Source organism: Alosa pseudoharengus, unplaced genomic scaffold, assembly GCF_046254945.1.
Source record: "Alosa pseudoharengus isolate Yale_2024_CS ecotype anadromous, Long Island Sound unplaced genomic scaffold, YU_APseudo_1.1 YU_APseudo_1.1_scf_24, whole genome shotgun sequence".
NCBI lineage: Eukaryota > Metazoa > Chordata > Actinopteri > Clupeiformes > Clupeidae > Alosa > Alosa pseudoharengus.
In genome coordinates, this window is record NW_027468689.1 from 8,116,484 (window position 1) to 8,187,957 (window position 71,474).

The 71,474-nt window shown below is 42.1% G+C and overlaps 2 protein-coding genes and 2 long non-coding RNA genes across 4 annotated transcripts in view; 3 read left to right on the forward strand and 1 right to left on the reverse strand.

The window, feature by feature from the left end:
* The first annotated feature begins 22,467 nt into the window (after positions 1-22,467).
* On the forward strand, positions 22,468-25,136 carry LOC143141896 (uncharacterized). The gene is made up of 4 exons (XR_012990819.1): positions 22,468-22,932; positions 23,228-23,371; positions 23,499-23,575; positions 23,684-25,136. It is a non-coding gene; the product is annotated as an uncharacterized LOC143141896 (long non-coding RNA).
* An 8,328-nt stretch (positions 25,137-33,464) lies between these two features.
* Positions 33,465-35,850, forward strand: LOC143142248 (uncharacterized). The gene is made up of 2 exons (XR_012990916.1): positions 33,465-33,916; positions 34,013-35,850. It is a non-coding gene; the product is annotated as an uncharacterized LOC143142248 (long non-coding RNA).
* An 830-nt stretch (positions 35,851-36,680) lies between these two features.
* Positions 36,681-43,141, reverse strand: atp6ap2 (ATPase H+ transporting accessory protein 2). The gene is made up of 9 exons (XM_076303024.1): positions 43,040-43,141; positions 42,149-42,279; positions 41,916-42,044; positions 41,555-41,650; positions 41,158-41,295; positions 39,666-39,719; positions 38,584-38,733; positions 37,736-37,855; positions 36,681-37,646 (listed from the first exon to the last, which is right to left on the reverse strand). Exons 1-9 carry the CDS (start codon positions 43,119-43,121, stop codon positions 37,452-37,454), a joined length of 1,095 nt encoding a protein of 364 aa, XP_076159139.1. The 5' UTR covers positions 43,122-43,141; the 3' UTR covers positions 36,681-37,451.
* A 17,942-nt stretch (positions 43,142-61,083) lies between these two features.
* The window catches only part of bcor (BCL6 corepressor), a 10,840-nt gene continuing 449 nt past the window's right edge, over positions 61,084-71,474 (forward strand). Inside the window, exons 1-3 of the mRNA XM_076302442.1 lie at positions 61,084-61,761; positions 66,773-66,850; positions 67,506-71,075. Coding sequence (XP_076158557.1) covers positions 66,848-66,850; positions 67,506-71,075 — 3,573 coding nt within the window. The 5' untranslated portion in view covers positions 61,084-61,761; positions 66,773-66,847. The remainder of the gene's footprint in view (positions 61,762-66,772; positions 66,851-67,505; positions 71,076-71,474) is intronic.

Genomic DNA, 71,474 nt, shown 5'->3' on the forward strand with positions numbered 1-71,474 from the left:
TAGGCAGAACGAAGGTGATCATTCCTTTTTTAGACCGTAGTGACGGTCATCCCTCGGTCTCACAGATCCATAGTTACATGCGTAACTTACGATTTCCAGAGCGTGTTACAACACACTCAGCAATAAGACTCCTACGGACTTTCCCCTCAAGGTGGCGGCAAAGATGGCAACATTTCTGTAAAGGTACTGGCTTGATGAAATTCATTCTGGACTCTCTATTCGACCACATAAAGACCTCGGGATACTTCGGTTTGGCTTTAGGGACCCTCTACTCACTACCACGTAAGTGTTATGTTGTTTGGAACTGTAGAAGAGGTACAAAAATAGCGTTTTGTAGCGGCACAATTGAAATGGCCCGCTCACTTCCAGGCTACGAGTTGTGACTGAAAACGGTACAATCGAACTTTTTCAAAACACATCCGAATGACATAATTTCAACTCAACGTATGTACCCCCAATCATCCGGAAATCGATCTAAAGTGCATTTTACTCCGGATAATTCCTTTAAGAAGCGATAATAGGATATTTGACCGGCATATCATCAAAATGTCCGGAAAACAAAACCTCTGCCGGTCACTTTGACCGGCAACATTTTTTTCTAGCGGAAACTCTGGTTGCTGCGTGAATCACGGTAAGCGCGAATGAAGTGGCCACTTCTTAATAGGAGTCACTGTATGGAAGTAGGCTAAGTAAAATAGATATGTTTAAAATAAGATAAAGTTAGGATATGCCTGCTTGACAACGGCAGAAATAACTGGCCTTTGGCCATAGCAACCATCCACTTAGAACGACTGGCCTTCATAGCAACCAAGGATCTTAGCTGTGATTCATGTAGCTACAGTAGGACTATGCATACAATGTGATGCAAAGTATAGAAAGGTGATGAAATATACAGAGACAGGTCAAGAAATATAGTGCAATGTAGACAGTAGTATACAGTTGATTTACAGAAGGTAGTTTAGAGTAATATGAATTAAATATAAATATGTGCAGTGTATTAGCAGTTATCTCATACAATAAGTAGAATAATGTATGTAGTAGTAACATTATAATAGTAGAAATAATAATATAGATATATGCAGTGTATTAACAGAATATAATAAAACAGAATAAATATGGATATTCAATATGACAAATATATAACAGATATGTACATAACATACAGCTATGTGCAGTGTGGACATTGTAGTGCAGAAACAACATTATAAGAGTAGTAAGAATAAGTCTATGTGCAGGATGAATAGTATAAAGATCAGTAGAATAACTATGTATAAATGTAATTACAGTAAGCCTATGTACATTTGTAAATAAATAGAAAACTATGGGTGAGAGGGATAAATTAATTTTATTTAATCGTAAAAGTAAATTGCATTCAATTAAATTGCTATTAAAAATCTTTCCAGTAGCTTTAATGTCACGCAAAAAGTACAACCAAAGCTGAGCTTGATCAACTAGAACGTCTAAAGAACCAGAACTTGAGTGTAGTTTTTTGCTGGGTCCCAGGCCATGTTGGTCTGAGGGGAAATGAGAAAGTGGACAGCGCTGCTAAGCAAGCCCTCAATGAAGAAGTCACAGAATGTCAAATCCCTGCCCCAGACCTTAAACCTATACTGAACTCTTACATCTCAGATAAGTGGCAATCTGAATGGGATTAATGTACCAACAACAAGCAAGGAATGTGAATTTTGGCACATTTTCATGATCCACTGGGTCGTTATGGGCCACACAAAACGGTTTTGCTAAAATTACTCCTATTGTGGTTATTAGAGACATGCGTTCATGAGTATCCAGCTACATTCAATGAGTTAAGTAAAATACATTCACACACAAAAAAAAACCCATCACTAATGTTGTGGACATTCCTTTATTCTGAGATGCATCAATAGGCTCTCAAAACAATCCCAAACAGACATAAGGTCTTTATAGAGCAAATCCATATAGATTATTTGTCAAATAAACCAGTAAAACAGAATTAGGGGATGGAATATATAACATTCCCACTCATAGCTCATATTTCTAAAATAAATTAGTGAAAAAGTATCCTGACAAACAAGCAGCATTTTAATGCCTTAGTCATATTTCATAATTTCACATTTTTCTCTATGTTACCTGATAGCCTCATTTGAGAGGTGCAAGACAGGTGACATTATTTATTTTTGCAGCCAATCACTGCTGTTGTTTTATTTTATTGATTTGATTTTAGTCATAGAAGCTAAATTCGAAGGCAGGCCACAGGTAAAAGCCAACGAACCGCATTCACCCCGCAAGGCAATAGCTGAATAGAGCTTTTGAGGTATTGCCACTGCTCCAACACTGAAAGGCACTGTTAGAATGCTTGGATCAAGCCAGGTTCAGCATAGCGTATGTCACTGTCTGCTCACATTGGTGACCGGACCAGGGCAAGCACACTTTCGCAGTTCCCGCCGGAAAAGCAGTCTAGTTATATTTCAAACACTTTGGGAGTTATGGGAGACAATACTATTATGTTGATACTAATTTATTTTATGACCACCTACACCTAGATAGTAATTTGGAGTGAACTCTTTGGAGTGAAATCTAAGAACGAGGCTATAGTTTTGAATATCCATGGGTCATTCCACGAAAACGTGCCATTTTGCATTCAAAATATCTAATTTTCAAAGTACTGTTTTTAAAATCTTGAAGCACCTATTTGGATGAAGTAGATTCTTACCTCTCAGAAAAACATGCGGTGCCATCTCAGGCTATCTTATTTATTTATTTATTTACTTTAACAAATAGTCAATGGAGGTATGTGTGCTATGTCAACCCTGTTACCAAAAAAAAACATATATTATTATAAAATAATGAGTGCTCTTGTAACTATTCATGAATATTATACAAATAATTATGTGTTACATAAATAATTCTGGAGTTGAACACATGAATTATTAGATTTTAGGATTGACAGTAACAGGGTTGACAGTAACAGGGTTGATGAAATATTGTTATCGGCAGCCATTACTAGCCATGTGGTGGACACCAGGACACCACATGGTGTGCATTCAAGAGAGGTTAAAATGCTGTTAAATATTTACATTTAAATTTTCAATCAAATTATTTTTTAATGCATGATTTTGTGGTAACAGGGTTGACAAAACTAGCTTGTCCCCTTCTGTCAGATGGAGCAAAACCGTAATAAAAGTCATTAAAAGAGAACAACACTTTTCTGGTCTTTTCACCATTAACTTCCTGTTGTAACTTTTGGCACAGTTCATTTTCATTAGAGAGGTTGATGGAATACCCCCCTGCATACACTTAGTAGAGGGGGGTGGGAATTGATATAGCGCCTCCGTGGCACGATTGAGAAGACGGTGCTCTTTAGGAATTGTTGCCAGTAGCATCTCCGGTTCGAGTCTGCCTCGATGCTTCGGCTGCCGTTGTGTCCGTCGTCGCGCGATCTCCCGTTTGGGGCAGCCGTGGCCTACTGGTTAGCACTTCGGACCTGTAACCGGAGGGTTGATTGAACAGCGGTGTATCAGTTTGCTTGGATCTTGTAAGTATAATCTGATTCTGTTTAAGTTATTATTTTGAGTTTTTGTGTGAATAACTCCATTTTGGAAAATGGCATTTCTGTACTTTTAAGTCGATGTATACGGTTTAGAAACTATGAAAACAATATTAATGAAGTGATAAGACCGTTGGAGTTTTCTCAACCATCTCTGCTATTCTAGCCATTAGCAGACGGACTAACTTTTTACTGTGTATGGTATGGCTAAGTAGCAGCTAGCACTAATGTCAGTTTAATTGTAATTTCGTCCATCAGTATCTATCAGTAGATTTCGTTAATTACATGTGTCATTTATTTAACTAGTGAACTACCTTGCGTGCGAATACAACATTTGCACCATTTATTTTCCATGCACTAAAACCGTTATCCCCAGAAAATGCATGGCTTTTTATTTGCTAGGAGCACATGGCAGGCGTTGTTTGATTTGTTTGTCTACATGTTCAAATGAGTGCTTGATCATTTATTAATTTCCATTTTTTTACATTTTTTCTTTTAGTTTGAAAAATGCCTCAGAGGACCAAAACTGGTAAGTGTCTCATCATGATGTAATGTGATGTGAAAGCAAGTATATTTGTATAGTGTTTTTCCTTTTCTGTTCTGTTCAGTCAATGTGTCACATTAATTAATTAATTAATATAAGGGGAAAAAAATAATAATTCCTGTATCTGTTTCTTATTTATTTCTGTTCCAGCTCGCCCAGTAATCTGGGTTATGGGCAGCAGCTACATTCGTCGTGGGGAAGAGAGGGCGCGAGAGACCATGGGGCCCAACCTGGGCCTGGACGCCCAGGTCCGTTGGTTTGGCTGGGGTGGACTTCGTTGGCGAGGACTCCGACCCTTTTTCAACCGTTCCCTTCGAGGAGGAGCAGCACCGGATGTCCTGCTCATCCACTGCGGCGGGAATGACATGGGGCGCCTCAAAAGCCTCCATCTCGTCGCAGGGATGCAGCAGGATCTGCGAGATCTTCACCGCCGTTTCCCGAGGATGACCATCGTCTTCTCGGCACTCACCCAGAGACGTCGGTGGAGATCAGCCAATCCGGTGAAAATTGACAAAGCCCGTAAGTGGGTGAACAATGCCATGGCCACCTTCGTTTCGGAGATGGAGGGAGTGTTTGTGCGTCACCCCCCAAATACAATTTAGTCATCCTGAACTGTTTCTCAGGGATAGTGTTCACTTCTCCCCTGGGGGTTGTGACATCTTCCTTGGGAACCTTGCGGGAGGGTTGAGAGGCGTCATCCAGCATGGGTGAGGCTGGATGACAATTCTCAACACAGTTCAGGATGCTAAATTTGATTTGGGGTTGTGCTGTTGGCCATTACATTGTTCATTGTCATTGCTCCTCCTCGCCCCTCCCTTCCTCCCTAGTCCCATCTAGGGATGTAACGGTATGAAAATTTAACCTCACGGTTATAGTGACCAAAATTATCACGGTTTTCGGTATTATCACGGTATTTTTAAAAGTGTGTTCAATATGTTCAGAAAGCACTGATAGGCCTACACAAGCTGAAATAGTTTCAAAAAGTGTCCCGTTCAGTTTTTCATGTTTAATTGGCTATGTGCTTATCGCTTAACTTACCCTACCATGACTTGGAGGTTGCTATTACTGTTATTTGGATCCAATGAGTGAGACCAGGCTTGGAATTTCACCATTCTGGGGGCAAGGCCACTTGGCCTTCAGTTGGGCATATTTGGTGGAGGGCACAAAGGCCACATAGGCTATAAAAAATATCAAAGTTGTATAGCCTATTCACTGCAGTAGACCTGCATCACTGTATGAAACATTACAAAAACATGAAACATGACATATTATATAGAACTGCAAATCATCTGAACATCTAATATTTACATATATCTAGGCTATATTTAACATTTATTTTATATTTGGCCTATTATGAAATCATGTATTGAACAATTTAAGCACAGTTCAGCTTTAAGAAACTCAAATAGCCTAGATGCATGCTTAGCATTTTGTGATCTACTTTCACAAACTCTTAGTCAGCTGTCCTCTGATTTACCGATATATAGGCGATATTTGTAACATTTATTTTGTATTTGGCCTGTTATGAAATCATGTGGAACAATTTAAACACATTGTAAAACTTAAAGCCCAAATTTGGAGACATCCATGCATGTCGAAATGTACTGCAAATTCAAAAGTGGATTACTCTGGAACGGCTAACTGTACAGGGGACTGCTTTACACCTTTATGTTCGGTAAGGTCTGCTGTTTATTCTGATATATGGTTTGTCATGTGTTAAACGAAAGATTCGTAAAGTATTGCACCGAGAGGAATGGGTAGGGAGATGGACAAAAACCTTCAGTAGAATTTAAATTTAATTATATTATTTACGTTTCTCGCGAACCGTTCACCACAGCAATTCGCGGCTAACATCGTTTAAAAGCTGAGAAAAAGCTCTTTCATGTGATACTTGTGATGTCTGTGTGATGAGTAGGCTACTTCGCGAGTAGTTCAACTGAGAAGAATAGGTGAATTTAGACGCACTTTCTTTCTTGCGCTGTCACTTTCTCCACTGCGTAAAATAAATTAATTTGCGCTGTGAATGCTAAGATTATTTTGACAGGCCATAGGCTAAATAAAATTCGCTATTAGTAGGATGCAAAGCAGAATATTGAAAGAAGGGCACCAAGGGCACCGTGGCCTGTAAACCTCTGATTTTTAAAGGGACATCGGCCAATGCAAGGGGCAAAAACGTGGCCGCCGTGAAATTGAGTGAGACCAAAGTAAGTGTTAGAAATAAAACTTTAGGCTACTGTGTTCTTCTGATAACGTGAATGGAATGGATTTAATGTGCACGCGAACATAAAAAGACGCAGAGTGCAAATGATACAGTGCAAGTTTTGCGGTGAAAATGTTCCGCCTTTTAAAATCAGGTGTAGCCTAATCCAATTCGCAGTTAAAACCATCAATTAGACAACAGAATCAGTAGGGTACCAATTTTGCTTCATTGTACCAGGCCTACTGTATGTCAAAAGCAGGCTCGGATGAAGCTGGGAAGGATTAAACACACGGTTTCAACACCGTGATAATCAACCGTGATAATTATGATATTTCAAAAGAAAACGGTAATTGTTATCGTCAACATTTTTATCACGGTTTATCATTATACCGGTAATCGTTACATCCCTAGTCCCATCCTTCCCCTTTTACCCCTCCTTGCCATCGAAGTCACCTTAGCCAATTACCCCATGGACTCTCTCCTCTTTTCCCTACGACGAATGTAGCAGATGCTCAGTGTTTTTTTTTATAATCTTGTTTAATTCTAGTATTTGGTTTGCATTTTTTGTTACTATTTTTGTTACCATTTTTTTGTTGTTACTTTTAGCCCCATTTTTATTGCACATCATCTACTTAGGATGGCACTATTCCCACATACTTTGGCCCATCATCAAATGACTGCCCTCTTTGGAAAGCTTAGACCCAGTAGAATTCTCAGAAACAGTCAGTGTGACTGTGTGATGCACTGGCAACGAGTTACAGAGGCTTGAATGTTGTTTTTTCTTTGAGCCAGTAACATACTGGAACTGCCCACATTTGGGCCCTCTAGGTCACTTGAAGTGGCCTTGAAACACAATTGAGGCCTGAAACCAGGTCTTGTGAAGCTGTAACTCAAAGTAGATGACTGGAGTAAAATATGGATTTTTCACAAATGTATTTGTGTTGAAATACCTATGCGTTTAGGTCAGTGTCATTTTTAGAAAACAGCCACAGTAGCAGATTCATGTGTAAAAGTAATCCTTTTTCTTTGATTCTATGACAGTTTCATTGATGAGAAAGACACAGGAATCTTCTTCTCTTAGATGACATTCATCTTATTTTACGGTCATCACATCATATTATTTTCATTTTTGCTTCATTTTCATGAAAACTTTCATTATGATGGCATACTGACGTTTGCATGTGCATAGCACTGCCCTATTTTGTATCTTCATTAACTACATTTACCACAATGCATTTTAGGTTAATCTATTTTCACTGTTCTGTTGTGACACACTGTATAGATCAATCAGATTTATTTGTTCTCTATGTTTTTTTATTGAATTTTCCATCACCTCATGAGAGGAGCTCAAGGTAGTCCGGTTCAGAGTTGTGATAGCTGCTGTCGCCTTGCCTAATCACTTGACCTCTAAGGATTTGCCTGTTTCTGAGAGGGACTAGGTCTTGCCTCCGGTGCTGGGCCCACCGGAGGACGGCAAAACATCGGACATCGGACATCACTCAACATCCTGCCGCTAGACGGCTGATGTTGAGTGATTGCTGTTTGCACTCACGTCTCACTGCCACCAGCCAACGCTACAGGGGCACATCTTGTTCTCTGGTGCTGGGCCCACCAGAGAGTCACCACTGGCTGCGACTGCTAACGGCCAGCCTGGAGGACCACTGAGGGATAGCCAATGCCCAGGTCTTCTCCGAGCTGATTCGCCTGGTCAGGACGGTTGATTTTGAGTAACGCGAACCTACACTTACACTGACACACACACACATTCTCTCGCCTGGATCACCGGCGATTTGGAGGGCAGTTCAGCGGTTGCTGTCCTGCCTGCAGCTCAGAGAGCTGCCATCTGTGCACCAATGGGCCCCAACTGCGCACCTTTTTTTTTCTTCTTCCTATTCTCAAGGATTAAAGTTCTCCGTCGTAGGACGGATTTCCGTCAATTTGATTTTAGAAATGTCATATTTGAGATCGATGCAGATCCGATGAGAAAAAAAAAATAGGGGGGGGGGCGGCTATCACCTTTTCTTTTCCTTTTTTTTAAGGCAACTACAAATATTAGGTCCGATGAATTAATGTGTGTGATGATAAATGTTTAAAGACCTAATAGTGTTCTTGAGAACTTTCTGTGTCTCAATCAGTGACGGCTCAAGAAGATAGCCTAGCCTACCTCAGCCATGAGTTCCGCTTTGTTTATGTTGTAGCTACACGCTTGTCTCGTTGGCCTGGGGCGTTTGCTTAAAAAAAAGAACACATATGGAGGACTAATAACGGTCTAAAAGTTGGATTATAGTGACACAATCGAGACAGCTGATGAGGTTGGCAAATCCGTTTAACTTTTTTGGATATGATATTGTGAGCTCTATGTGCGAATTCGGAGAAGAAGCATAGGCTGTGTTCTTTCCGTGCATCAATGTAGACAATTTCTTACTATCGCGAACTCTTGTCAGGGGAGGTCATTCATTTTGGGTGTCACCTATGACTTGAACAGATAGCCTGCTATGCCACCCCATGTAGGCTACTATTATTGTTACAGTTTTTAATCAATGCAACTAACATTATGTGTAAAGCGACGCAATATAAACCGTATGCAATGTATTATCCCGTCTGTTATGACATGTACAACAATGTTTTTCACAATTTGCAATGGAAGGTTTTGACTGAGCGTGTTAACATAAAATAATAATAATATTGTCATCATCGCGAACTGTTTAGTAAGGGAGTCAGTCGTGTTTGTGACGCACAGACAGCCTTGTAGCCTATTTTGCTTTAGGCCTCACTTTTAACGACAGTAGGTTGTGAGTGTATGTTGACAAAAAATAACCATGCAATCAAAATAGTCAACTTAAAACTTTGCTATAAAATATTATTAATTTATAGCACAAAACCATAACCAGTATGCCTACCAGAACCTTGCATATTAGCGTAATTTGTGTGCGTCTATTTGGCAAGGCCACTAGCTGTCATGGATGCGTTGTTGCTAAAGGAAGGCAGGTGTCAAAAGTTAAAAAATAAATGGAGATGGGCAGCTGTTGGAAATGGGGGAGAACTAACAAGCCATGGTGTAAAGAAATGAAAGTGCCAGGGGCAGTGTTTGGCAAGTTACTTCAAAATCGTAATGTATTATGTATTACTTATTACTGTCATTTCAAAGTAATTTGTTACATTATAATATTACTGTCTTTGAATTGTAAGGCATTACACTACTATTGTATTACTTTTAAGTTACTTTTACCAAAATATCTAGAAATATGGATTTGGAATTCTAAATGCAGTTTATTATGCTCAATGCAGCTCATTCCTTCTAATGGAGGGCGATGTGGTATAACATAATGACTAAGCTAGGCTTAAGGCTAACAACAGTAGAATGCAATAGGCGCAGTGATGGCTCATGATGCAATACAAGGAACAATCATAGCCAGAATTTTGTTAAAAGCAGACAAAAGGTCGAAGTCTGGTCAATTGTGATAGAAATGCTGTAACTTTAGGCTTAGGCCTACTCATTAAAATCAACAGAGAGCCCACTACCTGTTTATTGTAACCCAAAACTTGTCAAGATAGGCTACACAGTGCCGCTGCTGGCCATTTTGGTGCCCTAACTGGTGAAATACAGTATTAACCCAAGTATGTCATCATATGGTCAACTATAAAGATGTAGGCTAATCTGCCTGTTCCCAGGGATGGGTAGTATTTCTGAAACATGTAATATGTATTTCAAATACAAAATAGTATTTTGTCATTTGTATTTTATTGGGTTGAAGGAAATGGCTCTGTATTTTGTATCAAAATACTTAATTGGTGTGTATTTTTGTATTTTAGAAATACTGCAAAATACTATATGTGAAACACACTAAAAAAAAGTAGATACTACACACAGGTGTAATGAATAATTGGTTATTATTTTTATCGCAATCAGCTAATGTGAGAACAGCTGTGTTCAAAGACACTAACAGCTTTTCAGTGACGGCTATTGTTGAAGCATCAGCTCTGGTCTGAAGCACTGGTGTGAAGTCGTACGCAAGTAAAGATGAGCAAGTTTACCTGTGCAAGTTCACATAAGGACACTGACAAAGGCAACCATGTCCTATTGTCTCCATGCCAATCTTTAACAGAAAAAATGTCAGATATCTCAATGAACCACAATGACATCAATAGATGGTAAGGTGTTGAGTGTGTTTGAATTCCCTTCCTTGTAGCATCCATTTCTGCATTCTACAGTGGGGACAAGTTCACCTTGTTTAATTAAATAACAATTCTATTTCCTTATTAGCTGCATACTTGAGGTTAGAGATATTAAGGCATATCAAGTTTCTCACATACTGGAACTTCAAGATACATAGCCTTATCATTTTCTTATTCAGTTCTGCACTGGACTTGAATTACGACACGCTAACCATCGCAAAGTGTTCTGATGCTGGGAACAGGCAGGGATGGGCAAAAATACATCAGAATGTATTTCAAAATAAAATACCTAATACCCTCATTTTTAATGTATCAAAATAAACTACAAAATACAGTAACCATATTATGTATCAAAATAAAATACTGTATTTTTGTATTTAGAAAATACTCAAAATACTTTTTTCAAGGAAGTATGAAAGCACTGCAAAAAAAGCTTTTTAATATCCCAAACATTTAGCCTATTAAAACTATATAGTAAAAAACAATACAATTTGGCCCGTCATACCAAATAGTATACCGTATGCAAGTTCATGTAGTGTGATCAGAAGAATAATTCAAGAATTTACATTTACATTTAGTCAACTAGCTGATGCTTATCCAAAACGACTGACAGAGCTTTCAATTAACCACATTATAATCAATAGGCCAAAATCATAATTGTGTATCTGTGCCGAATTTCGTAATTCAAGTCCAGTGCAGAACTGAATAAGAAAATCATAAGGCTATGTATCTTGAAGTTCCAGTATGTGAGAAACTTGATATGCCTTAATATCTCCAACCTCAAGTATGCAGCTAATAAGGAAATATAATTGTTATTTAATTAAACAAGGTGAACTTGTCCCCACTGTAGAATGCAGAAATGGATGCTACAAGGAAGGGAATTCAAACACACTCAACACCTTACCATCTATTGATGTCATTGTGGTTCATTGAGATATCTGACATTTTTTCTGTTAAAGGACAATTCCGGCGCAAAATGAACCTAGGGGTTAATAACACATGTGTACCGAGTTCGACCGTTCGCTGGGATTTGTTTTCATGCTAGTCGAATGTGACCAGTTTTATTGCAAACCGCTTATTAGCGTTAACGCTAGCCTTCGGGGCACACGTACAGAGAAAGAAATCGCTATTTCTATACCATTAACAAGGCTCAAAATAGCCCCGCACTTACACAGTAGCATAATGAGGGTCTCTACATGTAAACCGAAGCATTGAGAACTTTGTAAGTGTACAGGCAGTTTATTAAAAAGAAACACATTACCGTTGACGTCTGGTTCACATACAGGCAGGCGCCTTGGTTACAACTGGGATGTGAAGTGAATCTCGGGTGAAACGTTGTTGCAGAAGGACTGTGCAAAAGAGAAGCACTGAACGCAACAGGAGACATAAGAGATGGCAGGTTATTTGAACGAATTTGAAGACATCAAGGATGAACCCTTATTGGACGTCCTTATCTTTTCGAGTCGGAATACCAACGAAGAGCTGCGGGAGCTCCGTGAAAGGGCTATGAGAGAGAGAGCTAGAAGCTGTATTCAATACCACACACAGGCGGCGGCGATCCATAGGCTACCAGAGGGACATGGATCCACTAGCTGCTAAGTAAGTAGCCTACACTACACAAGTTATGTTACATCGGAGCTATTATTTCTGATAGGCCTATATTGAGCAAATTACGTTTGATTTTAGTTCACATCGCCTGCCTGTATATGTGAACCAGACGTGAACGGTAATGTGTTTCTTTTTAATAAACTGCCTGTACACTTACAAAGTTCTCAATGCTTCGGTTTACATGTAGAGACCCTCATTATGCTACTGTGTAAGTGTGGTGCTATTTTGAGCCTTGTTAGTGGTATAGAAATAGTGATTTATTTCTACTGTACGTGTGCCCCGAAGGCTAGCGTTAACCGCTAATAAGCGGTTTGCAATAAAACTGGTCACATTCGACTAGCATGAAAACAAATCCCAGCGAACGGTCGAACTCGGTACACATGTGTTATTAACCCCTAGGTTCATTTTGCGCCGGAATTGTCCTTTAAAGATTGGCATGGAGACAATAGGACATGGTTGCCTTTGTCAGTGTCCTTATGTGAACTTGCACAGGTAAACTTGCTCATCACAGCTGTTCTCACATTAGCTGATTGCGATAAAAATAAACCATTGTTGCCTAATTACCAATTATTCATTACACCTGTGTGTAGTATCTACTTTTTTTAGTGTGTTTCACATATAGTATTTTGCAGTATTTCTAAAATACAAAAATACACACCAATTAAGTATTTTGATACAAAATACAGAGCCATTTCCTTCAACCCAATAAAATACAAATGACAAAATACTATTTTGTATTTGAAATACATATTACATGTTTCAGAAATACTACCCATCCCTGGGAACAGGCAGATTAGCCTACATCTTTATAGTTGACCATATGATGACATACTTGGGTTAATACTGTATTTCACCAGTTAGGGCACCAAAATGGCCAGCAGCGGCACTGTGTAGCCTATCTTGACAAGTTTTGGGTTACAATATACAGGTAGTGGGCTCTCTGTTGATTTTAATGAGTAGGCCTAAGCCTAAAGTTACAGCATTTCTATCACAATTGACCAGACTTCGACCTTTTGTCTGCTTTTAACAAAATTCTGGCTATGATTGTTCCTTGTATTGCATCATGAGCCATCACTGCGCCTATTGCATTCTACTGTTGTTAGCCTTAAGCCTAGCTTAGTCATTATGTTATACCACATCGCCCTCCATTAGAAGTGCAATGAGCTGCATTGAGCATAATAAACTGCATTTAGAATTCCAAATCCATATTTCTAGATATTTTGGTAAAAGTAACTTAAAAGTAATACAATAGTAATGTAATGCCTTACAATTCAGAGACAGTAATATTATAATGTAACAAATTACTTTGACGATTTTGAAGTAACTTGCCCAACACTGCCTGTAGGTGGCATTAATTATATAGTAAGTGTACCCTGTAGCCTCGTTTTGGTTTAAACAATGGCCGCCGTGTGAATAAGGCGAATACTCCCTTTACTTTGCTGTTTGCATCTTTTTGTACATTAAAAACCAATAGGTCGCGACCGCAAAAGGGGTGCTATCTCTATAGGTAGATATGAAGAACGTATGACTTATGGCCTGAAAAAAGTTCAGTCAAACGATTTTTTTTCACTTTAATCCCTGTATTCTTTATATAATTTAACCAGTTTTTTTTAACCAATGTGTTGTTTGTGTTACTGTGTATATACACAGACTGTTTGATGTATTATGTCTTATATCTCTATGATGTAATTGTTTCACTCATGTCTGGACCTGGTGTTTCACTACTTTATTTATTTTTGGCAACTGCATTTTGTGCTTCTTAAGGAAGCATTGCTAAAGATTGCAATTGCAAAAGTGGTTACACATGGTTATACAACACACTAGTCATTCTATGTACTTCATGCTGCATTTCAGTGGTATTTCCATGTAAGACAATACACAGTGTACAAACTATGTCATTGCTAATTTAAAGGAACTACACATCTTATTCTAAAAAGGAACAGTAACCTATTCTGCACAGGGATTTTAGGTAAGCATTTTCTGAAGACACATGCACCTTTTCTGTGGGCTTAATTCCTGATGGTTTGTTGAGTAGCCACTTTGACAATCCAATACCTACAGTATGGCAGAGGGATGTTAAAATCTTCCACATGTATGTCTGAAAAAGCTCATAATTTCATCAACTTTATGACTATGCTGTATCTCGGCAAAGACAGATGTTTTAGATGTGGGCTTGGATTTAAATGCTCAACCCACATAACCGTGAAATCAGAGCAAAATGGCAGACCAAATGATTGTTTTCCAATATGGCATGTGTTTATTTAAAAAAAATATTGAGCTTTAACATTTCCAAAAACAACATTACACTTTCTAAACAGAAATGTCATGTGTCTACTGTATACAAAATGGAATGACACTATACAGTTTCCTACACAGTAAATATTTTTGAAGTCAGCGTAAAGACAATAGTAATGATCCTCCTTTACAGACTGTAAGTAGTAGACCATCTTGGACTGTCATTAGGGCATGTCATTATCTGACCCAGTACAAAACTGTGAATTTTGAAGCAGTACAAATGAAGGTCTTTCTTGCAGTTTATCAGAAATACTGTCCAAATCCAAACCTGCAACACTTAATGCAATGCAATTCCTTAATGACATTAAATATGTAAATGCATTGAAAGTAGACAGGGAAGGATGTAAGCCTACATATAATTGGATTATCACAAGTACGACATGCTGTAGCTGAGATGATCAATGCGATTCTCTTGCTTGTTTGATTTAGTCTTACCCTTGGTGGATGCAAACAATGCAGGAGTAGCACCTTAAACACATTATGTGAAACTGAGTTAAATCAAAAACAAAAGTAAAATGTACCAACTTATGAGTGCTGCTCATCAGTATCGTGGTCTGTCATTAGGTTGGGCATGCCATGCAGTGTCTTCACAAAAATTATGCAATCAGGCTGTTTGGGAACAGCAACCACCCGATATCTGGAATATCTTGAAAAAACAATGATAAGTAACCTCTTGACTTGAACATTGACTTTGAACATTCAACATGTGCCTAGCTTAGTTTAAAGCCCACTCACCACGTCAAGGTGCAGGCCAAGAGTGGGAACACAGGACAAGACATACGTAACAAACAGACGCCACAAACACTGAAACATCAGAACATTTTGAACATTTTAACACTGTAACATAATATTTGAACAGAACATTGAACAACTAACTTAAAACCTAATAACATACGTGTAATTACATTTGTTGCTAGCATCTGTGTAACTGCAAACATGCACATGAGTCTGACAGGCGCAGGTGTCTTCAGAAAGTGCTCATGCCCCGTTTATGTGGGCTATAAGGAAAGCCAAAATGCTTATGCCCCGTTTATGTGGGCTATAAGCAAAGCCAAAGTGCTCAAGTGCTCATGCCCCGTTTATGTGGGCTATAAGCAAAGCCAAAGTGCTCAAGTGCTCATGCCCCGTTTATGTGGGCTATAAGCAAAGCCAAAAATACTCCAGTGCTCATGCCCCGTTTATGTGGGCTATAAGCAAAGCCAAAAATACTCAAGTGCTCATGCCCCGTTTATGTGGGCTATAAGCAAAGCCAAAAATACTCCAGTGCTCATGCCCCGTTTATGTGGGCTATAAGCAAAGCTAAAGTGCTCAAGTGCTCATGCCCCGTTTATGTGGGCTATAAGCAAAGCCAAAAATACTCCAGTGCTCATGCGGTGCGGTTTTGAAAATTGGTCAAAAAACTTTGGTGCTGATGGATGATACGTTTTGCTATGCAGTTATGGTTGAATTAATAGCCCATCAGTGCATCTCTAGTGTGTGTGCCTCTCTCTCGCTCAGAGGGGAGGGAGAGGCTGAGGGTCGATCCAGCATGGATTCTAAACTCTGTGGTGGATAGGATCTACAATTAGGTGTTAACAATACTACTACGCTAGGTCGAAGTACTTCCAAGTGCTATTGCGCCACACATTGTAGTTCTCCGGTTTATTCACTTGGAAAATCGCCACGTTTCATGTTGCGTGGCCGTAGCATTTCTATCAACTACTCGTGCAACTGTATTTAAGTCGGTAAAACGTGGATGTTTTTTATTACTTCTACGCTTAGTCCCCGTCAAAGCCCGCTAGCATAGCAACATGCTAACACAGTCCAGCCGCGCACCAGAGCGTTTGAGTGCACGTACCGACACGGGAGAGGTATGACTCAACTCGTGAAAGTTAAGGTAAGAACATATATTACTACTGACATTGGGTGGTGTGTTCCTTTTAAGACTGTTTACAGCTCTTCGAGTCACGGTAAAATGTCATTTTTGTAATTAATTTCTTTCTTCACGTTTCCATGTAGTACGGTGTCTTGTGTAATTCCGCTGGATTTTCTTGTAAAAATTGTTTTTTTTGCATATTTTGCTAGTATTGAGTCTAAGGAAGAAGATTTTTTTTGTCTTCAAATTTTCACGATCCATTTTCACACTTAGATGACATCATCATTTATATAATGCATAATTAAGACTGGGACTACTATCACTTGGGGGTCAAATGTGAGAAAACACTGGTAAAGAGGGTATTCTGCCTAATTTTTGGGTGCTGATTCTGAATATCATATTTACTTAGCTGATTTTTTATAGTTTTAAACCTGCTAATTAGCATTTGCGGCCTAAAACTGGCCTCCATAGGCAACATAGAACGGGTGAATAGGGTAAAAAATGTAACTCCTTTATATTCTTATGAAACTTTACTAGTTGATTATTTATGTAAAGGCAATATTTTTTTGCATTACAAGTTTTCTGAAAATATATGTTTATGGATGTAATTTAACAATAACTCATTAATTATGCACTAATTTGCATACATTTAAATTACAGACATCTGAATATTGGATAGTTAACATTCAATGTAGTCACGTTCAGGTTTGCCTTCAGAACTTTTTCTGGATTCAGAGCCTTAAAATAATGGCTTGTTCAAACGCCAGTCCTAGGTTATGCCGATTTCAGTCGTCCCTTTATCTTAGGAACATGTCAAATTATAGTGCCATGAAACTCAAACTCCTTGCAGTCAAGTGGGCAATCACGGAAAAAAAACGGCAGGTATCTCCTGGGCAACACGTTCACCGTGTACAATGACAACAATCCCTTCCAATACCTGCAGTCAGCGAAACTGGGCGCTCTGAAACATTGTTGGGTTTCTCAGCTTGCCCTCTTTATTACAACATCAAATATCGTCCCCGGACAGCTAATCGCAATGCCGATACCCTTTCTAGGCTTCCCACAAGCCCCACTAACACTTTGCCATCTGTGTAACACGGCCTGGACGTCCCTATGTCGCTTGCCATAGCCAACATGCAAGCCTCGAGTGCACCTATGGTTGGTGGTATGGATGACAGAATCTTGTATGGTGGACACCATTCCTGGTCGAACTAAAAGAGGCCTGAAAGTCCTGCAAGGGACTGATCCCTGTATTTCCAGATACCTGTGGTTTTGGTGACAGGGACGACCACATACCCGTTAAGACAAGTGGAGTGAACCAAGGGAAGTCCGCAGTTGATAAAGCAGTGGTCCCAGATGCAGGAAGTGGATGGGACCTTGTACCGAGCGATCCAGGCTCCTCCTTCCAGGGATCCAGTGCTGCAGCTTTTACTGCTAAAGGTGTTTGGAGTCGAAGTGCTCACTAGCCTACACAACAACCACGGCCATCTGGGGGTGGACAGGACCACAGATTTGATATGACAGAGGTGCTACTGGCCCCAGATGTGGCATGAGGTGCAAAAGTGGCGTTCTGAGTGAGCACTGTGTGGTTGCTAAAGCAAGACAACCCAAGCCAGAACCTTCTTGGGAAATATGTTAGCCACTAAGCCTTTGTAGATAATCTCCATTGACTTTACTCTTTTGGATTGGGCTAGCACAGGACAAGAGAATGTTCTGGTAGTCACAAATGTTTTCTCAAAGTTTACCCAGGCCTTCCCCACCCCTGATCAGAGAGCTTCCATCGTAGCTAAGATTCTAACAGAGATGGTTCTATGTGTATGGCGTGCCAAGGATAGTCCACTCTGATCAGGGGCGCAGCTTTGAGGGGGAGCTGTTAAAGCACCTGTGTGACACCTACTGTACATCATAACAAAGACTAGAACCACCACTTATCATCCAGAGGGGAATGGTCAATGTGAACATTTCAACATGACACCGACTGATTGGGTGGTGCAACATCAAGAGTATCAGACTTCTGTCTATGCTAGTGCTAGGAGACACTTAGAAGAGGCTGCGGCATATCGTAGGCAAGGTGGTCCTAACACTGTAGTCCTTTTCAAAGTGGTTGTATGCACATCCCACCTCACTGAGGCCAGGTGCAGGACAAAAAAGCTTATCAAGGAAAGAAGAGTAGTTGTCCGCACACTGCAATCATAACACATAACGCAACGTTTCGACCCACCTGGGTTCGACCCACTATGTTTTTAACTCAATAAATTTAGTTCTTCTGGGAGATTGCAGTGTGCGGTCCTGACACTGTACCCATATTACCACCTGGCACTAGTCTTTTTCTAGTGGGCAGTGGTTGTGTAGTGGTTAAGGAGCTGGGCTAGGGTGCAGTAGCCTGAAAGTTGTCAGTTCAATTCCCGGCTTTCACTGTTATGCCCTTGAGCAAGGCACTTAACCCCAAGTTGCTCCAGGGACAATGTGATCCCTTGTAATATAGCTGACATACATAATACTGCCGGACAGCATTCAAACCCCTTCCACCTCCCACAGTCTGTTTCACATGAGATCTCTGCCAGTGTAGCAGAAGTAAATATTCTCCCCGTCCCCTTCAGGACTTGGCAGTAGATAGGTATGCTACCAGCACGGTGAACTTTAAAGCCAGGTGTGTATGTGGAAAGGCTGACCTGCAGCGCTGGCGCACACGCCCACCCGTGGGTGGTGATCGATCATATATGTAGCTTCCTCTCTGGGAGAACAATGCCGGCCATTTTAAATTTTTGGCGCATGGGTGTTTGTGGTTGTTGTTGTTGGAAGAACATGGCTTTATTCTTAATTCTAAGACTTCATTGCTTCTCTCGCACGCCCGGCCTGTTGGCTGTGGATAACCCGTTGATTTTAAAGAGAGCAAATGCACATGGTTTAGTGTCTGAGCAATGTTTTCCCTTGAGTTATTTGTTTTTGTATTAGTTCAGGCTGTGAAAGGGCCATCCGTGGTTTGTCTGTTTGTCTGTACCTTATTTTCTTTTGTTTGTTAATTTTGGTCTACTGTTACTCAACTACCCATGCCTATGACACCTATGGTGTACTGTGTTGCCTGTACTATTATAGATTATTTACAAGACAAATTTATCTTAAGGTAGACAATAGAATGACATGGCAGGTCAAGGAAAGCATCAAGAAAAGCAAAGATTAAAAAAATCGTTTTTGACATAGGCAACAAGAGTAGAGGTGTTTTTACACTTTTCAGACACTCAAAGTTTGAAAACTATGGATATTGTTTTAGAACCAACAACTTTCTACATTATCTGGGGGTTTTGGTTGGAAAAAGTGGAATTAATTGTTAAAAAATTAGAAGAAAATGTGAAAATCACTTTTCTGGCTAGATATAATCGCTTATTTTAAAACATACAGATAAAAACACTAAAGATGGATCGTGAAAATTTGAAGACAAAAAAAATCTTGTTCCTTAGACTCTATATTAGCAAAATATGCAAAAAAATCAATTTTTACATGAAAATCCAGCGGGACCCTATTTTCCAAACACAGCGTACTGTACTAATGAAGTGTCTGCAGAGACAAACCTTTGTTGAAAAAGAAAAAAAAATGACAATTACTCATGATTCCAAATATTTGATAATCTTAGTCCTCCACTGACTTTTAAAGATACACATATGTGTAATATGTCACTTCACTCCCAAACTCCATGATAAATTAAGCCAACCGAACACCAGCCACAACGAGGATGAGTGAGTTATACAGCCAGTTATCCTCAGGTATTGTAGATCCAGCACCTGTCCAAGAAGTTGGTTTCAAGCATGTGTCTGTGTGATCAGCTAAGTGAAGTGTTTTGATAACTGTGACTGGTCATGTGCCTGTGCCATGTGATCTTGTTCATGTATTCAGGTCTTGCGTAACAGTTTTTGTAGGCCTACCAAAACTGAGCACCAAGGACCATGATGTCTGCAGTCAGTTTTGTACTTTCTGGAGTAGCTATAGCACAGTATTGGCCATTGAAATTAACGGAAGTAGTAAACTCTCTCTCTCTTTCTACTTCTATATCATACTGGATCATACCACAACAGCAGAAAAACTTTGCAGTGCACCTTCTCAAAGTGGGATATAGTGCCACCTGGTGGCAGATTGAGAAACACCCAAAAGCCTGACACCCTGTAAAGAGCTCGAGTAGATGTATGGCGTTATTATGCCCCCCTTTAACACCCCCATTAAAAGACATATCACTTTACCAAAAACCAGGGTGTCAAATATCAATATTTGACACCCTGGTTTTTGGTACGTATGTATGTATGTATGTATGTATATGTATACAACTCTGGAAAAAATTAAGAGGACACTGCACATTTATCTGATGTCATCCGGCGGTTGCTGAGGGACATTCGAATGAGTTGACGGTCACTCATCAATCATAGGATGACATCAGAAAAATGTGGTCTCTTAATTTTTTCAGAGCTGTATACAGTGTTTCCGCTAGATTTTTTTTTTACAGTGGCGGTGCAGTGTTTTTTTTTACTAGTCTGTCGGTCAGAGGTAGGCTATATTTCTGTATAACACTGACCATTGTTATGTATAACAGGCCGCTGACAATGACGACGGGTTTTGTGCTTCACATCTGAATATCACGCCGCAAGTAGCCTAGTCCATTCACTAGTGGATTTCAGCTCTCGATTGAACCCCATGTCGACTGGCGTGAAATAGTAATGTGTAGGCATTAACTTGTTGCGCCACCGGAGAAGCACCAATTTGTATTTTGAGAAATAAAGTATCAAAAAAACATCAATCCCATGTTTACATGTCAGCAACATTAACGTTAATAGCTTATAAGCATACGAGTTTTGACTCACTGTGCGCAAATTTTGAGTAAAATATGGACACGTTATAGACTTCTCCTGCCCATTGCAGTGTGCGTTTCAATGTCTGTGTTTCATGAACTGAATTCTTAAAAGAATAGGCTGGACAAAAGGATGCACAATTAGTCAACACATTTTTTATTTGATTTATTTGCTGGTGTTCATGTGCCTCTACAGATACTTCAGGTAGGGGCGGCCACAGCCTGCCTAACCTCAGTGAAACGTTTGTAAAGCTAGCCATGATACTTTGAAGGCCTACTAAATGGCTTGGGCAACGGTAGCAGGATAACATGGTAGCCAGATAAGATGATCAGCTATGTTAACTTGTTACGATGATAATAACATCAGCTGACTTCTTTTAATCGTACAACTCAAGTCGGTTTCTGTATGTGCCGTCAGGTGCTTCGTGGCGTCTGGTTATCAAGCACGCAGTTCAATTTATTAGTGGTTCGATACCCACGTGGAGTTAATTTATATGCTATTTAGATGTTTGTTTTTTGGGTGGCATATTCATGGTCCAGTGCATGTAGTACTACAGACCATTTTGACATTTAAACATGTCATGTGTAACGGAGGCAGACTGAGCTAGCGTGCCCAGTTGCCCGTGTAAATCCTCACAGCCCTAACCTTAAGAACGCTTCTAACCGATGAGTTGGAAGCCTGCTTTTAGCTTAGTGGTTAGAGCGTTCGTCTCCCATGCCGGTGTGTGTGTCAAGGTGGCGGGTTCGAGGCCCGTGAGCGGCGAACCGACCTTGTGACATTGGTGCCGTGACCCGGATGGGAGTGAGGATTTAGGGAGGTGAGTGTAACGGAGGCAGACTGAGCTAGTGTGCCAGTTGCCCGTGTAAATCCTCACAGCCCTAACCTTAAGAACGCTTCTAACCGCTGAGTTGGAAGCCTGGGCTTTTAGCTCAGTGGTTAGAGCATTCATCTCCTTTGCCGGTGTGTGTGTCAAGGTGGCGGATTCGAGGACAAATCTGTAAGCAGCCACATCTGCCAAAGACTCGTTATCAATCGTGAAATGTCATCAACGCAGCCAGTTAACATGGGAGCCAGTTGCCATGTAACACCGGCAACCCTTCGGTTACAAGCCCGATGCCCTAACCAGTAGGCCATGGCTGCTCCATATGTATATAAACTGTAACAGCAAGCAGCTTTAAAAACAGATCACCAAAGTGCCAAGAAAGTTGATTTCTGTATTTCAAATTCACAATGCTTTGAAATTGATATTTTTTCTACATGAGGTTGGCTGTAATAACTCAATAAAATTAACAGCTGAAGTTAAGATTATGTCATTTCCTGGCCTTTTCTAAGCTTCCTCTAACGTTGTCGCCCCCTGCGTGACACACTGTGTGAACACAGAACAGACTTGCGCTTCACAAATTAAGTGGAGGGCAATGGAACATGAGCAGTGGTGATACATCAACGCCACAAACTTCCACTTAATTCAGTCTAATGCAACGGCATAGCATCTCGTTTTCATCAGGTTATAACAATAACTAGGTATGCATTACTCCCTCTGGTTTCTGAGCTTGCTTTTCAGCTCTGGAGTATCAGAGAACTCGACCAAGATAGCAGTGGAGTTTGGACAAAATGTGACTCTAAACTGTTCTTTTGCTGAAGAGGAGATTTATTGGTTCATTCAGCGCCAGTCTGAGCCTCCAGTGCACATACTGCGCTCGTTTGAACAAACTTATCATATCCCTCCTCTCTTCAACTCGCAACACAAGGAATTTGAAGAAAAATACTCACTACAAACATTTAATAGACTATTTATACACAATGTGACCAGGAATGAACTTGGATTATACTATTGTGCCAGAGTAAAGGACCATCTTCTTATATTCATCAATGTTATCACACTCATGCGAAACGGTAAGTGCTCCTGAATATGTGAATATTTAGAGCACAGGCATTTGAAGGAACACATATTTGAATGTGCCTGGATGGGTTTTCCATTTGTCATGTTCATAATCATGTTTTCAGTAGTTTAATGGCAGCCCACAGGTTGTAGTGCATGAACAGCATACTGTATATACTGCTAAGCCTTGATTTTCTTTCAATTATAATATATTATTTGGAACAGGCTTTTAACTGAACTTGCATCAAACCTGACTTTGTGAGTGTAATTTAAACTACTCAAGTAAACAAAAAAAAAAAATCTTCATAGAGGATCATCATTTTCCAAACAATGTAACAAGGATGGAGCCTCAGCAACCTCAGCAATGGCCAGAGGACTATCTAAAATCATTGATGTCTTTACCCTTTGTTGTATCGTGTCTTCTCAACTGTGTCCTCATCATTCTACTCTCAGGTGAGTACTGTTTAATATGTAAACAAAATATGTAAACAAATGTACTCAAATAGCGGCAAGATGCATGAATGTTTGTAGCTTACCTACAAGCTATATATTTTCTTCTGTGCAAAATTAAATCCATCAGTGGTGGTCAAGAGATGGTCATCTCAGAAGGAAAAGAGCACAAGTGTGGAGCCGCCTCAGGGCTCTGATTCATCTCACGTATGTAGCTCATACAAGTCCAGCAAAAATACTTTAGACTTAGAAATTTCGTATTCTCTGGTCATTACATGGAGGTCAGATGCATTATTTCCATTTTGTTTTCTCTAGTATTCTGCTATAGTCCTGCCCTCACCGCCAAGAGTGTCTCAACCCAGAAACATTACCAGCATTTACACTGAAATCCAGCTTCCAGCCTCCGGTCTGACTGACACCGCATGCTAAGCTTTAAGGCTGCACTTATTAATGTTGCGGGGCTATTGGAGGTTTTGGTTTGATACATATCTGAATCACAGTGTGTTGTTTTTACTGTGACAGATCAAGGTAATACTTCCATTTCCAAATGAGATACAAAATGTTTAGAAAATCATTGGTACTTAGTACTGCATGATCAGAACGAAATGTGGAGGAGTGACAAAAAACTAAATATGTCACACATATTACCTGTACATTACTTAAATCAGATTTCTATCAATGTAAAGCAGATCAATGTATCTTTTCCCAAAAAACACCTTGCTAAAGTTCTCACCCAAACATGCCTAACTCGTGCTTAGAACATCTTTTTTCCTGACATCCTTGCATTTGTCATATTGAGTAGAGTTAGTATTAGTGTTTACTCCAAGGTCTCCTAATCAACTAAAGCTCTCTAGTCGCTCCTCACATGTGGGACACTTTTGATTTTTAAAAAAGCCTCTAAATGCCATGTAACATTAGCTGCATTCATGCATTTTGTTTTTTCAGTTGTCTGTGGTGCTGTTTCTGTTTTTAACCAAGACAACCTATAAGCCAAACCCCCCCCCCCCGCCATCTTCAAGTGCCGGTGTTACATGGCAACTGGCTCCCATGTTAACTGGCTGCGTTGATGACGTTTCATGATTGATGACGAGTCTTTGATAGATGTGGCCGCTTGCTGATTTGTCACTTTCCTATATAAACTAGAGACGAACACAAATATGCATGACATGTTTAAAAGTCAAAATTGTATGTAGTACTACATGCACTGGACCATGAATATGCCACCAAAAAAATACATACCTAAATAGCCTAATAACAACTCCATGTGGGTATCGAACCCGCTTCATAAATGAAACCTCTTACATCTGGACTGCTAATCCATTGTGCTCTGCACGCGTGGGTTCTTAATCCATCCTCGTCGATTCCATTCTTTCTGGGCGGTGGTAGTGTAGTGGTTAAGGAGCTGGGCTAGCGTGCAGTAGCCTGAAAGTTGTCGGTTCAATTCCCGGCTTCCACCATTGTGCCCTTGAGCAAGGCACTTAACCCCAAGTTGCTCCGGGGACAATGTGATCCCTTGTAATATAGCTGACATATGTAAGTCACTTTGGTCAAGAAGTGTCTGCTAAATGTAATGTAATGTGTGAAAGAAACATCACTCGTGAAACATCACCAACGCAGCCAGTTAACATGGGTGCCAGTTGCCATGTAACACCGGCTCTAAACAGGCTGGTGGTTTTTAGCTAGCTTGTACCAGTGCTAACACAGACATCTCTTTATATATGTATATTTAGAACCAAACATACTCTGAATAGAGCATCACAGTCCCGCCCACAGGAGTTTCCGGAAGTAAGAATTCAATGCAATTTCTCCATTGACAATTCGGGTATAAGCCATAAAAACTTAACTGCACATGGTAGACTCAAAACCAGCTACGGCTGTACTAAGCGATTGTGTATGCTCAAATAGACGCCAAAAGTTCACGGGGCACTAACCTTGTTTTGAGATAAATGTCTTTTATTCGCGATGTCTTGTATAAGTACTTCATTACCCACAATCTTGAACAATCCCACAATCCCACAGTGATGCCTCTGATTGGTGGAAAGGGCGTTAAGGTCATAGTTTGAAACTTTATCAGCGAAAATTATTGACAAAGATAGCGGAGTCTTTTACTGCCTATGGCGAAATTCTCAATGTGAATAAAAACTTTCTAGACGAACATTGGTACTTGTATCAACAAGGATTGTGGTTTATATATCACACAAACTTAGTCAGGGCCAATACACCATCAAATAGAACACTGTAAATGCTAGTTTGAACACTTAACTTTTCAGGTAGCCGATAGGCTAATCATTAGCCTTTCAGACATTAGAATGTCATTATAATGCTGCTAACATTAGCCTACATGCTGCAACACAGGTATGAAATATATTATGTTTTAGTGACCTTGTTGTTTCTATGAATATGAATTGTTGTTTATATGAAACATCAACTTAGTCGAGGCATAAAAAGCCCTGTATATCCCCATTAAGTACTTAAACCTTTGAACTAGCTAGCTAGCTGATAGCACAGGCTGGATGCTACCACCGGCTAGACACTGCATAAAATGGTTAGCAAACCGTCCATGCCCCCGTGAATATTTCACTGTTTCAAGGACGAAATCAAGAGTGTCCAAAGGGGTGAAAACCACTTTAAATCGGGTCACATTATTGACTGTTGTGTGTCGAGGGTCAGCTTGTGGGTTTTGTAAGGGCCAGCATGAGGGACAAGACCTATCAAACCTACGAAGTTGTGTGGTGAGTTTTGCAGGGAGGTTGGTAATGCTAGTTAACATTAGCTAGGCTACTGTAGCCTTCATACTGTACGAGCCATATCATCAATCATTAACCTAGAAATACTTCTTCGTACATTTAATGAACATTTTGTGTAATAATTCACAGCAAGTTGATAAACTGAATATGGTGGTCCAAGAGCAGACCATGCACCGGTCCATGCATCAGGATGGCAGTCAGATATGAAGCACTGCACAATGTTGCTAACGTTAAGGTTAACCGGTTTCACACACACGATATAAAATACACAATGGTAAATGTGGGACTGTGATGCTCTATAGACAACTCTATAACAATTAATGTTCATAGAAACAACAAGGTCACTAAAACATAATATATTTCATACCTGTGTTGCAGCATGTAGGCTAATGTTAGCAGCATTATAATGACATTCTAATGTCTGAAAGGCTAATGATTAGCTACCCTATCGGCTACCTGAAAAGTTAAGTGTTCAAACTAGCATTTACAGTGTTCTATTTGATGGTGTATACGTTAGACCGGCACATCCGGGAACTTGACTCGTGCCCCTCTAATTAACTCCAACGCAAATTAGGGTCAATAAACGTAATTCGTACAGAAATCGCAGGAGTAAATAATAACAAAAAATACCACAAATCAATATGACCACTCAATACATAACCACTTTGCAGGTCGTTGACCGTGAAAGATACCTACAAAAGCTTAATTCAATTAATATTAAAAAAATGTCCCTTCAGTGTCCCGAGTACGAAGTGGTGCAACAACCCCACTCAGTCATACCCGGACATTTACTCGTAGCCTATCTCATCGAGTCTCCAGGTAAGTAACTAAATTGTTTTCCTGTATTTTTGCCTTCATATTTGAATTTTAATGTAGTGTAGTTGACTCACAGGCTCAGATGTAAAGTATGTTAGTTAGATAATTCCGAGATATGATAATTTCTGTCATAGTCGTTAAGTGTTAGCCTAGATTTCTGGTTTCTTTGGTCTGATTCATTTTTGGTGTAACGTTAGTTGTTTGTCTTTTGAAGACTAATGAACGATATTATAATTTCATAAAGATTTAATAACTAGGCTAATATTTATTTGCCAGCAAAGCTGTAGCCTAACCCACCTGCAACTTTTCGGCATGTCTACCGGTTCACTTTGGCTTGTTCTGAGGGAATGTTTTCCCCTCAAAAGGGGCATGGCGCAAACAACCTGCTCTGTGTGACGCGGGTCCGGTTGTAAGTATTGGCCCTGACTAAGTTTGTGTGATATATAAACCACAATCCTTGTTGATACAAGTACCAATGTTCGTCTAGAAAGTTTTTATTCACATTAAGATTTTCGCCATAGGCAGTAAAAGACTCCGCCATCTTTGTCAATAATTTTCGCTGATAAAGTTTCAAACTATGACCTTAACGGCCTTTCCACCAATCAGAGGCATCACTGTGGGATTGTTCAGGATTGTGGGTAATGAAGTACTTATCCAAGACATCGCGAATAAAAGACATTTATCTTAAAACGAGGTTAGTGCTCTTTGAACTTTTGGCGTCTATATGAGCATACACAATCGCTTAGTACAGCCATAGCTGGTTTTGAGTCTACCATGTGCAGTTAAGTTTTTATGGCTTATACCCGAATTGTCAATGGATAAATTGCATTGAATTCTTACTTCCGGAAACTCCTGTGGGCGGGACTGTGATGCTCTATAGCTATAGAGTGGCGAAGTCCCGCCCCTTCTACTTCCGGTCCATGGGACCTATCTTTCAAAAAATTATGAACGGGAGTTAATGGAGAGATAACAATTATTTTTTGGTCCAGTTTGAATTGTGCCACGAATTTCACATATGATGTGTGTGAATTTAAAAGATAATTTTTCACGTCAAGAAAGTACTGTTGTTCGATAGACTTCAAAAGTTATGTTGGTTTTGTGCGAATCCACTCAGTGGACTACATCTCTCGTCTCGAACGATGTACGTCACCAACGTAATGAAACGATAAGAGCTGTTATGCTAGTTAACGGTTGCATCTTGCTGCCTGCTATGTCACTTAACAGTATGTAATGTACAGTCTATGGACGATTACAACTTACCTGATGTGTTTAATCCTCTGACTCATGGTATTTTCTTCAGCAAGGAAAGCCCAATTAAAGGAGAATTCCGGTGTGATATTGACCTAAAGTGTATTGAAACATGATACCATAAACATGTGAACGTATGTCTCATAGCCCATCTCGGCTTGTCCCCTGCACTCCAAAATATGGCGCTATTTAGCCGATGCTACCAACAGCTTTTTCAATAGTGGTGCTTCGGCATCGGGCTAGCCATGCAAATAAATCACTGTTTTACACCCATTTACGAGGCTCAATGTATCTCCACACTTCATTAGTAGACTTCCGAGGGCCCTGACATTTAAAAAGAGACATTGAGAACTTTGAAAAAGCACTGGTAGTTTACTTACAAGACGATTTATACAGACAGTATCTTCACGAAGTTTAGCGTTTGCAGCCATCTTGAATTTAGTCACGATAAGTCGAGCGACGAGTAAGAATGAACAGGTATGATAAGGGATCAGATTCCAAAAATAATTCAGTGGAAATGCATGGATTCCAGTTGCTACTACTGGAAGAAACTGGAATCCATGCATTTCCACTGAATTATTTATAATTATCATACCTGCTCATTCTTACTCCACTATTGAAAAAGCTGTTGGTAGCATCGGCTAACCAGCGCCAGATTTGAGTGTAGGGGACAAGCCGAGATGGGCTATGATACATACGTTCACACTCGGTATCATGTTTCAATACACTTTAGGTCAATATCACACCGGAATTCTCCTTTAAGACCTGTTGCTGGTATGCTTGTCCAATCTAGTGTGGCTGTGAATGAGCTAACGTCACTAGCGCGACTGATGGGTTTGTAGTCGTTGGAATTACGATCTTTCACAATGTTGTAATTCAATAGTTACGAAACAAACTGCAAATGTCTTTACATGAAAAATTGTCTTTAAAATTGACAAACATCATATGGGTAATTCAAGGCACAAGTCAACCGGGACCAGAAAATAATTTCTTTTCCGCCATACATACAGTCGGTTAAGACGTTCGGAAAGGTTACCGCCCCCCACGAGGGGGAAAGCATGCTAACATCACACAATGGAAGTCAATGGGCGAACTAGCTAACAGTTAGACTTTATACATTTGTTTTACATTCAGGTGGAGTTCTGCTTGTTTCTGAACACAATAATTTGAAGGAATTGTGTTTACTTAACTGCCCAGTGTATGCTAACAACTTAATTCACCCTCGATTGCCCAATGTTGACGACAAATTTCTCTGGAAGCTATATTCAATGGTAGCATCATTAGGTTGCTAACTGGCTAACTTTATATCGTCAGTGTAACATAACCAACTGGTACACATTACTTGTTAAAACTATTCCCACGGCCATTGTAGGGAATGTGCATTCATGTGAGAATAAATTCAGATGCAACTTACGAGTATGTGATGTTAAGGGAAAGGGGTTAGCTTGCTAAACCGAGCTACACAGTCCGGCCATTGAAAGCAGTTCTACAATGAGTACACTCGAGACAGTTCTGGCCGTTTAACTGGAATTAGCAAAATGAGGGAACTTAATGTTACCCTTAACCTCCTTGACACACAGATAACTCTCAGTTGAAACGTGTTTGTGCCGTTTAGTGATGTTTGCTAAAAGATTTAATATTTTTATAGGTGCTTTCTGTACTCAAGCCGGTGCACCTCCATTAGATTACATGCAATCGAAACGAATGTTTTCCCCCTCGGGGGCTTTTCAGCCACGGTAACCACGGCAACTGGGGGCGGTAACCACGATTATGAGTAGTTGCCGACTGTATGTATAGACTGCCGTTCAAATTTTTTTTAAAGATAGGTCCCATGGAGGCAAACGGAAGGGGCGGGACTTTGCCACTCTATATAGGCTGGTGTACTGTAACATACAGGTGGTCATGAGACCATTATGCAATGAAAGACTTTTGAAGTTGCAAAAACGAAATTTTTCATGTCAAAAATTGAGTGCTATAAGTTTATTAGGCTACTATAGGCCTATTAGATATTGTAGAAAGGAACATGAAAATAGATGTGATGTATTTTTGTTAATTCTTCAATGTGAGTTTTTATGTTATGGTTAGTCATGTGAACACCTTCTAAATATATGTTTCTGATGCATGCAGTTTCAATGTGTCAAATAAAAATGTGTCACATTCTCACAGGAAAAAGAAACCAAATGACAAGAACACAAGACCAAGAAAATAACAGACACAGTCTGAGGTGTGCACATTAGATCAGGGCAATCATGAGCACGTCTACAGAACACTGTTAAACATGTTCAAAGGCATGTGTGTCCGGGCTGAGCAGACAAGACTCACAATCTTCTATAACTCAGACCTTCTGATTTTCATCCTTAGGTTTCCTGCCAGTTAGGGCTTTTAGGTTCAGTGGAGCTGATCAACTTCATTCAGTTGATTTTGCTGACTGACATTTGCATTGGAAATGCTGTGGTTTACATGGGCGTAATTTATGGCAGGGATGTAGGGACTGTTTATATATTATTTATAACTGTCCCCACCACTATTTTGATATTAACGGCAGATGCGTTTTAAATTGTGACCTGATCATGGCATGCATTTTGGTTTCATATTCACACCCGTTCTTCTCATATGAATTGCCCAGAGAGTTCCTAACACAGATATCAGACGCATGTCATGTGAAACTGCACAACCTGCACTGTTCAATGGTGCCAGTTGCTGTGATGAACGGTTTACAAGAGAAATGAAATTTAATTGACATCAAATGTACATATTTACATTCTGCTCCTTTCCACTTTGTATTAGTGTGTGTGTGAGGAGTGGACCACTAAACTAAGCAAACTAACTAGCAGGTAATGTGACCACCGGTCAGGGGCCCACGATCGCGAGGAGACCACAATTCATTTGATCAGCTTCTGGTTGATGGTGTATCTTTGAGGATGTTATTAGCCAAATATATTTGTACAAAATCATGGCAACATATTATAGTTCTAGTAAAGAGATATGGCCCCGTTTTGTCTTTATTAGAGAGGCTGTTTAGAGTTTGTGTGCTAGATTCAGGCGTCCATGCCAGAGCTACCGATGTTGGTCTGTGGGGTTGAGCGGCTCTGAACAAAGGACATGACAGCACAGGTCTGCTGTAAAAGAGTCGAACTGTATGCATCAACCAAGACTTCAGACCACAACTGAAAATAGTGACACACAAAAAGCCAACATGCACACAGAACAGGCTTCTGTCTCTGTTTGGCTTACCATGTTATAGGTCACCTATCAGCTACTGATAGTATTGTTACATAAAACATTTAGTTTAAGTAATTTAGTATATGAAAGGAGTATGTGTATGCGTGTGTTATCGTGTACTATGTACATATAAACATATACAGTGAATATATAGACAGACTATATACAAATGGGCACACAACGTACAATTATTTAAGACTTCCACAAAAGTGACGAATGGTAACTAGCACTGCATTTATTTTGGCAGTGTTTGTCAACAGTGTAGGCTACTTTTTATATCCAAACCTTTTGAGAAATAGCGTTTCTCACTCCGGCTGCAAATGCAACACCTCTACAGCCACTGGGCACGCGGAAGGTGAAGGGGGACAAACGTGTGGCCCGTGTGGTTGGTGACATATTTCTCTACTTTTCTCTTCGGTTACAGAACAATTTTACAAAGTTATATACAGTATCGGGGCCTTTTAGCCTTTATTAGATGATGAAGGTGAATAAAATAGGTTTGAAAGAAAAATAGCTTTGAATTTACATCCAATATACATATTTACATTCTGCATACAGCTCTGTGTTCATCTCCACACCCATTTTAGTCTATGCTCCACATGCATTCTTCTCGGTTGAATAGCTCACAAACTCTTCACTCAACACATGACAAACTGCATCAAACACATACATAATGGTATATTGTGTTTGTCTGTGGAATTAGGTGCTCACGAGTGATCCAGTGAAATCACAGAATTGTGAACAATTTCTGCATTGCTTTCAACTTTGGCTGACATTAAAATGAAATTACACCCTAAAATAATAATTTATTTGTTTTCTAAATCAATGATGCAAATGTTGGTCAAATGTTGCATTTCGTCAAACTGTCCTTGTATTGTGTACCTATATGCCCAAGTTATGGGGGCAGCCGTGGCCTACTGGTTAGCGCTTCGGACTTGTTACCGGAGGGTTGCCGGTTCGAACCCCGACCACCTAACCCCTCACTGCTCCCCGAGCGCCGCTGTTGTTGCAGGCAGCTCACTGCACTGGGATTAGTGTGTGCTTCTGTTCACTGTGTGCTGAGTGTGTTTCACTAATTCACAGATTGGGATAAATGCAGAGACCAAATTTCCCTCTATTTCCCTATATATACATACTTATACTAAGTTATGTTATTTTTATCTGTTTTTAGCTCACACTGCAGCCTGTTAATGAGGCGTGTAGTGTAGTGTGTAGTGAAATAAAGCTAGTTAACCTGGTAACAGTACCAGTAGGCTATAACAGAGGTGGTCTCTCCTTTCCCTCTTGACCTCTGCATTGTGTTGTTTTATTGATGTACGCCACAGCCTTTTTTGCTCTTTTGCGTCCGTCCTGTCTGGCTTGCTCTGTGCCTGATTTGTTGTCTTTTTTGTCTTATATATCAGAGTAATGCAATTATCAATGACCCTTAATGTTTTGTCCCCACCAATTTCCAAATCAAGCCTATTCCGTTGGTGATGACTACATCATGTTTGTCATTTCCTGGGCTTTGTAGGTTTGTCTCTGAGCGTCTTGTGCAGTTCACCCTCTGTTGGTTTTTGTATAGAGCAGGGGGCGTCACTAAGAGAAGTGAGATGGGGGAGTGGAAGATAATGTCAGTATCTGTGGAACAAAATTCAACTAAATAGATTAAGACGCTTGACCTCATAAATGTACTTATAGCCTAAATAAAGTATGCGTTTCCTCTGGTTTCTGAGCCTGCTGTTCAACTCTAGAGTATCAGAGAGCTCAACCAAGTTAACAGTGGAATTTGGAGAAAATGTGACTCTAAACTGTTCTCTTGCTGAAGAGGAGATTTACTGGTTCATTCAGCGCCAGTCTGAACCTCCAGTGAGCATACTACGCTCTTTTGATGATACAGATGCTGTATTTAATAAGCAACACAAGGAATTTAAGAAGATATATTCACTACAGACATCTGGTAGTCTACTTATACACAATGTGACCAGGAATGAACTTGGATCATACTATTGTGCCAGAACAGAGGAGCTTCTTCTATTCAGCAGTGGTATTACACTCATGGGAACAGCTACGTGTTCATGAATGTGATTAATGGCCTAATGATACTTGAAAACCATAGATACATGTGCATGGTGATGATTATTCATATTATCTTGTAGGGAATACTCAGATTCCTTGCAATCACACCGGTATAGAACAGCAGCTATATGAAGAGGATGCTTTAAGGTCATGGTTTTCCCCTTTCTTCTTAATATCCTGTCTACTCAACTGCGTTCTCCTTATTATACTCTTAGGTGAGTGCTGTTTCACACACAATCATGCCAAGCTGCAAATGTGTTTACCAAACAATCATGCCAAGCTGCAAATGTGTTTACAATGTAATCATACCAAGCTGCAAATGTGTGGACTAACAAACTCAAGGTTGTATTTCCGTTTTAAAATAAAAACTACTCCTACAGTTGCTGCTAAAAAATATTTCACTCAGAAGAAATGGAACATGAGTGTTGAGCAGCTTCATCAGTCCGATTCCTCTATGGTAAATATGCAGATAATACCTCTCCTAACATCTAATGGAAAGTCTTTCTATGGATCACAATTACATTCATTCCTGATATTTCATGTTTTTCTCTAGAGTTCAGAAATAACCCTGTCCACTCCGCTCAGAGACATGGACAGCACTTGTGTGCAATATTCAACCCCATGCAGGTCTGAGACTGCACATTTCAATACAAGCAACATGTATGTCAGCAATAGGATACATGGAACTGTGGCCTGTCCTAGAGATGATGCAATGCCATGTTCATAATAGTAGCTAATAGGTATCATGGTGAATCATTTTTAACATATGTCAAGGTTACACTTTATTGTATAAGAGTATAAAAGAGTGAAAAATGTTAACAGCATGTTGACCTAGTGGTTCCTGCACTGTAAGTAATCTGCATACTATTATCTGTTGATTAACAGTGCAAAAAGCTCAAGCGTTGTCATGTGCTGTAAGTATTGCGTAATGCGCATATATTTGGTCGGGACTTCACCTGAAAAAATGTGCTATAAAGTTAGCTTTAGACTTTGCTCGGCATTTAAATAATGGGCCTGTATGTTTTTAATAGGAACTGGCCCCTTACTCAGTTGGCAATTATAAGTGGTTGGGGCAGTTTCTTCAGTGTTTTTGCTACAGCGCCGTGTCTTTCACTTTCCGCTGCGGATGGTTTACAGTATGTGGCGTTTGAAATCAATATGCGTTTCAATACATTTAATTTATTGTATGTAGGCCTATTTGAGATGGAGCATATGTAGCCTACAACTCTGTTTCCAAAAAAGTAATGTGTCATCCAAAGTTACACGTCAACAACAACAAAACAAAAACAGAAAAAATTCTACATCATAACCAAAGTTGATACACACGATCACTATCACATCCCTTGGACACACACCATGAAATTCCATATTGGTGCTAAAACTGCCCAACTGACCACCTTTTACCGCTTGAGAGAGACGTCGTCCATCGACCCAGCTGCAAAGTATACAGTAACAGAGGTGGGAGTTGGAATTTCCAAGGGGGCACATATATATTTTTCTATTGCGTATCACGGTTAGGAATTCATAGTAGCCTAATGTTATCCAGGAGTAGGGTGGGGGGTGCTGAAGGACACTGGGTTTCTTTTGCCTGGGCCCCCAAAGTGCCTTGAAACAGCTCTGACTGCACCTATTAGGCATGAAATAGTAACAAATAGAACCTCACACTAAGGGGGCACAAATTCTATTTGAAGGGGCACAGCCCCATTTTTGCCCCCGGCTCTGTTGGGTGGTTTGCTGACAACCACTATTTGTGGTTATATTTTTGAACATTCTCTCTCCATGGCTACCAACCATGCCAGATGCTCAACAACACTGTCAAGAAACAAAATTTTGAATATACGCGTAAAAGGAATACCCCATGCCAAGAGGCTATAAGGTTGTGTTTAAAGGACAAATATGGGTCTTATGATTTTATAGTTTGGTTTTTAGCTGACTATTCTAGTGCTATTCACAAAAGATCAGTGTGATCCACCCCATCAGAGTGAGTCCATTGCATTCAATCATATTGTCTTACACATACTGGAATATGTGGAATATGTCTTTAAACACTTCATAACTTCATATAAGACTTCATTTTAACCTTAGTTCCAACCAATGTCAAGTATCTCCAGAGTGCTGCCTTTCACTGAGTGTTTGACTAGTATCACTATCACTGAGTTATCATTCTATGTTGTTTTATGTCTTTTAATTATTACTTTTTAAACTATTTTAATTATTACTGTTTAAGCTATTGCCCTTTTATGCTTTTATGTACTATTACCTTGTGTGTTTGAGGTTTTTTAATTCTTAAACTATTCTTTGACTATTGCCCTTCTTACCTATATGTTTGCTTTTCTTTATGTAAAGCACATTGAATGACCTCTGTGTATAAAATGTGCTATATAAGCATGACTTGACTTGTTTGCTGTGATAGTGTTTGCTAAGCCACAGGTGCCCTGCAGAAGAGCATGTGACATGGTTGAAGAATTAGTGGAGACGGAGTTCTTTTAAACATTCTGTACCCGTCTTGGATTTTGAGCTTATAGTTGGTCAGTATCACTGTGATGTACAAATACAGCTAGGTTTACATTCTCTACCAGTTTTTCTTCTGTTCAAAATGGCCCAATATTGACTTTGAATCTTAAAATCAGGTGTCGTGCTTGTTTTCTACCGTGCTTGTTTGTTGATTGGAACTAAAAAAAGATGAAAACACCAATCTTCATTAGGCTGAACAGACTTGTGGCTTTCCACTGAAACACCACAAGCCTGTTTAGCATATGACAGTTTGCACACTTTTTTTTTCAGTTCCAACCAAGAAGCAAATGCCACACAAAACAAGCGCTACTACACCCACAGGCCTCACTATTCTCAATCTTTAACCCTTAAAGAAGTGGAATGTTGGGAAATGAACGTTCTAAAGAATATCTGGGTTCATTGAATTCAACATAGAATTTTAGAACCTTCAATTGTCATAGATGCAAAACTGTCATAGATGCAGAGACCAAATTCCTTGTATAGGCAAGTACACTTGGCCTATAAACCTGATTTACATTTACATCATGTGAATAGTAGTCAACTTGCACCACACTGGCCTAGTTGTAAGTAGATGCTGTAACTAGTCTACTCTGAAATTCATGATTGGCAAAAATGATGTGCTTACAGACTCAAGACCATCTGCAGTGAATGGGCATCGAAGCTGTGCAAACAAACCATTCAAGTTAAGAAACAAATACAAAACCAAATCACTATTCACGTTTCCTGGTTTTATTGTTTAAGTTGGGGAGAAAATGACCATTGATTTCCTTTCATTCTTCACATACATACATACATACATCAACATTAGCAATTACATACGATAATGTCCAGTCAATGCTTCTCAAGATATCAGTACATATGAAAACCTACACGTTTTGAGGTTTCACAAATCTACTAACTGATTCACTGCATATTGTTTACAATGTCGGCATCCAAAGAAAACTTTATACACAGGAATGATCTGATGTCACATGACAAACAGGCCCAAATCAGACAAGAGTAAACACAACAACAATAAATACAATCAGCAAGCATCTGTCACACGTGTGCAAACATACGTTCGCAAAACTCACATAAAACACTCTGTAGATCTATTACTACACAGAACAAACTGTGACTCCTGTGTGGAAAGGAAAGCTTAATGCTTTAGCAGTCATAGACGTATTTCAGAGGAAATACAGCAAAACAAACTGGAATATCTACACCAACAAGACATCAATAAATTAATTTCTCATTCTCCAACTCTTCAAGTACAACAAGTATCAACAACATTCTATGTGGCTGCAATATCTTTATAATTTTCATTACTTTACACTTATTTAGAATATATTTTGGATTTGGAGGGAAATACCACTATGCACAAGGGGGGAGAAGAGTCACATGAGTGAAGTGGGAAGGAGACAACAACAGGAGAAAACAAAAGCAACATCACCACAGCAAGTAGGATAAGGACATATGGGGTAGTGGGAATAGAGTGCTCAGTCCATGCGGATCTTCTGATTGGTCATCCTGTAGATGATGCTGTCGTAGCCGGGGTCCATGTTCCACAGGCTGTACGCGATGGCGATGACCGCCAGGGCCAGCACGATCATGAGCCACAGCACGATGTTGAAGATTACGGCGTACTCAAAGTTGTACTTGTAGGCCAGATTGTAGGGACTTCCTGGGTTGCTCTGTAGGCACAGATCAAACACACAACATGAGACACGAGCCCTGGAGAGGAAACCACAATGAAGAGACAACGTTCGCAGTATCTACTCACAATCTGCTTTGACTCAAGAATAGAGCGAGACTTCCTGGTAAGAGGCGCCTCGAAGGTCTTGACCGTGACAACCTCAACCACCGCATTGTTGCTGTAGACGCCATAGACGCTGTCAGCAAACTGCAACGAAGACAACAGGTGTAGGTAAACACACAAATTAAAATAAACTCCACTGTGAGATCTTTCCTGTCACACACCAAAGTTACATTCAGCGGGAAATCTATGTGCACTCAAGGTTACAGAGGTCATTTGTGACAACACCAAAGGCTACAACAACAGTGCAGGATTTGCCTACATGCACTAGGTGGAAATAGCACATAAACGGCCAACAGTGAACTTTACAGAAATGAGGTTCAGACTGTTGGTTCAGAGTGTCTGTCAGATGTTAGTGGACGTGGGAAATTCAAGACGTTAGAGAAATTATGCTCAGAACTGTCAGTTCAGAGTGTCGGTTCAGAGTGTCAGTTCTTGGTGGACGTGGGAAATTTAAGACGTTAGAGAAATGATTCTCAGACGGTCAGTTCAGAGCCAGAGTGTCAGATATTAAGGGGACTTTACATTGCTCGCGGCATGCGATTTTTGTTGTGGTTGCCGCCTGGCTCAGCTCAAAATACCTATGATTTACAGTGCGCAGTGCGCACATGGTTGAACTTCGACTGCGTCAAGAGCGGCAAAGCGCCGCCTGCGCAGCGTTTTGCTCGACAGGCCAGTTCTTGCGCTCGCAAGCCGTTGAAAATAACGTGTTTCATAGCTTCATAGCGCAACGCTGCCGTTTGCACGTGCAATGTGAACCCCCGCTACAGCGGACGTGGAGAAATGCAAGTCAGTCGAGGCTCTGCCCCCTTCACCTTCTGCATGACGCTGGCCAGGATGCTGGAGGCATCTTGGAACTGTGGCGAGTCCTGTCCATACCGCCGTCCGATCTCCTCCAGCCCGGAGAGCTCCAACGAGTACAGGTCAGGGGCGTGGTCCTTCGCCAGGTGCCGATGCCTCAGCAGCTGCAACACAGTGACAGGTGTCCACTTACAAATGCATTTTGCTCAGCAGACGGCAGGGGAAAAACAGTGCTGTAATCGAAGAACTCAGAGCCTCAAAAACACGTATAGACCCTTTCAACAACATAAACAAAAACAATGCTTGAACATTCTATTTGGTTCCCAATCTACTTCCTCTGCATTAAGATAACATATGGAATGTTAAAACGGAAGCCTTGTGGGGCCAACTATCATGCTGATAATGGAACTCTCTTGAAAGGGTCTATAAGGACCAAACAATTTATTGAGATGACATTTAAATGATGCTTTCTACAGCGCAACGTTGGCCTGACACTGTTAACGTAGGAAAAGTATTGCTGCTGGACTGTTAGAACATGTGACTGACCGCTGATCTAACAGTGTGGTGTGATGTGATGAAAAATGAGAAGTAATACATTAAAGATTTGAGGAACCTTGACTCAGCAGTGCATTGTAGACTTAAGCAATAAGCCCTGAGAGGCCGTAGGTTACACTGATTCCACAACAGCTAAGGGGCGTTGTTAGGCTCGACGCGCTATACTTGCCGTGTGAACTACTAATATTTTACAATAAGTTCTGAAAGTTATCCTACTTTAATCGGAGTAATTAATTTAGGGAATTTAAATTTTAGGGAAGTCGATGAAATGAACTTTAATATAATAAGACTGAGGAACATCACATCTCCACAGGAAATAACACCTGTGCAACCCTGCACCTTTTCCGCACTAACCTACATCACTGCAGCTACAATAACACCCATGAACAGTCCATAGGGTTTAGCTCTGGCTGCTTATATGTCCCTAGTTTGCTTATAAATATGGGGCACAATAACAACCCTGAACAGCCCATAGGGGGTTTGCCCTCCGGCAACGTATATGGCCCTAGTTTGCTTATAAATACAGGCACAGTGGACTCACCAGTGCAGAGATGTCATGCAGCACTTGGACCTCAGACAGGAAGAGCAGGTCGGCCTGCGGGGAGGAAAGAGAAATGGCCCACAGTTTAATTATTCTATGTCATGCACATTGAGACCAAAGCAAATTCCTTGTAGGTGAAAACATGTGTGGCAATAAACCTGATTCTGAAACCTGATTCTGATTCATGTTACATATTCACCCCATTTACATTTGCTTTTTAAATGCCTCTTGGGTGATCCGATCACAAGTGGTCAGTTCTAAATGCAGGTGTAAACGATCTGGTCACTCAAACCACTTGCTGAGGTTGTCTGAGACGCATTTGACTACATATCTTATAACCTGGACATGTGAACAAAGCGATGGGTCTCGGCTGACCATGTGATCAGATCACTCAAGACACATTCTAAAAACTAATTTTAACAACCCCTTTGACAGCCACATAGAGAATATCTTAGGGGAGGGCTCTCTGACTGAAAACTTTCAAAGCACAACATTGACAATTATATCACCAAAAGATTAGTAAGCTTTTCTCAGTAGCAGCTGGGCCATTGTGGTGAGATCTGGAGGAGGCATTTTGCTTGTTAATTTTAGCTGTCAATGTTGTGCTGTCATGGATACACAGTGAATCAAGGAAGTAAAAACAAAATCGCTCAGCAAGAAATGTTGAGCTGTGCGGAATGTGCATATAATTGGAAGAATCTCCAAAGAAATGTGTGTGAAACGTCCTGTCAACGCCTTCACAACATGGGGTAAAAGCCATCGCTATATATGGGGCACTATACTAACTGTGATCTCATATTCGAGGCACTATATTAACCGTAATCTGATAAACATGCAGAATAGCTGTAGCTAGGTTCTTTGCGAGTGTAAATTAAAATGGCATATTTACTGTAATGATTAATTTAGCTGTTACTGTGCTCATGATGACAAGGTGTAATGCTGCTTTTTTTTAATTTAAAAGAGGAGAAAATGTTCCACTTCTGCGCCGTTTATCGCTATTTTACCGATGCATCCGCTAAAGAACACAGGAGCGGAGTGTTGGATTTTATCCTCAACCAACATGGACGAGACCAATCAGAGGTTTGCCAGAAAATACTCATGTCTTATTGGCGGACAGATTGTCTTAAAATAGACAGAGTTACTAAGACACTAAAGTAAGTGCATGTGAGAACACAAGTGTTAAACTTTAGACTGAATAAGAGGAGCTGTGCGGAAACAGTATTTGAAAGAAGCCCTGTGTAGTGGCGTGGGTTCAATTTTGACAAGTGGACTATCAGGGGATCTTAATCAGTCTGGAGGTTCAACAGAAAAAAGGTCAGACGCTAAGAAAAAGAGCAACCCGTGATTAAGGGCTAGCAACACCTCCTCTGCACTGAGCTAGTCATCGTCTGGTGTGAGTGCACGCGGAAAATGTTACACAATGTTGCATGAAGCTGTGGTTTCCAAGTTGTGCTTCCCCTTGTGGTGAACGTAAGGATGGTGAGGGCCCCACCTCGTTGTTCTTGTTGAGAGAGTTGAGTGGCAGAGAGTTCAGCACGGAACCCTCCTGAGACAGGCGCCCACGGATCTGCTGAAGGGTGACCGGTAGATCCTCAAACACCGTGTTGGCCATGCCCATCATGTACAACCTCTGAGAAGTGAACACACACACACACACACACACACACACAGAATATAATAGATACATATAAAGTGATATATATATATTTGTGATATAAAATATATATTCTCCTATGGCGTCTACATGTTTCTCATTCAGGAATTAGTTCTGTACCACACTCTCCACTCAAAGTAAGTGTTTGTGTTGGCAGTTGAGCCGACTGGTTTCACAATGACACATTTCCCAGGCGCGTGTGGACCCTGTGACTGGTCTGTGTGGCTGCGCTTACCTCCTCACTAGGTGCAAGCTGCAGCACCACAGGGGTGCTCTCTGCAAACAGGGTGTGGACCGTGTTGGCCACACTGTCCAGCGTGAAGGGCACAGGCTGCAGGTAGATGGGTAAGAGCAAGTCTGTGAGAGCTCAATGCAAGTGGATGCACAAACCCACATGTATAGAAAAGATTGATAACTGCACGTTTCTATGTGGAAATACCTAAATGTCAGTTTTATGTCATTGATTTGGTTGGTAAATAATGGTTATAATGGCATTTCAGTAATAATTCACTTCTTCATATTTAGCAATATTGTAGAACCATAACACTATCTCATGTTCATACATTTTTCTAGAGGATAAGAGGTTATATTCATACATTTTCTAGAGGATAAGAAGTGATGTTCTTGGGCAGATCCAGAGAGTCCACTCCTCGGACCACCACCAGCACGTTGGCCCTGGGACGCTGGAACAAGGGCCCTGCCTGCAACCCCGGCCAGTCAAGATCCTGAAACACACCAACACACAGTTAATCATCCTCATGATGTCCATAAATAGAATGACGCGTCATACTCAGTGGAATTTGTGCAATCTGTCAAATAGAGAAGCTACCTCCTGAACAGAGAACCCCATGGTGAGGGCTACCAAATCCGGAATCTTCTCTCCCGATACCGGCCATTGTCCGTCGCGGAATTGCACATAATCAGGGCTGCGCAGCACTGTCAGCCGGTCTCCCAAAGCTCCTGGTGAAATGAGAAAAGAGAGAACATGAATTTCAGTCTTAATGGAAAAGCAATGTTTAAAACAGTCTGGAATTTCAAAAGCCATCAAGAGAATGATCATGTGGGTGTAAGATACTTTACTAAGATGACAGATTACGTGGCACTGGGGTGCCAACTGAGTAGGTTATGTGGGGTAGGGGGAGGTTTGGAGGCTTAAATACAATTAGGAATATGTATGCTGTCGATTTATGCTGCTGTTGTGGATGTAATAATCAAATTAGATAGCCAGGTCAATAATAGTGTTGTGATTATCCGGACTGAAGTAAAAGACAGTAACACGGAGATGGACGGCAATTATCCAGAATGCCCATTTAAACGTGTATTATATCATATGATACAACAACCTGCATATCATGCGGAGGACATGGTCACATGACACGGTCTTCGACATCCACCACAACCGTAAACCCCACAACATGAATTGTAGGCAATACGCATCCCTGAATGCCAGTATGATCACTCATATAGATAGGTCAACGACATAATATACAGAACAGATTTGGACATTAAAGTTATGGGTCTCTCAGAAAACGATCATCTTAATTTCTGTGATTCGTAATGCTCTGTAACGTTAATTTCAATACAGCAAGCTAACTAGCTAGCTAGCAGGCTTCATCCTCGGCAGGTCAACAAGATACTGCTTTAAATAGAGTGGGCTAATACAGCCCAAATAAACAACAATCACGAACATTGTGTTGTCACAGAAAACACAAAATCTTACCGTTTATTATGCTTGCATAGACAACAAGCAAAATATAAACCGACGGCCGATTCATCCTTAGCAGTTTTCCAAGGGACTGCATTTCCTTGCACAAGTCACCTGACACACAAAACGTCAGTCACGCTATTGTAAACCACGCCCATAAATGCGTCATAAGATCCCGCCCCCACCCTCCCTTGTAGAATGTTTGTCTCCCCCTCATGGGTTGGAAGCTGTAATGCAACCCTCGGAGATAAATCCTGGATAAATCCCATTCTTTGTGGAATTTTTTGCACCGCTTTTTATTGAGGAAACAGAGAAGTCATTTCACACCATAGACAGTAAAAGATAGTTTGACACTCACAATGATACATTTTTAAAGCATAATCTTCTAAGACTTTACACATGACAATCAATGGTTTGGAGGGCTTTGTTGTAGGCCTAACATGTTGGTTGTAATTTAGGCCCAATGGCTCTGGGTTTAAGCTACCGTTTTCTCATGTACAGACCTTATTCATCTTAATGATGTATTTAATTTGCTTTCAGACATCCCACAGGCCTATGGACCCAGAGCATCAAGTCCCTTGCTGGCAGATGGGCACACAACCCACAACCTTTCTTGCTACTGCAGGTTAGCCCAGCTCCTTAGCCACTTCATTACCACTGCCCCTTCATGAACACTAGAGTTTTTTGAGACAGCTGGAGGGCCCTGAATAACACCTCCTTGAGTTAACAGAAAATACACTGGATTATGCTAAATAACACTCCCTGAGTTAAACAGATAATCCACCATTGGTTTTTCATGCTCTCATTTAATCTGTGCTAGACTCAGAGGTTAAAGTGGGATTTGGCAGGTGAGGGAACCCTAAAATCCAGTGTTGGTGCAACAGGGAAAAATGACTCACCGTTGGACAACATATTGCGTATCGTGGTGTAGCAATACTTTTTGGACAAGAATTGCTAGCTTCTTGGTCACCTCTGTACACACAAAAAAATTAACTCACCATTTATTTTAACAATATCATCAATATCATTTATTATGAATTAACTCACCATTTATTTTAACAATATCATCAATATCATTTATTATGAATTAACTCACCATTTATTTTAACAATATCATCAATATCATTTATTATGAATTTATATGCGGTGGCGGAACTACATTCCTCTCTGTCCCCCCCACTTTAAGCCCTGACTAGACTCCCATAATTCTCAACTCCTTAATGTCAGTCAACAAAGCCTGGTGAATCTCCAGAAATGTGGGCAACACTGGTGTCCTCCATGCTGAGGACTGGGGCTGTTATGAAAACTAAAGGTCTGTTCACAAGTAATACGTAGTACGTGTTGGCAACAATACCTCAAGCAGCATCACACTGAGCACAGGGGCCCCCCAAGGCTGCGTGCTCAGTCCGCTGCTCTTCACCCTGCTGACGCATGACTGCACTGCAACCTACAGCAACAATCACATAGTGAAATTTGCTGACGACACAACTCTGGTGGGTCTCATCACCAAGGGCGACGAGACTCAATACAGGTTGGAGGTCGACCATCTGACCACGTGGTGCAGGGAGGTTGTTGACTTCCGGAGAGGTCACACCCAACACCTGCCACTGACCATCGACGGTGCTGTGGTGGAGAGAGCGAGCAGCACCAAATTCCTGGGGGTGCACATCAGTGAAGACCTCTCCTGGACCACCAACACAGCATCACTGGTGAAGAGAGCTCAGCGCCGCCTGTACTTCCTGCGGAAACTCAGGCGAGCAAGTGCTCCACCAGCCATCATGACCACATTCTACCGAGGCACCATTGAGAGCATCCTCTCCAGCTGTATCGCTGTGTGGGGCGGAAGCTGCACTGAATACAACAGGAAAGCCCTGCAGCGCATAGTGAACACAGCTGGAAGGATTATTGGTGCTTCACTCCCCTCCCTGAAGGACATTTACACCACCCACCTCACCCGCAAGGCGACCAAAATTGTGAGTGATGCAAGTCACCCCGCTCACAATCTGTTTGATCTACTGCCCTCTGGGAAGAGGTACAGAAGCCTGCGCTCCCGCACTACCAGACTCACCAACAGCTTCATACACCAAGCTGTTAGGATGCTGAACTCTCTCCCTCCTCTCCCCCCTCCACCCTCAGCTACATAATCCTGGACATTGGACCCACAATGGCCGCCTGCACCACTCCACTTGCACACTTGTACACTTTGCAACTCGTTGCTGTTGTCCTGAAAACACAACACTTCTGCTGCTCTTACATAACTTGCACCACTATGCCACTTTATTTCTTACTTAGGTCAAACAGAACTACCTCAGCCTCTTATTGGCCTGACTTTGCACTAGTATTTTATTTTATTGACTGTCTATGCACAATTTCAACCAAATTTTGCTGCTCTTATTTTTTCATTATATGTGCCCTCTTATTTACTTATTTACTTACTTTTTTGTTTACTTGAATGTTATGTTTGTCTGTGGACTTAAAATTGGTAAAATATGTCTTGTCTCCACCGTGGGATAGTGAGAAACGTAATTTCGATCTCTTTGTATGTCTGGAACATGTGAAGAAATTGACAATAAAGCTGACTTTGACTTTGACTTTGACTTTGACTTTGACTTTGACATGTGTCATGTAACTGACTTTCACTGCATTGAGTTCCTACTGTTGGGCCTGTATTTCTAATAGGCTACATCTGAAATCTTAGTAGACGTCAAATACTGTCGATCAGTGGTGTAGTCTAGTTAGCTGTAGTGGGTATACTGTGATTAACCCCAATTGGTAATACCCATCCTTGCCTATTTTAAGTGGGTATACTGAGATGGTGATGCTTTTTAAGTGGGTTTACTGTGTAGTCCTGTGTATCACGTAGACTACACCACTGCTAGATATAATATAATGTAGGTGGTTCAGTTTTGAATCATATGACATTAAGTGATATTGTTGCCTATACGTTTCTCAATAGAATATTTAGAATCTAGACGGGCTCATAGAACACCTTTAATAACATGCATCTCCAGGTTGGTAGTTAATATGTTCATGGTTTCTCACTAAGGTTTGCTTTAAAATAGCTTCCTATTGCTGCGAGCATTTATACATTGATGAGGAAACTGGACATCAGGTCTGCTTTTGAGTCAATGTCAACTTCTGGCGTGACACCTATTATTGGGGCAGCTCATCAGTCACGGCAGGTAAGAAGCTGATGCAGATTTTACAAAACAGTTACAAGGACATTACACAAAACATTGCAGAGTTGAAAGGAAACTAACAGATTTAAAATTATGGATGCAAAACAATTTTCTCAAGCTCAACACAGACAAAACCAAAATTCTGCTGATTGGCCCTAAAAGCATCCTCACCAAATCTCCCCGTCTCACTCTCAACATTGATGGCTCATCTGTCCACTCTACCCCTGTTGTTAAAAACCTTGGCATTCAGCTTGACTCCACCCTTAGCTTTGATCCTCATATCAAATCACTCACTAGACTGCCTTTTTTCACCTCCGTAACATTGCCCGCCTCCGACCCTTCCTCTCTGTTAGTGATGCACAGACTTTGGTTCACTCTTTCATTATGTCCCGTCTAGATTACTGCAACTCACTTTTCCTTGGCCTCCCTACTAAAACCCTTCAAAGACCACAATATATTCAAAACTCTGCAGCCAGGCTCCTCACCCATACCAGACGATCAGCACACATCACCCCCATTCTCCATCAACTCAGTTCCTTCCCGGATCAAATACAAAGTACTACTACTCACCTTCAAAGCACTCCACAACCTTGCTCCCCCCTACATCTGCGACCTCCTGACCCCTTACACTCCTTCCCGCTCACTCAGATCCTCTGACCAAAACCTCTTGACTATCCCCCGCTCTAGACTCTCCACCCTGGGTGGCAGGTCCTTCAGTGCCTTGGCCCCCAAACTCTGGAACTCCCTCCCCCAACCTCTTCGTGCCTGTCCTTCTCTTCCTTTCTTCAAAGCACATCTCAAAACCTTTCTGTTTAATGATCACTTCTCCTCCACACCCAACACATAGCTCCATACAGATAACTTGTCTTTGTTGTATTGTTTTGTTTGTTTGTTATTGTGTTTCCCTGCCTTCCTACTATGTAAAGCGACCTTGGGTTTGAGAAAGGCGCTATATAAAATAAACGTATTATTATATTATTATTAACAGATGTGAGTGTGGTTTAGTATATGGTACCATCTAAAACCAGCACAATTGGACAAGACTGCATGCAATCTGTGCAGTTGGTAGCAAATGTTTGAGCCACTCTGAATGAAATGGAGCGAGAGAAAAATAATGTAGGCCAAACTTTTGTGGGTACCTATGCAGTTTCAAGGCCAGGTGGTTTCATCCCACACTGGTCTTGGGTATGTGCAGGTTCAAGGCCAGTTTCGGCCAACTGGTTTCATTCCACACTCTGTGGCATTAGAATGTCAAATTTGGCCCAATGTCAACAATCAAAAATCAAACGTGGTACTCAAGTAAGTAGACAATATGTGATAAAAAATCCCCACAAAAACATGAATTTGTATAAATTCTGAAAATCATATATTTTCACATTTTCAAAATAAATCAATGAAATTCAGATGATGATGGCTAAAAAAGTTTTTTATAGGCTGGATTCCACACCTTCCAATAGTCACCTCTCACCTGTTTGAAAATATGGAAAGGAAAATATTCTGTAAAGGTTTAAGAACTTTTATTTCAAATTCACTGTAGCAGCACACTCCAGATCGTTATACAGTCTTTGGCGACCTCTAGTGGTCATAAATTGTCCAACCCAGAGAAAATCTACAATTTTTTTTTTATGCCACATACATCTCAAGTCCAGCCTTTAAAGACGATAAGTAATATCAACAAGCCTATAAGCTTTGCCCAGACAGAATCACTTTTATAAATGCCTTTAATACATAAGTTACAAACTATATGTTATATATGTTTAAAACAGAATGTGTGTGTGAGTGCTGGGTTAATGGGGTAATAGTGGAGTCTATAGCTGGGTGATTGTAAGTATAAGTATAAATATAAGTATATATGCTCTTTTGATCCCGTGGGGGAAATTTGATCTCTGCATTTATCCCAATGCGTGAATTAGTGAAACATACTCAGCACACAGTGAACACACAGTGAAGTGAAGCACACACTAATCCCGGTGCATTGAGCTGCCTGCAACAACAGCGGCGCTCGGGAAGCAGTGAGGGGTTAGGTGCCTTGCTCAAGGGCACTTCAGCCATTCCTACTGGTCGGGGTTTGAACTGCCCTACAGTAGGCCACGGCTGCCTTACGATTGGGATTGGGGTATAGTGCGTCTGTTGCTGGGTGACTGGGGTAATAGTGAGTCTGTAGCTGGGTGATTGGGGTATAATAGTGAGTCTGTAGCTGGGTGATTGGAGTCTGTAGCTGGGTGATTGGGGTATAATAGTGAGTCTGTAGCTGGGTGATTGGGGTATAATAGTGAGTCTGTAGCTGGGTGATTGGAGTCTGTAGCTGGGTGATTGGGGTATAATAGTGAGTCTGTAGCTGGGTGATTGGAGTCTGTAGCTGGGTGATTGGGGTATAATAGTGAGTCTGTAGCTGGGTGATTGGGGTATAATAGTGAGTCTGTAGCTGGGTGATTGGAGTCTGTAGCTGGGTGATTGGGGTATAATAGTGAGTCTGTAGCTGGGTGATTGGAGTCTGTAGCTGGGTGATTGGGGTATAATAGTGAGTCTGTAGCTGGGTGATTGGAGTCTGTAGCTGGGTGATTGGGGTATAATAGTGAGTCTGTAGCTGGGTGATTGGGGTATAATAGTGAGTCTGTAGCTGGGTGATTGGGTTATTAGTGTAGTCTGTAGCTGGGTGAGTTGTAACATTGAGCTCAGTTGTAACGTAAACTGGCACTATGTTGGAGTTTACGAGTATCTGAGCTCAGTTGTAACGCAAAGTGGCACTATTGGAGTTTATAAGTTACTAAAATTGAACGGGTTGCACCACGCAAAATAACTTTATCATAACACTAAGGCCTAAGCTACACCAGGCAGGTAACTGAAGTGGTCCGTTCGTGTTGTGTAGCTAACCCAGACATGATAGTGGCGCGTACGTTTGAAAAAAATAGACCATTCTTCAAAAATTGATTTTACGCATCGCAAACGGAATGCTTCAGTTAGGTGCCTAGTGTAGCTTCCCTGTAAGCTATGACTTAAATTGTACGCATCCCTCTCCCTAGGCGTGAGGGCTCCATTCCAAGTGAATCCATTCCAAGCCATGGAGGCCAATTGGGCGGCGCGTATGTCCTGTTTCCGTGGGGCTAAGAGGATGAGAGTTGTAGGCTCCCCCTGGATAGGACACAGAGGTAACTCCCATATTTGGACAAAATCTGGAACCCATTTTAGAGCTAGGTGGAGTGAGAGAATGCAGATGATGTGTCTTGTCCAAGGGCACAACCTGCAACATCAAATCATCATCTGGGACTTGAACCGCAGCGATTTTAAGATTGCCAGCCTAATCCCTTACACCACTTAGCTACACACTCTGCAATCAGGGCTGTAGTGGAGGCTAAACAGAAGTAAACACAGTTTATCCACCTCTTATTAGAGTTTATCCACCTCTTAAAAGAGTTTATTTCTCCAATTGCAGCTTTTAACATTCATAAATCACACTGTATTATCCACATCCCAGTGTAAACTCTAGGAACCATTTAATACCACTAGTAATGTTATAAACATGGACAATAACCTCCACCATCATCAAACATCTTCTGATTGCCTTTTTAAAAAAATCACATACCGCATGGCACAGTCCACCTTATGCGTTCATTGTACGGGTTATACTATATATGTGGTCATTTCCTCTGTCGCACAACAAATTTCAGCCTCATGCAGGCAGCTCCTAGCCTGGAGATTCCAGACCCTGGTAATCTAGAAAGGTTTTACTGTTTTACTAATGTACACAGCCTATGTTTTCACTACTGTTTTACTGTTTTTCATGCTATATTAGCACACATGATCAATGGCTGCAGTCAGGATTCTGCTACAATACTGAATGAATGAATGGCCCTATTACCTCAACCTGTTCTTGCACTGAAATAGTTTTTTATTTTACCTTGTCTACATTATACTTTACTCTCCTATTTGTCCATATTATTTATGCTGGTCTCTAGACCTTACTCTTGCACTGTTGCACTGTTGGACTAATGTTGGACTACTTTTTGCACCTTCACCATGACACTCACTCTCTTGAGCACCTTGCCATGCACACATAACTAAAGGACTATGGTTGGACTACTTTTTGCACCTTCACCATGACACTCACTCCCTTTAGCACCTTACCAGTCCCGGCCCTGTCACTACAAGCGTCTTATGCTTGATCACCCTCAAGAACATTGGACTTGGAATTTATTGGAATTTAATTTATATAGTGTATTTAGTATTTAGTTTTCTTAGTTTTCTTATCTTTCTTATCTTCTACTGTCTTTATTGTACAGTGGAGTTTAGTTATATGTTTATACTTATACTTATGTTTACCATTTCTGCTGTAAGTGCATGTTGTGTGTGATGTCTGTATGCTACTGAGACCCTTGAATTTCCCCATGGGGATCAATAAAGTATCTATCAATCTATCTATCTATCTATTAAGTATATAAGTATATACTCTTTTGATCCCGTGAGGGAAATTTGGTCTGCATTTATCCCAATCCGTGAATTAGTGAAACATACTCAGCACACAGTGAACACACAGTGAGGTGAAGCACACACTAATCCCGGCGCAGTGAGCTGCCTGCAACAACAGCAGCACTCGGGGAGCCGTGAGGGGTTAGGTGCCTTGCTCAAGGCCGTGCCTACTGGTCGGGGTTCGAACCGGCAACGCTCCGATTACAAGTCTGAAGCGCTAACCAGTAGGCCACGGCTGCCCCAGGCTGCCCCAAGGTCTGGCCATGACTAATGTAATAGCCCAACTCGAGGGGCGGCACCAAGCATGCATTTGAAAATCTCACTGCATGCAATTGGATAATACTACGACCAATGTTTACTGACTGATTCTGGAATTTCGACACAATTGGATAACACTAGGACCAATGTTTACTGACTGATTCTAGCCTGGGTGTTCCCATGCTGCCTTGCGCGCGATTTGATTCACGCTGCTAAGGCAGCCTGGAGACCATGGAGCAAATTTTCGCCTGAGATAGGGGACCAATCACAGAACAAGGGGGAAAGCAAGACGATGATGAGCTATGCACAGACGCATTTGATAGACATCCGTGGCACCCAATAAACGGATCTGGGCATTTTTTTCAAATACGAGAAAATTAACATTTGGTTCCCAGACCACATCTCATTGAGAAGTGGTGGCGCTAGCCAGGCTAGACTGATTCTGGAATTTCGACACAATTGGATAACACTAGGACCAATGTTTACTGACTGATTCGTTGCAGCGCTGTCGTCATCTGTTTAGCTCGCCTCTGGCCCGCCTATATCAGATACACTGATGCAGTGTTGGGCAAGTTACTTCAAAAGCGTAATGCGTTATTTATTACTTGTTACTGTCATCTCAAAGTAATTTGTTACATTACAATATTACTGTCCTTGAATTGTAAGGCATTACACTACATTTACATTACTTTCACCAAAATAACAGAAAATATGGATTTGGTGTTCTCAATAGATCTTCATGTGTTCAATGCAGCTCATTACACGGCAGGCGGTGATGTGGTATGGCATAATGACTGAGCTAGGCTAAAGGCTAACAAAAGAACAATATAATGGTTGCAGTTATGGCTCATGGGACAATGTAGGCCCCAAAGGCCAAAGGTCACTCACAACTTAATATAGTAAAATATAGCCATAGTGAAATTGTATGTTGACTTTAAATGGTTCTCATCATTGCTGGTTGCCTTTCCTTCCACTTACAGTGGTGTAGACTTAATGCAAATAGTTTGAGAATAATGGCTACGATCTTTGTCTGTAAAAGCAACATTTTAGTTATTCTCACTGCTTGAAATGAGAAGTATAGCCTAACCATGATAGATCTGTTGCATGAATGGCAGAGATAACTAAAATTCCCTTTCTACAGTCATCTAAACAAGGCAATCAAATTCCAGGACCAGCATAGATGACTTTTTTTAATTCTTGGATAATCTTCTCTGGTGCCAATTGAGCATTTCTCAATTTTGGATTAAAAAGCAAAGTAACTTCAGTTACTGAGAATTGTACCGAGTAAAATATTACTGAAATTGTATTGGTAATGCCTTACATTACTGCATTACAGCAAAAAGCAATGCATTACTGTAATTACATTACTTTTTTAATGCATTACTCCCAACACTGCACTGATGTGATTGGTTCCTCTCGATGCAAGGGGTAAAAGTAACGTGTATCATTACTCATTGCAGAGACAATTCAAATTGTGCTCTCGTGAGAACTCTGGATTTCCAGGGTAGGCAGCACCTGCACATGAGAATTTGTTTCAGTGTCATGTTACAGTATGTGGTCACGTCTGGTTGTGTCTTGATCGAAAGCAGGACAAGCTTGAAGCCAAGATCAGGGAGCAGGGGTGCCTCTACAGGCATCAATCACATCAACCACATTCAGGCATTTCACATAGCCTAGCCCACGTCTTCAATAAACTGAGTCATTTAAATAAAATGGTAGTCATGAAGTTTGAATAGTCAGTTTGAGAAGAGAGGGAAGTTAACTTGGCAAGGCTACCAGCGAGAGTTGCAACACAGGAAATTAAGAGGAAAGAGCTATGACCCAGGGACAAGCCAATAATCCTTTAAAAGGTAACAAACCAAAGGATATCTAAAACCTGAAAAAAATCTCTTTCCACTTTACACAAACTCTTCACACAAACTCATAGCGTCAGCCAGCTAGCCTCACACACTAGATGTTAATGTCCCCTAGTTGTGTATATAGCAGCAACCAAAGTCTGAAGTATCATCTCAAAGGCTAGTCACTACTGCCATTGACACCAAAGCTACTGACAGCTCTGAGAACAGCTCACATTTCTTTTTCTATGGTGTAAAGTAGGTAGTGATAGCCTTTTCACAACAGCGACACCTCTGTTCAGGAGAATACTGCAACTAGTGTCGCGACCACCGCGCGAGTATAAATAGTTACAGTGCTCCCGTGACGTCACATTGACGCACAACAGGTCGGGAATGGCGGGTATAATGAATGCTTTACTGTAATCACAAAATTCATAGTTCACCCACCTCTTATTTTACCACTACACCCCTGCTGGTGATGTGTTGAGTAACCTGTTGATGTGTTGAATAACTTGGTGAGGTGTTTAGTAACCTGGTGATATGTTGAGTTATCTTGTGATGGTCTGAGTAACCTGGTGATGTGGTGAGTAACCATGGGTGGGGCAGCCGTGGCCCATGGCCGTAGTCACCATAGTTCAAATATGACCAAAATGTCCCCCCCAATATTCGGACAGAAAAATAAAGAAAGAATAAAGCGCTATACTAGGCCTACAGGAAACCAACACGTATCTGAAATGTAATCAAACATAAATAACGCACAAATTAGTGACCTATGGTTCCAGAGTAGCCTACATCCCTGAGTGGTTTGTCCTGGTGATTTTCCGTTTTTCGTTAGTGGCGTGCGCTATCAAAAGCTTCCATTTACTGCACCCTACTGCGGTGAGGTAGGGCTGTCAACAATATCGCAAAAGCTACCGGAACAATTTTCACAAAACTTCTTGGAAAGGTGTAGCACAGGCTAAGGAAATCCCATCCATGTTTGGAGCCGATCAGACTGAAAGGGACAAACATTTTCCATATTGTAGCCTATTCTCGCAATGATAACGAATTTGTGCAAGCCTGTGTCATTTCTTTCACGTCTTTCAACATAAATAATGCATTCATATGCTAGTAATGCCAGAAATTACCGTGTATAGGCCTCTTAGAAATGATTGTTGCATCTTGCATATTATTTCAGATGCGCACTCAATCGTGCATCCATTCAGGCAAAACGTGATCAAATGTGGTGACGTTTACAATACGTGATAGCCTAGTTAAAGGAAAATTCCGGGTTTTAGCACTTTAAGGCCCTTTTCTGGTTTGTTTTGGATGAACTAGAGTGGTGGACACCGAATTTTTGACAATTGGTCCTGTCTCGACTTTTCTGACTCGTTTTGAATCGCCTTTTCACCTCTCAGGGTGGCTGGCAATGGGCATACTGTAGTAGGCTACTCAAACATGTCCTAAAACAACCCTTAACGTTCGTTTTCAAAACTGTGCAACTCACCGAGTGGTTAGTGGAGTTCGTTGATGTTCCAAAACAAGTAGCGTAGCGAAATACAGTTTCTGTCGTCTTTTATTTGGCATTTTCTAAAATCCCATTGATTTCTGTTGGAAGACTCATTGCACGTTGCGCCACCGTCTAATGCTTCAGGTTCAAATACGAATCATACATTGCGCCGATATATTTGCTTTTAATAGTCAACGAACTCCACTAACCACTCGGTGAGTTGCACAGTTTTGAAAACGAACGTTAAGGGTTGTTTTAGGACATGTTTGAGTAGCCTACTACAGTATGCCCATTGCCAGCCACCCTGAGAAGTGAAAAGGCGATTCAAAATGAGTCAGAAAAGTCGAGACAGGACCAATAGTCAAAATTTTGGTGTCCACCACTCTAGTTCATCCAAAACAAACGAGAAAAGGGCCTTAAAGTGCTAAAAACCGGAATTTTCCTTTAATGTGAATCCCGGACAATAACCAAAGAAAGGAATTTGCACCTCCATTCACCAATTAAAGGCTGTAGTAGGCCTAGTGTTTCTACATGTTGGCACAAAACGTAATTTCTGTCAGAAGCCAGTCTATAATGCATACAGGGGTAACATGAGGTGAGTCAGACAGAAGAGGGGCCTGTCTTAGTAGCCTATTCCTGAATCCTGTCCCTTTCAAACTACGTTGTGTGATTAGCCGCCAGCATAATAAAATCTAAATTAAAAGACAAAATCTTATTAGGCTCCAAACCTATGAGTCTAAGCCTTAGTTTAAAAAAATCTTCAGGTGTAAGTAATAAGTCAAAGAACCACATTATGTGTAATATAGAGGTTATCAAAAGATACTCTAGTTTGTAATTTCTTTTAAAGTATACATTTTGAACACAAATGGAGTCACGGGTCCAGGGATGGACCAGTGAAGTTGCTTTTTCTCCACCCTTCTCTTTTCACAAAACTCACCGGGGGGGGGGGGCGCATTCTGTTTGGGGGTCCCTCAGACCCCACCACAGATTTGGTCCCCCCCAATGTTGACATCATGACTACGGCCTTGCCGTGGCCTACTGGTTAGGGCTTTGGGCTTGTAACCGAAGGGTTGCCGATTCGATCCCCGACCCAGTAGGAAAAATGTGGACGGGGGAAATGGTTGAGCATTGCTATCCCATGCCCACATCCACGGCTGAAGTGCCCTTGAGCAAACCCCTCACTGTGTGCTTCACTTCGCTGTGTGCTCACTGTGTGCAAATCGGGATAAATGCAGAGACCAAATTTCCCTCATGGGATCAAAAGAGTATATATACTTATACTCACTTATACTTATACTTACCCTGGTGATGCGCTGAGTAACCTGGTGATGTGTTGAGTATCCTGGTGAGGTGTTGAGTAACCTGGTGACGTGTGGAGTAACCTGGTGATGTGTTGCATAACCTGGTGATGTGTTGAGTATCCTGGTGAGGTGTTGAGTAACCTGGTGAGGTATTGAGTAACCTGGTGAGGTGAGTAACCTGGAGATATAGAAAATCAGGTTCCAGAAGGTTTGATAGATAAATAGGTACTTTACTGATCCCCAAGGGGAAATTCAAGGTCTCAGTAGCATACAGACATCACACAAAACATGCACTTACAGCAGAAAAAGTAATATAAGTATATACATAGAAAAAACTCGGTAACACTTTACTTGACAGTATCGACATAAGAGTGACATAACACTGTCGTGAACACATGACACTGTCCTGACACATGGACCCTATTCCTAACCCTAACTCTAGCCCTAAACCTAACCCTGTTCCTAATCTCTAACTCTAACCCTAATCCTAACCCTAACTTGTTATGACAAAAACCGAATGACACTTAATGACAGAAGCGTTATGTCATAAACGTTTATGACTTGTTTATGATACGTTCATGACAGTGGCATGTCACTCTTATGTCGATACTGTCAAGTGAAGTGTAACCAAAAACTCCACTGTACAATAGAGACAGTAGAGGATAAAAAAATACTAAAATACTAAATACTAAATATACTATATAAACTAAATCAAATATCCACATAGTGTGCTTAAGGATGATCAAGCATGAGGCGCTTGCAGTGACAGGGCAGGGACTGAGCCTGTGATTCTCTGTGCATGGTAAGGTGCTCTATGAGAGTGAGTGTCATGGTGATGGTGCAAATAAGTAAGTGCAACAGTGCAAGAATAAAGTCTAGAGACCAGCATAAAATAAATATGGACATATAAGAGAATAATGTATAATGTAGAGAAGGTATAAAAAAAACTATATCAGTGCAAGAATAGGTTGAGGTAAGATAGTTTTGTGTTCAATACTTTCTCACAGGCATAGGTTCCAGAAGGTACAATAGTATTGAACACAGAACTCCCGCTTTCTCTTTTCCGTACAAAGTGTAACCTTTTTTAAAGGCGCGTCTCTACATTGAGTATCTCTCTGGAGTCAACATGACAACTCTGTCAGAAATGTCAGGCACAATGTTTGAAAATGACTTGCCAAACACAGTCCTCACACACACCGTCCTTATAATCATGTGTGTACATGTGCATGTAGAATGGTTTTACTATGATAAATCATATGGCTTTATTAGTCTTGATGAATTATATGGTCTGACTAGTCATGATGAGTTATATGGTTTCACTGAAACTATTTGGACAACTTCAAAGAGAGGCTTTTATTTCTATAAATGATCACATAGAGGAAGGGCTTAACTTGTTATGACAAATACTTGAGTTATGACTCCACAGAGTTAAGTTCTGATGTGAATTCTAGGTTTAACAACTGACCCAGATAAGTTGCTTCACTTGAGCAACCTTCCTAAAGGCAGAGCAGGTATGAGGTTTAGCAACGTAGCCCATAAGTTCACTTGAGCAACCTTTCAAAAGAAGAGCCGAATTGCTTTATTTTGCTGGGGTAATGAAGCCATAAAGCCCCTCCATTAAGATATTTCACCACATGAGCTTCATATGAGTGCATCAAGAAATCAATGAATTATGATGATGATTTTGATGATGATTTTGATGATGATTTTTATTTGTTGTTGTTGTTGTTGTTATCCTTACTGATAAAGATACTGTACACTGTATACTGTAAAGATACAGTTTTCCAGTTGTCTGTCCATACATGAGTGCAGCCGTTATGATAGTGTTTACACAATATTTCCCCAAAGGATCTTCATCACACTTTGCACAGGTAATCACTTCAAATGAGTCATGGGGTCATGGGGTCCTACGTGGGATAAGTATATTTATAAAATATCTCCCAAGTGGCTTGACTGATCTTCCTCAAACCTTATCTAGGCAAGCTGCATGGATTAGTTGTTCAAATGTCTCAACATGTCAACCAGCAGTGGTGATAATTAATCTGATGTGTTGAGATTATGGAATAGGTATCATGGATGCAGCACTCTCAGCCTAATCTGCATGTTTGATCTACCTGCACATAATACAATGCCCATGAATGGGGTGTTTGGCACGATGGAATTACTGTATGGAATTACTGATTAATGAAGTTATGAAGTCGGACTCGACACGCCTGTCTCCAACAACAATATATTTTTGCTGGTAGCATTTTGTTGTGTTTTTTTGTACCATTTGTTGTATTCTGGCTTTGCAGACTGATGTTGCTGGTTGGCAGTGCAATCACTGGAGGATTTCTCTTCCAGATTGCCCCCTGCTCTGATTACATGAAACCCACAGCACACAACACCAAGGCACAAAACTGATAGGCATTCTTGGGTGAGAGGAGAGGATGGCTTTCCTCTCCCTGAGCTAAGAAGAGTTCCGTTTCCACATGTTCTTTACGTATGTGGCATTTTCCTCGTATTTTCAGAGTTCCATTTCCACACGTTCCTTTTCCTCATGTTTTCAGAGTTCCGTTTCCACTCGTTCTTTATGTATGTGGCCTTTTCCTCATATTTTCCAGAGTTCCGTTTCCACATGTTCTTCACATATGTGGCCTTTTCCTCATGTTTTCAGAGTTCAGTTTCCATGTATTCTTTACGTATTTGGCCTTCTCATCATGCTTTTAGAATTCTGCCACCAGCTGTGACAGTGCACAGGAACCCTGCCATGCTCGTTTCTCTTCTGGTTTTGGTATAAGTATAAGTATATATACTCTTTTGATCCCGTGAGGGAAATTTGGCCTCTGCATTTATCCCAATCAGTGAAACGCACTCAGCACACAGTGAACAGAAGCACACACTAATTCCAGCGCAGTGAGCTGCCTGCAACAACAGTGGCGCTCGGGGAGCAGTGAGGGGTTAGGTGCCTTGTTACTTCAGCCGTGCCTACTGGTCGGGGTTCGAACCGGCAACCCTCCGGTTACAAGTCCGAAGCGCTTACCAGTAGGCCACGGCTGCCTGTGACTGTTATCTTGTAGCTGAGTTTTTATGGTTGTAGAGACTTCTGGCAGGCTCTGGAGTCTTCAATAACTTCCAAGTCTGAAAATATAATGACTAAATAGGCCTATATTATGAAAGAAATAAAATTACTATTATATTTTAAAATGAAAATAAATGACTATTATATCATAAAATATATAAAATCACGATTATATTATGGAATGAATTAAATTAGTATTGTATTATTAGGAAAGGGAACATTTCAGCCAAGAACAAAATCACCAGAAAATGCACATTCCACATTGCATGCAAATCATTTCTACATTATACCATTCATATATTTATTTTGGTATAATACGATGTCTAATTCCACCACACACCTGTGAGCAGCTAGTTGGAAAAACAGATAGGCTTCTTGTCCTGTATTTGATATCAAAGGTTATCTCAAGATTATATGCTTATAAATCATACTTACAGAGGATCACAATTCCTGCACACATTTGCTTTAACTTACACTCTTAAAACGAACACATCTGTGTCCAGATTGGGACAACACATTCATTTTAAGAGCGTAGGAAATGTGAAAGTGAACCACCCATTATATACTTCAATAGGGGGTGCTATAGGCCTATTGATAATGATCATTATTAATTAATCGTTACTGACTAATGCCCATCGTTCATTTGTTAATTTTCCAAAGTTCATTTTTAAATATCACAATAATAACAAATTAAAATGGATGGGAAACTGCTGACTCACAAATCCTATAGGCTACTAAGATCAGTAGGCCTAGTTCGTTTTATTATAAGCCTTCAACATTGTCCCACTCTCCACGGACTTGGATCAAATTGAATTGTCATGACAGCAATAGCTCGATGACAAAGTCCCTGAACACCGCAGTGACAACCATCTAATATATCCGCGAGGCCGCGGGATTCTATGTGGGAAAAACCCTTCGCATGCGGTGTTTCCAGCCGCGATGCGCAATCGCAACCCTGATACCAGTTGCAGTGCATAAAACGACCGCTTGGTGTAGATATTGTTCCATAACTTACGATCTCAGCAGCCCTCTCGAAACTATCGCGGCGAGCGAAGGATTCAAGAATATATTGTGCAGCTGCCTTCTCCATTAGGACTGGAATGTGCGTGTTGTGGAGCGTCCGAGTAGGTTGTTTTTTTCGGTATGGATATAATTACGCCATCTAATTGAGTATTCTTGCTCTCCTCTCTCCAATGGGGTGAGGTTGATTGTAGACTAATTAAGCGTACTGCCATGATAGGCCATATTATATCTGTTGCATTTGAACAAATTATTAATTTCAAGAAGCCTGTGGCTTCAGGTTTTCAGGTATTATATGTCATATACATATTTCCTCCATATGCCATACGAACGACATGTCATAGGTTGCGCAAGACATAGGCTGCAGTAGCAGAATCACTGAACACCCGGGGAAAGTTCTAGAGACAATATAGAGAAAATAAATACTGAATAAACATAATCTTTCTGCGGACACTAACACACAGGCCCATTTGCTGAATTTATTCAGCGGCGAAATAATTGTTTTATTCTGAGTTCTTCTGACTTGTCTATTTCAGCAAAAGTGTAGCTTGCATTATTGAGATAAAAAGTCAAATCGAATGTCCCCATGATCAACTATTTCCCATCGCGGAAATACTTCCAGCTTCCTGCATGCAACTCATTCTACACACACACATCATTATAGAGCATATGGGCATTATAATTTGAAACGGGTAATGTATGTATGCCAAACATCCACGTCTGTTTTCGAACTGAAAGCGCCCTTCTCTTCTGTTTACATCCTTCTCTGAGCCTCAGGACAGATCTGTCGAGGTCTAAGCGCATTGCACGCACTGTGACCCGTGGGTCAGTTCCCGAAGGTTGAGCGTGGGGGATGGTTGTCCATCAGAAGTGGTGGTGACCATTACTTTAGTCCATCGTCAGACTTCGGGCAATCCTATTATCAACTGATAGGCTAACCAGAGATGTGTTCTTGCTGATTTAAAGTATATGCCCAGACATACACAAACACTGAACAACAATTAGAAAAAGTCCCTGTTATTGATGTCTAGGCCTATTACTTACAAATAGGGCAAACTATGATTTCGTAGCAGAAGTCTAGAATAACTAAACCTCGCGTTGTTGGCGTGGGTGGGAAGCAGCCTAAAATAACTGATCTGGAAAAGTCACTTAGCCTATCTATAAATGTCAGTTATAAATTTAGATGGGCAACTTTGACAATCAAACGATGTGTCTCTATGTATTGTATGGGGATTCTCTGAGGACTGGTGCGCTTTGTTTACCGATCGCGTGTGAAGCTACCTCAAAACGCCCTCCCTCTTTCCCCCCTCGTTCGTGTTTTATTTTACACGGACGTCGAGCGAAGTGTGCTGGGTTTATGGTAATTGCGGTTCCCCGACTGGCCTTCTGGGTAGTCTACGGCTGAGAGCGAGCTGCGCTCGAGCCCTCATTCTGCGCTGCACGTTCGAGGCAGCAGTTGTAGGTGACTCGAAGTGCACTCAACGCACGGAAACCTTGGGATACGGACTTACATACGTCCTTGGAACAACATTGTCGAAAGTCTGGAAAGAGACGGTGGTGTCGAGAGTGTATTTGGGAAATTATAAGAAAAAAACGCTCGACAAAATGCGTAACGACTGACCATATTCGGAGACGGCGTGCTCGTTGTCTGCCTAGCCCAACATGGCGCTGCGAAGCATTACCGGGCTGAATTAGTTCGTCTCGTGGACTCTACGGACGTTCGCCACCTGTACGCTTAGGGACTACTGAATGCATCTTATGTTTGGACTAAGGAATACAATTTTGGATTTCACTGGATTTCGAGGATGTTAATATATCACTTAACGTCGCCTTTACCCATGACTGGATATACATCGAGACTTTGGATTGTTAACATTTTTAAGTCATCTTCAGTTCATTCCACGAAGTAAATAGTTTTGGTCTGTATTTGTTTTCAGTTCGAACACAACTGTAGGTTACTGTGCAAACATCCGATGTTTTCAGAACTGATCTTTGCTTAGTTTTGGGATGTCTGCCTCTCCGACACTAATAACGGTGTTCACTGCTTCAAGTGATCTTATCGTCAACTTATAACTAGAGTTTTTTTTCATAACCAAGGACGAGGAAATCATTTCGAGTTTAAGTCTGGTAAGAGTATTTTTCACTATATCTCTTTGGAGTTGTATGTTTAATTTTGTTATCATTTTTAGTGCTCGATAGTTAGCGTTAATGCGCAACGTTACAATTGGCGTGACTCCGACAGACCCTTCACGAACTCGGGGGTTCACGATCCGGTATAAAACTGCATTTTTATTAATTATATTAATGGTATTTCATTACAAATATGTTAGAAACACAAACATACATGCGGTATATGCTGTACAAGTTTCCAGAGAAATGTTCAGGGGAAGCGCGGGTATGACGGGTCTATTTGGTGATTTCGTTGCCAACCCAACGTATAGGCTAGAGAAGAGTTAACTGTATGAAATTGTCCAATTGGAATTATTTCATTTACACATGGGACGTCATTGTCTGCAGTGAATGGACGCAAACTTCAGGACTTTCCAGTTGTTGGACGTTTCACCAAAATATAGCCTAATCTATTTTTACTAGAAAACAATTAGCCTACTCTTGGTTGTTTTTTGTAGATTCGCGTGGTTGGCTTTCTCAGAGCAAAATTACATGTCCATGAGAAATTAGGTGTATGATGTTGGCTACATCACTCGTACGAAAAGGATGTTGATTCGTCTCATTTATTTTACGGCCGTAACCTGCAGTGAGAGCGCAGAGTTTTCAGTTGATAACATTTGGAGGTCACCTCCCGTTCTACATTCCCGAACATTTGCGTGGGATTGAAAAAAATACCTACTAATTAGCACACGATTTAATTCATCACACTGTCTGGTGATGACAATGTCAATTATTTGTATGCACTATTTTCCGTAAGAGAATGCGCTTTTCCATGGATGCAGCAAAACACATGTTGGTGCGAAAACTGACGAGAGAGATGAATGCTTGTCCATCTCTCGACTGCCTCACTTTGTGGAATATATCTATACTACATAACTAGAAAGTGAGCGCAGTTCAACTTCACAAGCTTTTCGTCAACTCTTGTGTGCCTTCATCACTCTTCGACGGAAAAAGCAGTGATCACCGATCTAAACAATGTCTCAGTGGTCTCGGCGACCGTGTTCGGTCTTCCCCGGAGCGCTTTCGGTCAAAGACTAGATTCTTTGTCTCTTCAATTGTTTGTTGTAAGGAGAGATTGATAGGTCTTACAATGTCGTGAAATGTGTCAATACAGATGAATGTGTCCCTGTAGTCTGTCTTCGTTAATGTATAAAATTGCCTTAAGTTAAAAATTGTGAAGTTTAAACAATTAGGCTAGCTTTGCGTGTTGGGCCTCATGAATTAGGAGTTTCTTTCGGCCTTTTTGCACCACTGATTACACGTTGATACACTTACTAATACTTATATGTCTAACAGACATAGGTTATTTTGTTCTGCACAGATTGACGGCATATTAGAAAGTGAATTGTGCAAAGTAACCAATGTTGAGACTAACCACCCCTTAAAGCCCATATCAGATATATAAATAGTAAGGAATAATATTTGACCATGTCTTTGGGCATGTCGCTTGTCATGTAGCTTCTATTGAGGAGAAGCTATACCTATTTTTTTTATTTCTATCATATATATGTATGCTTGTTTTCATTCGCAATGACTCATGGACCATAGGCTGCATTGCAGTCCTTATCACTTTACTTGTGGAATAAAATGCAAAGAACACTGAGGTCCTAAATCAATTAATCGCCCCCGACTGAAAATGAACATACTTTTTTTTCTTGGAAGTCTTCTTGGAAACTTGACTGTCGTATGCGTTGGTGGACATTTTTACGCTTTAATAGCCTTTTATGAATAGCCCACCAACGGCATTGTAATTGTCTAGTATTGAAAATGGACAACCTGGTTAGTATTCACATTTCAGTCCCACTGCGCGCTGATTCAGGCCTCAGGACGTTGGCAGGCGTTTGTTTATTTTTAGCGCTTGGTTGAAGCTTTCGCGCATGATTTCCCAAAGACGCGACGCGAGGTCCAGGGTGACAATGGATCAGGCCGAATCACCCGATGTAGCTCAGTCAACAGAGGAGGGCAAATGATAGAAGACTGTATGTAGCATTGTTTTGGTGTAGTGTGATAGTTGAGATTTGGACGTATGTGGCTGTAGTGTTGGTTAATTTAGTCGCTGAAATGTTTTTGTCTGATTCTGGGTTTGTCTGGGTAACTGATGTCATGCTGTATTTTGTCTACTGCATTTTAATCATTAATTTATCATGTGATAAATATTTGGGTCCTTAGGAATAATACATTTTAGTAAAATGAAATGCTTAGTAGGCCTATTGGTAAATGTTCAGTATTCCCTTTTGTAACTTCAAATATATGGCCTGATGCGGTTATAATGTGAAGTTCTACGCCACGTTAAAACTCTTTCAGGCTGACCGAAAAATAAGGTGACTATCTAGCCTATCTGCGTGCACAATGACAATATCTGAGCTGCGTCCGCGGGCAGTAGAATTCATGGCGGAGAGCTGCCGATATCGGATTTCAGAGTTGGCTCCCGGAGGAGACGTCACAGTTTGATTGAAGTTTCTCTCAGTCCGCGGCTCCCCTGGGACGACAGGCCTGAAACAGGAGAGTTCTTCTCTCCGCTTCAGGGAGCTTATGCGCCACAGCAGGAGCTCCACGTGCACGGATCGCTGCGCTCGGATAAAGACGCCTACCCACGCCTACACATTGTTTTCTTTAACACCGCGTTTTCACGGAAAAGCGCCAAACAGAAATCGGGAACCGACAGAGTTGTCTCTGCACAGACGCCGATACGAACCTATATGATACAGCATATTTGCCCTTGATCTATCCACATGCCCTTTGGACACATATTTGGGCTACCACTAAGATATAGTTTTGTGGCTGCAAAAGTTAGACATGTTAAATACATTAACTCAGTGCTCTGTCCGTGTTTAATTACCATTTTGAACAAGTGTTTTACACCGCCTACGATTCGTAAGTTTTAGAAATCACATGGCTTGTCCATGTTGGACAAACTGTGTGATTGGATATAGCCCTACGTTTTGCTTTCATTTGGATGTAGCCTACCCAATTTCTTTGCCTTCTACGACAAGGGTAAGCGACCCGTTAATGTAAAGAAATGGGATACATCCACATGCTGAAAGTTAAATATAGGGCTATATTTAATCCGCCAACGGACACTTATATGGTTTGAAGCGGGCTGGTTTAATTAGTGATACTTTTTATTTGCGCTCTGGCTAAGTAGGCCAAAAGTGTTGGGAGCGATCTTGACCATGATCTTTTCCTTTCTCTCGGTCGCCCTTACTGCTGGTGTATCGAGACAATGCGGCCGTCTGACACTGCGTGATAACTGGTCACCCAGGGCAGTCTGCTCCTGGGGCCAATAAAAGATCAAGCCCATGGCTGTTCTGTCGTTGTGACTTACAATTGTTTGAATGTCATTACTATGTGCCTCCAATATCCTGTATTTCAGAACATCTATCCATGTAAAATTACAAACCTTGCCCAAGACTCAGGTCGGGCTATCTGTTTTTTTTTCTTGTGGTGTTAAAATGGGTTGCCCACTATTTGCGAAAACCTTTGAAATGGGAATGGCATTTCCGACTTTCTACGGGCTAGTTCCATCCCCCGTCGCTGGACATTATAAAACGTTTTACTGCAGCTTTAAGAGACGGCGAGCCTCCGCGCCTGATATATCTGGCAATCTGCCAGTGCCGACTCCGCGGAGCTGGCGGAGCCGTGAGAGGCTGCGCAGGAGTTAAACTGGAGACCGAGACAGGCTTTCCTTTCGTCCGCTCAGTTAACAGCCCACCAAATGTGAACAAGCCATGCTAACTGATACATTTCCAATCTTGATCTTAGTTTTATTCGCATGATCCTTAATTGATTGTCTTCAGTGTCAATGTCTTGCTGTCTTGGTGTTTTTGTTGTGAAAACGCAACAGGATACACAAACGTCTTATTGTTGTTGATTCTGTGTGGTCAAAATAAATGTTTTGAACGCAATGCCTTCCTATTGTGACATTAAGCCTAACCAACAAACTAGGTGTTAATGATTGACCCCAACCTTTTCAAACATTAGAAACAAAAGGAAACTAAAGGGAAGACTCAAGAAGCAACAACTCGTTTGGGGCTGCACAGAGTAGCCTAGTTATCAGTGTTGAATTTTACGATTTCATTTTGGCATTGTGAAATTTGGGAAATAACTTTAATTATTGGACCCCCAGAGCCGCTATTACGTTGTTAATGAAGGCTTGCGCGCTTGTTTTGCAAATCAATCAGTAGTGGTCCAATGCCTGCCTATTTGGATTTTGATTTGTGCTTGCCAAGAGTATCTCCCAATATCCATCACAACCACGACACATTGGATACGCCTAGGCAGTGTGCTTGACCACCTTTCCGCCATTGACAGACTAGCCACCAGACTGCTCTAGGCCTACATTCAAGAGTCTTTGCTGTCATGGATAACTTCATTCCTTGTATTGGAAATGCAGTGTATGCAGAAGCCTATTGCTTTTTTCTAATATATTGAACGTTTAAAAATTGCGCTCGCCGCCGTAAACGTTTGGTTAATGTATTTCTTCCGGTAGTTGCGTCCAGCGTCCCCCAGTGATTGCCAATGATGGAATCCCCCCCATGACTGCAATTCTGACTTCAAAATTTACCAGCACTGTTGCCAGAGTACGATACTATCAGTTTTCGTTTCACTTGCTCGCCCCGTCCTGTGGTTATGCGCCCTGGAAAATGCGCCCTGGTGCGATAATAACAAGTAACAGACCTTTTTGCGAGGAATCCATCTGCATGATGTGCACCTTGTTTAAGTTTCGTAATGACTATAGGGTACGAATTGAGTCACCACGGTTTTCAAAATAATCTCCCCTCAGCAGTTTGATAAACGGCTAGGCAATGTTGCCTTTGTTGTTCAGTGGGCCTTAGATGTGAAGATATGGGATTCACACAATTATTTTAACGCATTATTTGACGTTGTTTGTTAATTATTTTAACGCATTATTTGTCTACTATTTGGTGGAATTTTTCACTGCATTAAGTCATACTGTGTTTATTTTCAGCAATTTATAATCCACACGTTATGGTGAAGTCCAGACAACCTAGAAGAGACAACTAAATAAGATACCACACAAAGCATGGTGAGAGTGCCTGTTTTATTCTGAGCATAGGACTGCTATACTTTTAGACTCTAGCTCACTCTGCCTTTATATATGACCCATGGAAGGTAGGCCTACATCTAAAATGGCCAGTAAGCCAAGCAGGAATTACACAATTACTCAAAAAAAGTATATTTGACACTCCCAATAGCAAATGAGCACCGTTTTTTGTTCTGTCCTCAAATGAGCTGGACTTTACAGAGCCAACTATGGCAAATGCTTGAATGAAATTCCTCATTTTTGTAAGTGGCTTTGGACAAAGGAGTCTAAAATGAGTAATGAAAAATGAGTAAAATGAGTATATGAAATGTAAATGTAATGTAATGTAAATGCTTAACTGTTTGCACCGAGGGAAATGAGCATTCAGGCAGAAATGAGGATGAGTAGTCAAGGTAACCATAGTCATAATCCTGCACATGTTAGTACTGTTATAAGTACTGTTTTGGGAGTGTACTAATGAGCAGTATTATGATGTCGTAGGACAGCTCACCTCTACTTTTTGATAAGTTACATGTCGTAGTGACATATGATAGGATGACACTGAGATAGTAACTCTAGCAGTATGTAGTAATAAGTAGAATGCGCTGCCTATACTGATGCCCTGACTGTATGTGTTGTGCTGTGATGTGTGGTGCAGGTGGATGCGAGTACAGCTTGCAGGATGAACCCACTTGCTGCACTCGGCATTGATCGGAGTGGTCTGATGCATGAGGGCCTTCGCGTCCACGGTGGGATGGTCTACCCTCCAGGAATCCACACGCTGCCCACCGAGAAGGCCCGCGAGGGAGCCTCGCTGCCTCTGGGTTACGTCAGCGACCGCATCCCTGACCTCTACAAGCAGGACGTGTCTCTGGATGCAAGGAAAGCGACCAACGGCTACGTGGGCCTCTACAAAAGCCCCCCGCCAGGGCTGCAGAAGCCCATGGTGGTGCCCGGGGCAGGCGCGGATGTCCTGGGGCTCGACCGGCGAGTCGGGCCTGGGGACAAGCCGTCCGAGCTCGGCCTGAACGGCAGCAGCAGCTTCCTCGGGCGGTTACCGTGGATGTCGAACCCTTACCATGAAGCGGCCATGTACCCCTTTCTGGACTCAAGTAAATACGCAGCACTTAACATGTACAAGGCGTCCTTCATGTCCCAGCCGTCCCACTACCTGCCGCAGCACCTGGCCTACCAGCCGGGCGCCGAGCGTCTCTTCTACATGTCCCCGTACCCGCCCGCCCCCATCTCCTCCCCCCTCGCGCCCCCGCTACGCATCCCCACGGCAACGGTGGCGCCCACCACGCTATCGCCGCTCATGCACTGCCAGGACAAGAGCCTGGCCAGCATGGGGCCCAGGATCCACCACGAGCCCTCCGCATTTGGACAGCAGCTGCACCAGCATCAGCAGCTGCAGCCCCAGCCCCAGGCACACCACCAGGCCCACAGCGACCGGCAGCACTGCCACAGCAGCAGCAGCGACCGGCAGCATGGTATCAGCAGCGACCGGCAGCATGGTATCAGCAGCGACCGGCAGCATGGTATCAGCAGTGACCGGCAGCATGGTATCAGCAGTGACCGGCAGCATGGTATCAGCAGCGACCGGCAGCATGGTATCAGCAGCAGCAGCAGCGACCGGCAGCATGGTATCAGCAGCAGCAGCAGCAGTGACCGGCAGCATGGTAGCAGCAGCAGCAGCAGCAGTGACCGGCAGCATGGTATCAGCAGTGACCGGCAGCATGGTATCAGCAGCAGCAGCAGCAGCAGCGACCGGCAGCATGGTATCAGCAGCGACCGGCAGCACTGCATCAGCAGCAGCAGCGGCGCTAACGGCACCAACAGCATCATCAATACCAGCAGCAGCAGCAGCGGCGGTGGTGGTGGTTGCATCAGCAAGTCCTCTCGCACGCCTTCAAGCAGAAGCTCCAGCTCCAGCTCCAGCAGCGTGAGCAGCAGCAGCAGCAGCAGTGCGAGCTGTGTGAGTAGCTCGGCGAGCGGTAGTACGGTCAGCACGTGCCACCTCGTGGACACTAGTCCTGCGTCGGTGATGCACGCGCCGCGCCCGTCTGCCCGACCCGCACAGCCGGCCGGCCACCCCCCTCCTCCCCCCCTCGTCGACAGCACTTTGGACTACCAGAAGTTTCGGAGTCCGTCCTCCACGGCGTCCTCGGCTTCGTCCACTCCGGTCGTGTCCCACCCGTTCTACATGAGCAGCGGGTCCCAGGAGCACCGCTCGCCCCTGCGCTCCACTAGCCACAAGCCAAAGCCCAAAGACGGGAGCGCGGAGCACCGGGGCGGTCAGGCCGAGCGGAAGGCCAGCAAGTCGCCCTCGCGGACTCCCTCCTCTGCGTCCTCGGAGAGGCCGGCTCCGCAGCCTCCTACCAAAGACCCGGCGGACAAGCCCTTGGATTTGTCCGCCAAGATCCTGGATTTCGAGGGGCCCCCTAACGGATTCCCTCCAAAGCTGGAGGCCTTGGCCAAGCTGGGCTACCCTCCCCCTTCAGCTCGTTACGGACTGCCCCCCAGCCGCGAGCTGCTCAAAGAGACCTTGTCCCCTTCAGCTGGCACGTCCTCCTCCTCCAAAACGCCAGAGAGGCCTGAGATCATTAGCACTTTACACTCGTCCTGGGTCGTGCCGCACAGCGCGCCCACGCCGCCAACGCTAAACCCGGACGCCGGCCAGAACAAAGGCCCCTCTGTGATCAAAAACAAGAATCTGGAGCACGTGGCCGCCCAGCCTAGGAGCTCCTCATGCCCTCGCATCGGCGAGGCCAACAACGTCCTGATCCCCACACCGGCCCCGGCCCCCGTAATCGTGACTCCCGTCGGTCGGCCCTCCTCCACTTCGCCTTCCCCGAAGCCCAATGGCGAGTGGACGAAATCGAACCCGACCCCGTCGGAAAAGGTAGCGGTGGCGAGCCGCGTCGGCAGCCACCAGCAGTGTGTCAAAGCGGCGAAACCCTCGAAAAAACCCGAGCCCCAAGAAATCCCCTTTAAACCGCAGCAGTCCCACTTGGAGAATGGACACCCATCTGGTCATCTGTACATGCCCCAGAGTGAGGCGTATATGTCCCCTGGCCTAGCGTACGCTAACCGCTACCTCCCTTACCCTGTCCCCGACAGCATGTCCCTCTCTCATCTGCAGTTGTCTGGCAAAGGTCCAGTCTACCCCCACCCTGTCCTACTGGGCAGTGCCAATCTCTACCCAGCTCGCCTGCCTCCGAAGCATGGCTTGCCGTACGGGCTCCCACCGTCGCACGGAGAGTATTTGACCTATCATGACCCCCAGGAGATGGTCCACCCCCTCATGTCCCCGCACCTATTGGACCCTAAAGTTAGCGAGCGTCTGGAGCTGCGCTCTCGGCATTCGCAGGACAAGTCCTGGCATCACGAGGAGTCCCCCTACAAAAGGCCTGGCATGACTGAGAACGAGGCGCTCCACAAAGCCGACCGCGAGGCTCTGGACAAAGTGGACGCGCTGAGCTCGAAAGGGAACAAGTCCCACGCTTCGGCGTCGGCTGCTGGGGGAAGGGAGGAGATCATCTGCATCGACCTGATCCAAGACGACGCAGATGGTGGCGGTGGGGGTGGGGGCTCCCAGGCTAACAAATACAGCGTGATCACTGCCAAGAGGCGTGACCCCTGCAGGCCTGGTGGCGGTGGTAACCGTGGCGACGGAAAGGAGCCAGAGCTCATGCAGATCCTGCGCTGCGGCCAGCAGCCCACCTCCGAGTCGCAGGCGGCCGAGGCCGACGGCCAGCACGAGCCCGCTGCCAGCAGGGCCCGTCCCCCAGAGCCTGCCGAGGGCCTGCGGCCAGAGTCGGCCGAACACAGCCAGGACGAGGACAGCATGTCCGAGCACAGCCCGCTGCCGGCGCTGTCCGAGGAGCAGACGCTGCGCTGCGCCCGCACCTCTGGCGACAGGACCTCGGACGAGTCCGACTACAAGGCCGCTGCCGCCGCCGCTGCTCACGGTAACAGCGGTAGCGGTGCTGCGGCTATCCACCGCTACATGGACCTGGGCCCCAAGGAGGCCGCCAAGGACGAGGAGGCGCACGAGTCTCACGAGGACGAAGAGGATTGCGGACACGGCTCGTCCAAGAGCCGGCGCTCCAGCCTGACCAAGCGCATCGCCAACTCCTCGGGCTACGTGGGCGACCGCTTCAAGTGCGTCACCACTGAGCTCTATGCTGACTCCAGCAAGCTGGGCCGAGAGCAGCGTGCACTGCAGGTGAGCAAGTCTGCTGTTTTTGTGTGTGTTGGGGGGGTGGTTGGGATGCTCATAATGACTTGTGATTGTTAGGGGGGGTAAAGGACTGGGTGGGGTTTGGAATGGCTCATAATGACTTGTGATGGTTAGGGGGGGTAAAGGACTGGGTGGGGTTTGGAATGGCTCATAATGACTTGTGATTGTTAGGGGGGTTAGGGGGGTAAAGGACGTTGGGTGGCTTCTGCTTTCTGTCTCTGTCTGTGTGCTTGTGCGTTTGTGCTCGCTTCTATACCCCTTGACTCTTAATAGCCCTGTGGAATTAAAAAAAATATATATATTTATGTTGTGGACATATTAGAGAAAGGAAATGTAAAAAGATTTGCATGCCTGAATGTACTGCTGCATTTAACTAGCTATCCA

Excerpts from the sequence above, each read along its gene's own strand:
- atp6ap2 (XM_076303024.1), bottom strand. The coding sequence starts at position 43,121 with ATGCAGTCCCTTGGAAAACTGCTAAGGATGAATCGGCCGTCGGTTTAT. Across the intron at positions 42,045-42,148 it reads TGGGGTTCTCTGTTCAGGAG|GATCTTGACTGGCCGGGGTT; the intron begins GTAGCTTCTCTA and ends GGTGTGTTTCAG. Across the intron at positions 37,856-38,583 it reads TGGCCAGCGTCATGCAGAAG|TTTGCTGACAGCGTCTATGG; the intron begins GTGAAGGGGGCA and ends TCTTCGTTGCAG.